General features: G+C 35.7%; 1 protein-coding gene across 1 annotated transcript; it reads right to left on the bottom strand.

Moving 5' to 3' along the window:
- Positions 1–18,168: 18,168 nt before the first annotated feature.
- LOC143603955 (uncharacterized) lies at positions 18,169–57,325 on the bottom strand. Its single transcript, XM_077080592.1, has 8 exons — positions 56,729–57,325; positions 55,561–55,947; positions 55,253–55,433; positions 20,317–20,348; positions 20,170–20,220; positions 19,539–19,835; positions 18,625–18,876; positions 18,169–18,543 (listed from the first exon to the last, which is right to left on the bottom strand). The coding sequence occupies exons 1-8, from the start codon at positions 57,323–57,325 to the stop codon at positions 18,169–18,171; spliced, it is 2,172 nt and encodes a 723-aa protein (XP_076936707.1).
- Positions 57,326–58,843: the final 1,518 nt, after the last annotated feature.

The raw sequence follows: 58,843 nt of genomic DNA, 5'->3' as shown, positions 1-58,843 counted from the left end.
TGATTTTATGGTTAAATGCAAACGTTGAATAATACAACTATGTTCATTTTAATACGTTTAATCCATGAATATTTTATTCTAAATTATCCGTAGTCGGCCAGACTCGTGGGAGCGATTCTGAATTAAGACTATTCTGACTTTGGACTCAAAGGGTTGACTTCCAAACTCACAGACCTCATTATTAATGATGTTGGATGTAACTCGCATCAAATCATCTTCATGGATCTTAGTCATAAGACGCATTTGATATTGGTATGCTCATTTAGTATCCTTAGACTTGAGATACAATTAGAACTTTCGTTTACTAAATATATTCTTTGATCAAAGTCAACCGTTATCGCGTAACTGCCAGTCATAAAGGCATTGGTTGGGAGTATTCTGAAGTTCAGTGGGAGTTGTATGTAATCAAGATGGGATTCCGTACTCTTACATGATATGTAACAGTTAGACATCTTGGCGCATTCGTTGATTCAAATTGGTAAAGTGTGAGGCCTCACCCAAACTTACTGTGAGTTTGATTGAACCATTTTAACTCAAGAACGAAAACGATAATGGTTGAAAGCCTTATGAGATTGATCTGATCCATATCTCATTGTTCAACTGATGTCTTATACAGAAAGGATAGATGACAACGATTACTATATTTTCATTATCTTGCAATAGTGTATTCCAAGATCTTTTGGTTAATGAATTTAAAATGTCATAACCTGTTGGGGGCAGCCATATGTAGCTAGAGCACCGCTGGTTGTCAGCGTTGAGAAACTTAACCGAATCCGTCCAAGTGGGAGACTGTTGGAAAAATGGACCGGTCCGCTTAAGTCAACGCGGCCGACCGGGTTAATGAACCGTAAGAGTTACACCTTGGGTAACGAGCATGAAATCAGCTTAAATTAGGTTAACCGGTATTGACGAATAATTAACGAGTATTATTGTTTATACTAAATATAAACAATAGTAATATTATAAAGTTTGTTTACTAGTTAAATAAACATATATCGGGCTTTTAAATGAGTTTCGGGCCTAACCATAATATGGGATGCGAGAGTTGTTTATGTAGGTTAACTTTATATGATTAATATATATATATATGCTTAATCATCCCTTTTGGGAACTGACAACTCCAGCCGCAAGCACAATCTTGGACGTCACTCCAAGATTTCAAAATCCCATTATTATATATTGTGGTATATATTATCTCACTAGGCCGTTCGGAACGACTACAAAATTTTAAAGCCCACCAGCCACCACCGCATAACGCCGCAAAATTCGCGCCGTTCTCTGCTGCTGCCGCGCCTCTCGTTATCGTCACCTAGCGCCGCTCGTTAACTCTCGGTGTCTCAACCGGTTATTTATTAACCGAGGTAAAAGTTAAATAATGTCATATATGTTATTATTTACTTTGGTTGTTATGACTCGTACTCGTATCGTATGTAACCGGATCCTGTACGGTTCCGTTTTTGGTGATTACTCGATTTAATATTCCGCTGCGTTTTCTTGTTATTATTAATTTGATTAACAATTATGAAAACCAATTAAAACCGGTTTAATTGTTAAACTGTTGACTGATCACCACTGGAACCCAACAGGGTATTCACTAGTAATTCATCTTTTCTTCATATATCTACCGGTTAAAAGGTTGTATATAGGGTTCCAGCCAATTACTAGTACATTATAGCGATACGGTTGCGGTTCTTGGTCGGATACATTTCGAAAAAAGTCCCCGGACTCAATTGTCAATAATCTGCGTCATTGGAGGGTTCCAAGCTTCTCTTTAATGAATCAATTAATGGTATAGTCGGTTTACCATCGTTGTCGAAACCTAATACTAGAATTCTCATAGGATTACTAAAAGAATGAGGCCATCCACTTTAGTTATTTAGGAATGTTCTCTTCGATAATTCATTACTTTGCCCACAACTTGGCAAGAACAGAAAGATTACCATGATTAAGCGTAAATAGAGCCATTGAAATTATTAGACATTAGTCCCTCATATCTAAAAACGATGGGCATTCTACGCATAAAATTTTAAAACTAGATTTGTAAGCGTTGATTTTTATCAATGAAGAAATATTAGAGTTTGTAATTCGATGTAGCTTTGGCAGCATTCATATGGAGGTGGTGCCATGCTCTGCATGACTACTTAGTCAAGACAAAAAGATAGGTCGAATTTAACTTAAACCATTCACAAAAGAAGAGCATTGGAACAATCAACTAGTTTCGCCAAGTTCTTTGGTAACGATTACATATCAAAGAATGTATTCAGTTCAACCAGCCAATCAAAGTGGTTACTCTTGAAATATTCTCGTAATAGACGTGCAGTCTTGTTGTCATAACAATGAACCAATTCATCGAGGGTCACTATCAACTTCAAACGCTCATCCTATGGATAGAAATTATTTATCAAGGAAACACACATTTTATCGTTTAGAACATCTAGAGGTGAAATTTTTATTTCACGTAATTTGATTCACCCATTTAGTCTAGACTTACAACAGTCTAAAGACTTAGGTAATAAGACTAAGATATCATTCGTGCACGTCAATCGTTTACTATACACTTGTGTAAAGTAATGACATTCTCCTCACGTTGAGCAATATCAAGATCTTGTATCTAAAGCATCATGCTCAGAGCAACACCTATATTGAGAAGGCTATAAGCTGATAAAGGCAAGGATGGATAGGAGATATCGCAGAACATCTAAGCAACGTTATCATTATACTATCGTTTAAACATGATTATTATATTTCTAAACACATAACAAGTAATCCTCGACAAATGCTAATAATTTCCTATTCCATGGCAACATTCTGCATGACAGTCCTTCCTAGAGTTCACATATAATTGTGGATTTACCATTACGTTACGCACCGTAACTGTAATTCAACCTTACATGATTACCCCAATCTTGTTCCATCATGAATCATGATGCAATGTACTTATTCAAACAAGTTGTCATCTAATAATCAAGTAATCGCGAGGTTCAATCAATGTTCACTCGCTGTCTAGCTAAAGTCGATAGTAACTTAGGGAGATTTAGGAGATAGATTCCCTAAAGTGTTCCAGTGGAGTTGGAAACACATGATGTAGATTAAACATGAAATCTGGAAGAGTAGTTCTCAACCATTCTTGAACTCACTCAGCTACTCGTCCTACGGTTCCTTGTCGGTGTGTACGTCTTTCCAAAGTTCACATCATTAGATCGGGAATGGAAATGCTTTCATCAATGGATGCCATTTATATTCGAAGAATAGCAAATATTGACACATCGTTTCTGATTAATGAAAGAACATGTCTCGAAAAACAAAGGGCGCTGAGGAAGCTGAATTAAGAGAGGAATTCTATATAGTAAGAAGCATCCTATAATCAGGCAATGTACCATAATGCTACTAGTCTCTCTAATCCAAAAAGTATTTGAGCCAGTCCTACGGTTATAGTTCAGGCATCACAAATAGAAACCTAATTTTCTATAACCAGTGGCTCTGATACCAAATTCTGTAACACCCTGCCTACGCGTAAATGCGGAATGTACAGTATATTGATTCATCAAGAACACATTGTTTACAAGAGAATGCAAACGTGCATTCTAAATTTACAATTCTTACAAAGTATAGTATTATTACAAGATGCTCAACCAAGAAACTAAGTACTAATTCTAAATCTTCCTCATATTATCCTAGCAAGCAGTCCTCTATTTGCGTATCCTGAAAAATATGCTTGAAAACGTCAACTAAAAATAGTTGGTGAGCTCGCAGGTTTAAGTAATCACAAAAATATCTTTATAAAAGCATTTACATTTTCTTATAAAGTAGCTTTTATACAACTAATTTCATTCTTTCATAAGATAATTTCATCAAGAAAAACGTGTACGTTAGCAATCATAATTCTTTTAAAAACGTATACGTTATCATACCAAGAATAACTTTAGTTTCATAATTCATGGTTTAAAAAGCCATTTCATAAATATAAGTGATATTGACATTTCCATGTCAAGGTTCACCATTTCTTTTCAAAGCATGACATTGACATTCTCATGTCTATATTCAAAAATTTCATTTCAAAACATATATACGTGAAATTGACATTCCCATGTCTATGTTCACAAATTCATTTCAAAAGATACTCGATATTGACATTCCCATGTCTATAATCATGATTTCAACTTAGATACCAATGACATAGCTATCAAATACTTAATCATTATTCCATTTTAAAACATTAATAATATAGATTCAAAATCCGATAAAGTATCATTTCACATTATGTATGGATCCTCTACTTATCATATGTCATGATAATCTGTAATAAATCACTTCTTTCGAAATCTAGCATAAGCGCGTAACCTAGCCGATTCGTCTTTGCCCCCGCTAATGCCTTTCCAGGACCCGCTATCTCTAACGTTTTATCGCGGAACGTTAGTAAACAAAGACAAAATGGCAATAAGCATTCACATATACGTAGTTGGCGCTACCAACCGTGAATGGGGTGGACGTCCCCGATAGTACTATCCCAATTGACACCGGCTCATATCAACAAGAGTTAAAGGTTACACAATAGTAAATAAGGGGACTTAAGAGATAATTCTAACTTATGCAATCATTCATTCATTATTCATTTCAAGCATAAACATCCGACATTGAGAATATCCTTCACATAATTTCAATTCTATCACTTAAGTAATTTTCTTTCCCATAAACATATACAATCCTTTTAATTCCAAACAAGGCTTTAAATATATGTATGAATATATATTACAGTAAAACCATTTCATCTCAATAAACAGGTATAGTAAGATAATTCAACTAGTAGTCACGTTTCGGTATAACAGTTTATAACTATATTAAGCATATTTCTCCCCCGAAAACAGTAAAATTAATAAGAGAAAAGGGGGCTACGAACTCACCTTTTGGTTCTTTCGATTCCGAATATTCCTCAAGGCTAACAAGGTGCACAATCTACTCGGGTCCTTGGGGTGTCCAAATGAAGTGTAAGGGGCCTATTTTCTGCAAACACATGCTAGTGTCATAATTTGGTTCCATGCTCTCTCTTCTCTATGGTGATGGTTCAAGGTTTCAGGAAAGGTAAGGTTGCAGTTATTTTTGGGTCTGGGAAGGTGTGTATTTCCATTTTATTGCTAGTATTCCTAGGGATTCTTGGTAGTCAACTCCTACCATGCATGCCAACCATAATATTCATGCATATAGTGTCCACTTGTATTGTACTCTAGTAAAACATTCTTGTTACTTGTTTAAAATGTTTTCACATGTCTTTTGTCATTATAATCGATTTAGGGAAACCGATGTTGTGATGGTTCCTGATAAGACATGCATAATTTATTAGTGAAGCATTAATGTTCCAAGTTTTTATCCTTAAGTATTAAATTACCAAACTTGTCGATTATTTCAAGGACGAGGCTTATATCCAAGCTTTCTCTTTATATGTTACCTCCCCTACTAATCTTGGTCTTGTGGCTGTAAATTACCAAGAACTTATCACGAACAAGCCTTAGTTATTCTACCTAACATATGTTGAGTTAACTAGACCACACTAACATAACATGTTGCTGGCCCAATCTCATTCGGTTCTCTTGACATCATTTTGATCTACCGTTCACAATTATAATAAGTCTTTCGATATTAATATGGTTTCTATATCATGAGACACTAGGATTTCATTAAGTAGTAGCTCGGTTTATCATTCTTGTTATCATAAACATCTTGGCACAAAAACATTTTCTAAGGCTTTTATCCAAGCCTTCACATATTCATGTGCTTTCCTGCACATAATCATATATTTGCTTCTTAATGATTCGAGATCATGGTCTATTCTTTAACCATAAATCCATGTCTTTCAACCCAATTCACACAATCTCAACTCATTAAAGCACATCATTATCTCTTAATTCATTATTTCATCCAATAGACATTTAACTAGTCGTTTCAGAGTTAATTACCAAGTCGTTTTCAATATTAGTTAGGCACCGATAGTGATCAGGAATGTCACAGAGATGGAGGTTGGTTATGTAGGTTTAGGGGTTGACAGGTTGGAGACGATCTAACAGTTTTTCGTATGATAAAACATGTAGACATGTGGCGGGATATTATCGGCCGTGTTTCATCGGAGGCTGATGTCGTATATGACGGTTCTTAATGTCTATTTTGGGTATTAAGTGTAAGGGATGGCTAAAGTTAGAAAAGGTGTTATCGATATGGTTATTTTGGGGGTTACTATTATTCCATTCACTAATAGCTGAACATCAAGAATGTTTCTATTTGATGAAAAAGCTTATTTAAAGTCTCATATCATCGACCCATCGGCTGATAATATGGAATATAGTTCATCTAAAATGGTCAAGAAATTTGTCTGTCTTTGATAATAATAAGAAGAAAATCAATTCTAATTACTCCATTGAATTTTGAACAAACTTGTATCGAAACTTCAATAAAAATAATAATCAAGTGGCAATAGTATATTAGGAGTTTTATAAAGATTTGCATTATTTTGTTAGAATAACGAGAAAGATATAGCTTTGATAAAATATTCGTTTGTGTTTCTATAACTTGTATATTTTAGACTATGTGTGTGGAGGGGCTTTACGTCACTACCACACATGCGGAAGGAGATTGATTAATTAACTAATCTATCAAATGGGTGTAAACATTAATCAAAAGAAAACGAGAGAAATAGAAAAAGAAAACATGTGATTGGTTGGATTACTAGTGGTCTCGCCTCCATTATGTTTATTAGCACACATCAATGTCATGACACTTTCTTTGGCTTATGTGTAATGGTGTTCATCAAGTTAAAGGATGATGTGGCATGATGGTGGTACTCCTTGGAGTCTCTACAACACATAGTTTTACCACACATAACTCATTTTTGTATGAAATAAAAGAAAACCAAAGTCAAGAAAGATAAAATGGTATGTTGTAACGACATACCCACAATTTTATAAAATATATCGTATGCAAGAGTCGTCAATTTCGGTTTTGTAAAAACAGAAATAAATAAATGTAAATATTATTATAAAAAACTTTCCATTTTTTTAAGTTCACCAACTAAAGAATATACTATTGATTTTTTTAATTATCACGAAATTTATTGTCAACACTTTAATATCATTACCTTATTTAAAAATAAATTTTATTAGATAATTCTTTTTTCAATTTTATACATTAATCTTGACATTTAGGGATGACAATGAAACCCGAACACGATGGGAATACCCAAAACCCAACATAAATGAAAACCCGTCCCATTAGGGTTTGAGTTTAGTTTTGAAATTTTCGTGGGTTTGGGACGAGTTTGGGATTTCTAAATTACCCGTTTACCCGATCCGATTACCCGATACATTAACCCATTTACCCGATTATGTACCCGACATAACTTATTATTATTATTATTATTATTATTATTATTATTACTATTCAGTGGATACCTTAGTAGCAAAATAGAAAATCAAACAACATATATAAATTTATATGAAACTTGTTTAGGTAGTTATTTGAGAGATATACAGTAAATATCATTGTTCATTTGTTATAATCAATTAGTTATAATTTGTCAAAACCCGATAGATACCGGATGGGTTTTTGGTCGACGGGTGCCAGAAACTTGACGGGTTTTCCAATACACGAGTAATTACCCGACAAAAACCCGACAGGTTTGGGACGGGTTTGCTAATCGGGTATGGGTTTGGGACCGCCTAAACCCGTTCCAAACCCGACCCATTGCCATCCCTAGACATTTATGCCTAATTAAAAATTGGTCAAATATAAAAGATGGAAAATTTTTATTTTCTATTTAGTTTATTAATTTATTTTTTAATTTAACCGGAATAAGTTAGACAAATCGGTAAATCTTGACATTTATGCCTAATTAAAAATTGTTCAAATATAAAAGATGGAATGTTTATTGAGATTGGAGACTATTAAAAACTAGAAAAGAGTGGTCAAAATTCGGTTCTTAAAAACAGATATAAATTTATGTATAAATGATTGTAATTTATCATTAAAATTAAAGATGATGAATATTTAGCATAAATAAGCAATTATAGTGAATATCTAAGATTTTTTAAATATAAATTTGAAATAAGTAATAAACAATATATTAAATTGGTCAAATAAATTAATGTGTATTTAATACAAAACTTATTAACTTTCAAGTATAATCAAAAGTATATAATTTAAATTTCCAACATCCATTAAATTTGTCGTTTATGCTAATAAAAGTTGGTCAAATATAAAAGATGAATTTCAGTTTTTAAAAACATAATTAAATTAATGTAAATATTATAATAAAAAACTTTCTATTTTTTTAGAAGTTTACTTACTAAACAATATACTATTATTTTTTTAATTATCATGAAATTATTGTCAAGACTTTAGCAACATTACCTTATTTAATGATAAATTTCATTAAATAATTATTTTTTTCAATTTTATACATCAATCTTGGCATTTATGCCTAATTAAAAATTGGCCCAATATAAAAGATGGAAAATTTTTATTTTCTATTTAGTTTATTAGTTTATTTTTTAACTAGGTTATTAACCCGTGTACGACACGAGTGGAAATATAGAAATCGTTAAGTACACATATAATTTCAAATGACAACATATATTTTAATATGTACCTTCGATAAAACGCATACCTAAATAAATTACTTGAAGTCTAATTTCGTTGCATGTAACATTATTCTAGTTAATATTCTAAATTAAAAACATGAATACTACACGGGTAGGGTAGACCCATGTAGTACACCGACGAAAATATAAAAATTGTCAATTAAACACGTATGTTATTTATTTGGTTGTATTGTACATGTTGTATTTGTAAGAACAAATAATTTTATTAAAATTTTTTTAGTAGTTATATTAAATTGGATTGATACAAAGTTATGGCAATAATAATGATACGATTCGGGTAAGATAATGAAATGAAAAGAACACGAGAGAACGATAAACTTCAAATAACAATTCGTCAATAATAATCAACCAACAAAAAAGATAAATCTGTGAGGTTTTTGAAGCCGATCCAAGAGACAAATCTCAACAAAAGATAAAGATAAATTCCACAATTCCACAATTAACGACAATTTTGAAACTTAAATATGAAATTGAAATAAACTAAAAAAAAGTTAATAATGCCTAGGTCTTCATGTGCTGCTCATCCAGAATCTGCCACCGGTACACAACCCGGATCCGGTTCCTCAGACGGGTCTCTAAGCGGGTCAGTTGCAATATTGTATATTAGTAACATATTGCCGACGCAAATATATAAACTGAAGCAATTGGCCAATCCTAAATATTCAAACCATAAATTAATAAAGCGAAGCATGTAGATCCAAACCATAAATTAAGAAAGCTAAGAAAAATTAATAAAGCGAAGCATGTAGATCCAAACCATAAATTAAGAAAGCTAAGAAAATTGGCACCAATTTAAGATTTACACTATCGTTTATAGTAATTTTCTAAACTTACTGTCAACCAGTTCCATTAGATATGAGTCAACAGAGCGATCTAATGTTGGCCTCAATAATTGCAATACTGAACTAAAGTCTTGCATCATGCCTACAGAAAATAGAAATTAAAAATTGTACAACCCAAACACATATCTTTTAGTCAATAGATAATAAACTTTTAGGAAGCTTTCAACCGACCTGCACACCTAAATAATAAACTTTTCAATATCAAGAATCAATAAACAAATAAGCTAAAGAATCAATCAACATAAATCAGATTTGGTAATGGAATAAAACCTTAATCAGACCTAGATAATAAACTTTTAACACGTAATCAAGAATCAATAAACCAATAACATAGAGCAGAAAAAACCAATAGCATACCTTCAAAACGCCACCTCTGAAGCATTCCATGGATTTACCAAAAGTACCTCTACCCTGACAAACTGTTAAATAAAACTTTTATATCTAAACCCAACGGACTCATATATACCTATTTTAAATAACCTTATACCTATAAATATAGCTTTTTAATCGGATATATTGAACAACATTGGTTAGCAGGATACATGTGTGACATGTGATTTTACTTTCGCTCATGTTTGAGTTCTTGCCTAACACCTGCCATTGAAGAGCGCTCGCTTTTGGTTGGAAGACTATATCATGTGCTGTTTGAGGCCTCTAAACCAACATTATGGTGGAATCACTGTGTGTTAATCATCATCATCATCCAACATTATCGAACCCATAGCCTCAAATTTTAAATTACTATTATTATAATTAGTTAATGGAAACAAATTACAAAAACACTTAGTACATACTTCATTATTATATCTACTGAGTTAGAATTAGAAAATATTCTAACATCCTACTTTTGATGATAATAATAAAAAAAATTCATTTATTTGATAATGCGTTATTATCTAGTTTAAATAAATAAACCGTTAGAAGGTGGGTCTGGGCATTTAAAAGATGGAATAAGGGATGGAGTGGGCCTTAGGTCCATGGAGCTTATGGGAGTATAAATACCCCTTAAACCCTAATCCTTTCCACTTTTATCCATCTCTACATCATAGCCTACACCTTCAAAAACACACACAAACACTCCTATATCCCGAACCAAGATCTGAAGGAAAAGACCAAGCTCGTTGGCGCTAGAACATCGTGACAAACAAAACCTACATCAAGACTAGATCGTGTTCGTAAACTGATTCGTTTAAAGGTACGTTTATAACGAAAACTTATTTGGCTTGTTTAGTATTCCTAGACCTATATGTAAATGGTAAAAACGAATCAAATGCAACAATTTCCGTTGAAATTCGTTCATGTTTAATGGGTTAATCAATGGTATAAAGAACCGGTTATATGTATTAATCAAACGCATCATTTAAACTCTATGTTAAGAGGCTAGGATGATTTGGGGTTTGTAGGCGATGTGATTACGAGCAGATTGATGCCTATTTAGTGTTGTTTCATCGCGAATTGAGGGTTAATCGAAGATCTGGTGTATGTTGACTATGTTATGTTCTTGACGATTTTGACTTTGACAATCAGAGTCAAAGATTGGATAAGAACAGATATTCATTCGTTATGAATAGCGAATGACTGATCATTCGCTAAGCAGTTATAACGAATAAGATCCATTTAAGCGCTCTCATGATGAATGAGCCTTTCATTCGTCTCCTAGAATTCACGAATGATCTTACTCTTTCGTTATCCATCTATTCGTCATGATGATACCATGAATCAACCCATTAGTTATAGATACATTCGTGTGCTCCTGTAAAGAATGAGCCTTTCATTCGTCTCAACGAAATCATGAATGGCCTAATACATTTGTTACTCATGCAGTCGTCCCAGATCAACCAATCTTTATAACGAATGGAACCATTCATCATAGAGAATGGGATAACGAATGAGGCTTAACCATAGACCATTTTTTATAACGAATGGGATAGCGAATAAAATAATAATTTAAGAATTCTATTGAGATTGGTGTTAAGGCAGTTAATGAAAATAAAATTTTTACAAGCTGACCTGCAGCTCGACCCCAGCCAGGGGCTCTGCCCCTTGGACCCTGCTAGGGGCTGCCGCCCCTATACCCCACTGCCTGGGGCGCTGACCCCGGACCCCGTAGTTAGGGGCTACAATAACTTAGAAGTATGATATAGTTAGAAATAGTTAATTGATACTTGTGATTATTATACAGTTAGCCGTGCACAACTAAAGAGTGGTATTACTATAAACTCAGAAAGAAGCAGGATCCATGTGAGTTTCTAGCCCCACTTCCGGTAAGTGTATGACATGTGAAAGTTGTGATGTTGTATGTATGATATATGAATGTTTATGCCTGAAATTTGCATGATATTGTAGGTAAAAGAAACAAAAGTAAACAAGTAAAGGTATATGGATTCATGTACGGTTATGGTATAGTTGCATGGGTAGGTAGTTGACGAACAAGGGAACCGGACAGGCAAGAGAGAATCGGACCCTAATAATATTCGAGGCAAAAGGTAAACAGACCCTAATAATATCCGAGGCAAGAGGGAACCGGGCCCTAATAATACTCGAGAAAGTAGGGCGAAATGCTCTTTAAAACGTATAAGTATGTATATAAAGAAAGATAAAATAGGAAAGAATGAAAGTATGAAAGTAAGGAAATAAGAATGAAGGTATACACTTATGAGTGTATGAAAGAAAATAAACCCGGTTAAGTATGTAGTATATGAACGAGTTGTATGATGCCCGATTAACTAGAACTCACTTAGCTGACTTTTAGAATGCACGCAGGTGAGTAGAATGAGACAGCTAACTTGAATGGGGACACATGGAAAAGGAATAAAGAAGCTGACATCTGAAGACTTATTTTATGATGTTTAAACTCAAAGACATGTTTATTATTTTTTTTAAATTTTATGATTTATGTAATGAATGGTTGGCATCTATATATTCCGCGAAAAGTTTTGATTAACTCTGATATTTAGAAATGTGTTTATGAGTAAATCCAACATCAAAGTAGGGCACCGGGACCAAGGTCTTACATATATGCTTCGCACAAAAAAAGTATCATGAGTTTTAAGTCTAGGTAGGAACCAAAAAATATTGAATCTTTATTTTACTTTATACCCGTGCCTGGACATTTTAGTGTCATAATGACAAGTATTTTCTTCTTTGCATTATAAACAAAATGATATATCTTTATAAATGTAAATAAAAACACAAATAAAATATGTATGTTCTAATAGACCCGAACAATTCAAATTTGGTGCCCTACTTGCCCACTTTGTCACCAATTTCCTGGTTAATTCACTAAAGAGTTACTCATTACTTAATCAAAATATGATTGTAGGATATGGATCAATCCTTATTAGACAGTAAACGATGTCATGATATGAAATAAGATATACAAGGAAACTTACCGAAACAACAAAATACCTTAGATGAGGAGCCTTTAGAGGGAACCTACTGATTATCAGATTCTTCATCATCAAGTGCATCGTCAAGAAAGTCACAAACTTACAATCAGAGCAATAGTTATCAACATGTTGAAACAATAAAGAGTTCAGAATCTTTAACACAAATAGTAACTAAAAATATCAAATTTTATCTTGATCTTCATCAATAGTTCAAAACCAGTCATCTAGGCCATATATAATTACCTATAATGATCATATTCAACTCCAACTCCTGGATTAACCCAAGAACACCCATGTTATCATAATTCAAAGCATGATTCATGTGATCAAGCTAATGAAATTGGAAAGAAGTTACTTTCAGTATTGGCATTAAATTCATGTGGTCAAACTACAATTCAAAACAAACATGAAATTCAAAATTCTACACCATTAGGGTTTTAATTTCCTATTCTAATGTCGAATTAGGGTTTATACAATGGATTAAATTAAACAAATCAAGCAGATAGCAGATAACAAAGAAAAATAAATAAAATACCCATAGACAAACAACCATGAAAACACCAACAAAAGCTATACATCCCTTTAGACTCAAGTCCTAATTTTAAATCATTTTGCTCTAAATCAGTAATAATGATGACAATTTCAAGCCCATATCAAAACCATTATTAAGAAAAGTGTTTCTTTCCAAATATGCTTTATAGTCATATAGTGACTTTATGCATAAAACAGTGGTAACAGGTTATAACATGTTGAACTCAAAACTTAAAATTGTTATTTATCGTTGGCGGGCACATAACTTGATGGTTGAAAATCTTTTATTTATAATTAATCATCTATGTAACCAAATGAAGCAACATAAAACTAAAAAAAGTACGTAACTATATTGAGTCAAAGAAAATTTTTGACACTTGTTATCCCTAAAGGCGTGTCACTGCCATCATTTCTAGGATAATCTTCACCGGAATATAACTGATCATCATGAGAGAGTAGACAACAAAAGACCTTAACACTTGATAATAGGAAAGTAGCATTGAAAAAGAGAATAAAAAATCACACATTTTAAGAAATTGAATCAAAACATAATACCATTCATATTTAAGAGTGGTGTTTTCATTGTTCATGTTGGTAAAATAAATACCATTTCTTGGAAAGGCAAGAACTGGGATGCAGAATTACACAAGGGTAAAAATGAAAGTTTACCAAATAAATTATTTACAGATGATTTGTGCTAACAAAAATGTGTTGAACATTTCATTTCATGGTCATCTAAATATTTCAGAAAAAAAACTCTAAATCCATAGTACGTTTTAAAAGTAACCTCTATAAGCCAGTCGATAAGAATACCACACATTTCCCATGTATTGTCACGCTACACAATAAGTGGATATAAGTGTTGAAAGTAATGGATAATATGTAATTTAAAAAAAATTGACTTGATTGATTTATCAACAGCTAAAAAAAGTACCTCAACCACATGTAAGTTATTAAATACTGCAGCTGCATATAAGCAGACATTATGTCAAGAAAAGCTTGATAATTTGCAGCCTCCACTTTGTTAGTAATATGTAATTTTTCTGCACAATGAAATGATTGTTAAAATATTTAACACCACATATTCTAATATTGGTTAACAAAAAATTGAAGACTAATACACTGTTTGGTATGGGGTAATGGAATGGACGACAGAATGGAATGGACATGGTAATGGAATGAACAAAGGAATGGAATGGGTTATTACCATTCCAATAAAATGTTTGGTTACCACATGGGAATGAAATGAATCATTAATTTGTATTGTTGGAAGGTAAGAAAAAAATAAAAAAATAAAATTAAAATGGTAGTGTGTGGTGGTGGTGGGAGCGGTGGAGGCAACGGTGGAGGTGGTGGTGGAGGAGGTAACAGTGGAGATGGTGGTGGGCAGCGTGTGTGATGGTGGGGCGATGATTGATGTATGCGGTGGGTGGCTGGAGGTGGTGGCTGGCTGGCACTGATGGCGATGGTTTGTGGAGGTGGGTGGTGGCGGCGATGGAAGCCGATGGTGGTGATTGGTGGCATTGGCGGCGGTGGTGGGCAGCGGTGACGGTGGGCGATATGTGTGATGGTGGGGCGTTTGTTGATATATGCGGCGGGCGGCTGATGGTGCTAGGTGGCTGGCACCGATAGTGATGTTAGGTGGAGGTGGGAGGCGGTGGTGGTGGCAGTGGCGGTGGTGGTGGTGGGTGTTGATGTTGGGTGGTGGTGATGTTGGGAGGGTGGTGGAGGTGATGTAGGGTGAAGGAGAGAATGGAATGAAAAAAAAACATAGGGTATAGAAGGAATGAAATTGGGGTATTTTAGAAGGAATGAAATGGACTTGGTAATGGGTTATTCCATTTCTTTGGTCAACCAAACACACTATTTTTCATTCCCTCACAATGAGTCATTCCATTCCGTCCTCCATTCCTGCATACCAAACGCAACCTAAGTGTTAAAATGAAACTGCTTATTAAGGAGGGGTATATAATATGATTTGAAATCATACAAATAAGTTTACAAATAATGACCAAATATAGATTACAAATAATTTAAGCAAGACTTTATATTTTTAATGATATAGGTTATCATATAATTCTTAACTGAATGTTTGACTTAACACTAATTTCAACAAAAAAATTAAAAAAGAATGTTTAATTATGGCATTTATTTTAAAGAAAATTTAATTTCCGGAAATAAAACAATTTTTATTCAATATCTGAATAAAACTCAAATAAAATTAACCAACATTAAAATAACTGATCTTCGAAATCAAAATTTCGAAAAGTGCCAAATTACATTTCTTATCATATACCTATAAATGAAAAAATAATAAAAATTAACTTGATGTCGAGATATTACCAATTAACCAAAAACATGAAATAAAACTGGAACGATGGACACCCAAATTATAATCGATCGTTAATGTTAATATTCAAGAAATAAGTACATAAATCATACCCCATACATTGTCAAGGACATCCAACGATGGCTAATTGATGTAACTGTTGCAGAAAATCATACTACATACCCTGTTCGTGAAAATTACGGTTATTAAACGAAAAATGATTCAATTAAATTGATATCGAGATACGTAGCAACGAAGCGAAAACATGAAACAAAATCGGAACTAATGGGCACCCAAATCATATTCGATCATTAATGCCCGGAAGGGAAATTAGGCGAAATTAATAACCGACCGATCGTTAATTTCCGGAAGATAAACAAAATAAAACCGGAACCGATTCACACAAAAAAAAGGGTTTATTAAACGGTCTGGTTGAATCTTGGAAGATGATGGAGAAGAGAGAATTAAGACGGTGCGATAGGACTAGTAAAGTGATTAGAATATGAATTACAATTAGGTTATATTATTAAATCGGGTTATGAACTAATGGGTATTAATAAACAAATACGGGTCCATCAGAAAGAAAATTTATTTTACTTTTGAATTATTTTAATATCAAGAAATTATAAGAAGTACTTAGTATTTTTGGAAATTAGGGTAATGGATCAATAAGAAGATGCCAAGTGTACACAAACTCAATTGTTTTAATAGTATTGGTAGACTTAGCTGGAATAATTTAGACGAATCGGTAATTCTTAACATTTATGCTTAATTAAAAATTGGTCAGATATAAAAGATGTAAACTTTATTGAGACTGGAGAATATTAAAAGCTAAAACAGAGTGGTCAAATTCGGTTCTAAAAAACCAGAAATAAAATAATGTATAAATAATTAGAATGTGTCATTAAAATTAAAGTCGATGAATATTTAAAATAAATAAGCAATTATAGTAAATATCTAAGATTTTTTAAATATAAATTTGAAATAGTAATACACCACATATTATATTGGTCAAATAAATTAATGCGTTTTTAATACAAAACTTATTAACTTTCAAGTATAATCGAAAGTAAATTATTTAAAATTTCCAGTATACATTAAATTTGTCATTTTTGCTAATTAAAATATGGTCAACTATAAATGATGAAAAGTAAATTAGCGTTTTTAATACAACTAATTAAATTTATCATAATAATTTCGATAAGGAAATAAATATTTTCGTATATATGAAAACCTTCAACATGTCCATTGAATCTTGGAGTTTGATGGAGAACCTACATTGATTATAGTAAAATTAGATTACAATTTAAAAGAATATAAAAATCAAAGTGGAAAGAAATTGAGATGTCAATGAGAATAGCGAATAATTATAATATTCGACTCCCTCTAAGTAGGAGCTCTCTCTAAACGAGAGAATATCTTTTATCTGTTTGAAGCTTTTTTCTGGTTTTCTTAACAAAATTATAAAATAAAATAATAATAAAATATAAAATATTTTTGACGAGTCAAGTGACTCAATTTTGTTTTTCTTAATTAAAATAAAAAAAATTTTGTGAGTTGAACTTAACTCATTTTCTCCCTCTAAAATTGTGACATATTTGAAAAATATTTACAATTTTTATATACAAAAGGATAAAAATAAAATATAATTAATTTTATATACAAAAAGATAAAAGTCGGGCACGATCAAAGGATTTTGTAAACAGGCCTGCAAAGTTGTAATCAGTGTGGACCCGTTCAATAGTGACAAGTTTCCGGTCACAACAATCAGGAATGAAATGCATTCGGATGTCAATGTGTTTTGTCTTTGAGTGTTGGACCGGGTTTTTAAAAATACGAACTGCTGCCTCATATCATACTTAATTGGGGTGTTAAAGAAATTAAAACCGTAATCTAGCAGTTGATGTTGGATCCATATCACTTGTGAACAGCAAATAGAGGCGACATTGTATTTTGCTTCAGCAGTGGAGGTGGACACGGTGACTTGCTTCTTGCATTGCCAAGAGATTAATCTATCACCCACCCGATGTTGACTTTCGATCAAGATTGCATTTCCTCATAGTCAATATCGGTGTAAACATGCAGTACTCTAGGAGAATCTTTGGGATACCAAATACCTAAGCAAGGTTTTCCCTTTAGATACCGAAAGATACGCTTTACATCAATCAGGTGCGATTTTTTGGATTACAGTGACATCTAGCACACTGATTGACAGGGTACATGATGTCCGACCTGCTGGCAGTGAGATACATTAGGGAGCCGATCATGGATCGATAGAGATGTTGATCAACTGGAATTCCTGATGGATCTGGAGCTAGCACAGGTCTGGTAGCAATCGGAGTGAGGAAAGGAGTGGACACCTTGAAACCAAATTTTTGGACAATGTCACGAACGTATTTTCTTGATGTATTAAATTTCCGTCAACCTTCTGTTCAACTTTGAAGACCCAGAAAGAATGTCATATCCCCCAATGAACTCATCTCAAACCGGTTTTGCATGACCTCGGCAAACTCTCTACACAGTTTATCAGATATAGATCCGAAGATAATGTCGTCAACATATACTTGGACCAGAATCTGATCATCCTTTACCTTCTTGATAAAGAGAGTTTGATAGATAATGCCTCTTTTATATCCATTCTTTAACAGATGTTCTGCTAGTGCAACATACCAAGCACGAGGTGCCTCGTGAAGGCCATTAAGAGCTTTATCAAGATGGTAAACAAGGTTTGGATGATTAGAATCTTCAAAACCTAGCGGTTTCTTGACATTGATCTCTTTTTTCACTTTTCCATACAAGAAAGCGATCTTTACATCCATTTGATAAACTTAGAAATTCATGTATGAAGCATAGGACAAAAAGAGACGGATTGCCTCAAGCCTAGCTACATGTGTATAAGTTTCATCGTAATCAAAACCTTCACTTTGAGAGAAGCCTTGTACAACCAATCTTGCTTTGCTTCCAATAGTCACCCCCTTATCATCTTTCTTGTTCATGAATACCCTTTTTGTCCTAATAGGTCTTTTATTCCTTGGCCTTTTTACTAGTCTCCAAACATGAAGTTTCTTGAACTGCAATAGCTCATCTTGCATAGCTTCAACCCATGAGTTTTGGGCCTCTCTGTAGTCCTTCGGTTCGACCTATGAAATAAAACAAGCAAAAAGGCATCTGTTAATGGTACCTGATTTGCTCCTTGTTTGGATGTCAGCAGATGGAGAACCGATGATGTTCTCTGTTGGATGACTTCGATGGATGGGTAATGAAGGAATATCGTCAACAATGGTGACAGGCTCTCCTCGGAGATTAACCGACAAGTTCTCTACGGGATGAAAAATGTGAGGAGCATTGACAAGAACATCAGCGGCTGATTGAATGAAGTCAGGTTGATCAACTTGGTGTTCTTGAGCAATTTGTTCATTCCAGAGATTTTCACCACGTGGAACAAGAATTGCATCGATGGGAGTTGATGCAGTATTGTCAGAATCACCAGTAGCATGTTCTTCATTGGCAACAACAACTTGAATTATTTCTTCTTGATAGGGAGGTGTGGCAACGGATTCTACCACGCTTGGGGCTACTTGAATATCTGTATAGGTTCAGTCTGATGCTAACCCACATTGTCGGCATATTGAAAGGAGTCTTAGGAATCAGTGTGAGATACATCTTCAACTTCAACCATATCAGTTGAATCAGCAGATTGAGGAACAAGATTGTTTACAACTTGATTATTTTATGGCAGAGGATCTGGTGGTTGTGCAACAGGTGGTACTATTCTGTTGGAAGGCTTAGTAAGTAGACTCACTTCAGGCAAACTGTTGATAGTGGATTGCATCAACAGAGATTCGGGCAAAGAAAATGGAACTTGAGTTTTTACAGGAGGTGGAGTGTACATGTCACGGAATTGTTTGAACAAGTAGTCATAGTCAAACAACCAGTCGCGTTCCGTGCGAGCATCAGTAGTGTTAAGCTCTTGCCAATCAACATTAAATGATTCTAGGATCAAATTGGTCTTCTTGTTGTAGACATAATAAACAGTTTTGTTAGCAACATAACCAACAAAATAACACTCATCTGCATTTTCAGCAAACTTTGGATCAGGCTAAGCACCAGTATGGAGCAGGGTGCATGGACATAATACCATTCATATTATGTGCTTGAATAAAAAATCACACATTTTAAGAAATTGAATCAAAACATAATACCATTCATATTTAAGAGTGGTGTTTTCATTGTTCATGTTGGTAAAATAAATACCATTTCTTGGAAAGGCAAGAACTGGGATGCAGAATTACACAAGGGTAAAAATGAAAGTTTACCAAATAAATTATTTACAGATGATTTGTGCTAACAAAAATGTATTGAACATTTCATTTCTTGGTCATCTAAATATTTCAGAAAAAAACTCTAAATCCATAGTACGTTCAAAAAGTAACCTCTATAAGCCAGTCGATAAGAATACCACACATTTCCCGTGTAATGTCACGCTACACAATTAGTGGATATAAGTGTTGAAAGTAATGGATAATATGTAATTTTAAAAAAAATTGACTTGATTGATTTATCAACAGCTAAAAAAATACCTCTGCCACACTTAAGTTATTAAATATTGCAGCTGCATATAAGCAGACATTATGTCAAGAATAGCTTGATAATTTGCAGCCTCCACTTTTTTAGTAATATGTATTTTTTCTGCACAATGAAATGATTGTTAAAATATTAAACACCACAAATTCTAATATTGGTTTACACAAAATTGAAGACTAAGTGTTAAAATGAAACTGCTTATTAAGGATGAGTATATAATATGATTTGAAATCATACAAATAAGTTTACAAATAATGACCAAATATAGATTACAAATAATTTTGGCATGACTTTATATTTTAATGATATCGGTTATCATATAATTCTTAACTGAATGTTTGACTTAACACTAATTTCACTACGTGAAAATTAACCTTCGGTCACACGAAAAAAGTGTGGCCGTAGGCCTTTAGCCACACACATTTTGTTCAGGTCATATGTGGCCAAAGGTCGCGACACCGTGGGTATGATATGGCCACACACAATTTTTTGTGGCCTTATGTGGTAATAAGTGTGGCTAAAGGGTACATGCATTAGTTACTGGCCAGCAAGAAGCCTCTTCAATAAGTGTGGCTAAACGCTAGAAAATGGCCACATGACTATTTCCTATGAGTGACCATTGCAAGTATATAGCCACATGAATTAATATTTCAGCCACATGAATTTTACAATAATGTGGCCAATATGGTTGTGTTAAGCTTGCATTGTGACCTATACCATGTGGATATAGCAAAGAAATGGCTACTTAAATTTAATAATAGAGTGGCTAACTATATGATATAGACACTGGATATTATATTAAAAGTGGCTAAATATGTTTACTTGCCACTCAAACACTCCTTTGTAGATTATAGTGTGGCTATTGTCTTACCGTTTGTTACACATAATGCTTTTCGTAATTGAAAGTGTGGCTATTGTCTAACTTTTCGTCACACATAGTGAGGTACTGAGTGGCTAATAATATCATATAGACACTGGAGGTTATTGTCAATGTGGCTAAACATGTGAACTTGCTAGTCAAAAACTCTTTTGTAGTTTATGGTGTGGCCATTGTCTTACCGTTTGTCACAAATAATGCTATTCGTAATTTAAAGAGTGGCTATTGTCAAACTTTTCATCACACATAGTGAGGTACTGTGTGGCTAATCGTATCATATAGACACTGGATGTTATTGTCAATGTGGCTAAAAATTTGAAGTTGCCACTCAAACACTCTTTTGTAGTTTGTGGTGTGTCCATTATCTTACCTTTTGTAACACATAATGCTATTCGTAATTTAAAGTGTGGCTATTCTCAAACTTTTCGTCACACATAGTGATGTATTGTGTGGCCAAACATATCATATAGACACCGGAGGTTATTGTCAATGTGGCTAAAAATGTGAAGTTGCCACTCAAACACTCTTTTGTAGTTTATGGTGTGGCCATTGTCTTACCGTTTGTCACGCATAATTCTATTCGTAATTTAAAGTGTGGCTATTCTCAAACTTTTCATCACACATAGTGATGTATTGTGTGGCCAAACATAACATATAGACACTGGGGGTTATTGTCAATGTAGCTAAAAATGTGAAGTTTCCACTCAAACACTCTTTTGTAGTTTGTGGTGTGGCCATCGTCTTGCCGTTTGTCACACACAATGCTATTCGTAATTAAAATGTGGCTATTCTCAAACTTTTCGTCAGACATAGTGATTTTTCTAGTGAAGTTTGATCTCGTTCCGCCACACAAACAAAAACCAACTGATGAAAGTGTGGCCAATGTTTTTGGTACCCTTTCGTCACACAAAAATGTTTTTGCTGTGACTGATGGTCATTTATAGACTCTAATTTTTGTAATTTCAGATGTGGCTATTGTCTTACTTTTGGCCACACCTATTTAATGTGTTCTATGTGGTCAAATTGTGTTTAATTAGGCAATATATAATTATTTTTATTTTTTATGCAGTAATATAAAACAGCTATAAGCAAGCATGACAAAACGAAATTAGAAACAAGTTATATTAACAATAATAATCACTTAAGCAAATGTATATGCAAAATATCTTACAAAATACAAAAATAAACGACTACCTATATACTAGCTAAGACGTCGGTTTTCTTGGCACTGCTCCTTGTCTTCTGTTTGGACACCCTGTCTATCGTTGTGTACTTTGCCTTTGCCTTCTTGCCAGCTCTGTATTGTTCTTTTGAGGATGGGAGTGGTGGTAGCTAGAACAACAAAATATGTCTTGTTCTTTAATGTCATATTTTGTAATTGAATATAACAAAATAGTAGGCCTGCAAACGAACCGAACGTTCGTTTAACTGTTCGTGAACCTTTCGGCGGGAAGTTCGTTTATGTTCGTTTATCTTTGTTCAATTACGTTAGTTTAGATTATAAACAAACGAACATAAACGAACACAAGTGTTTGTTTTTTAAACTAAATGAACATAGATATTTGTTCGGTTTGTTAAAAGGGAACAAACCTCCTGGTCACATAAGATTAGGAGTTCTGGCCAAGTAACAAAAGTACCACGTGCGTTGCCAACAGTCACAATTTCACCTGCCTCACAAGTAATAATTGCTTGTTCCTTTATGGCTTCATCAATACTAACTTTATAGCAACCCACCGGGATTGCTTTTCCATGCAACTGTTGTGGAACTGGTGACCAATGAACTGTACCACGTGCCACCTTGTTACTCTTGTCATGCACACACAAACAACACTCATACACCTATCAAGAAGCATGTGAAATCATGTTGAAGTCAATATTTATTATAAGGACATATCCATGGATATGCCATGTTGGTGGGAAATTAACAATGTTTCGCGCAGTACCTACATTTTTTCAGCAGGTGGGGAAGCTTCATCCGTAGATACATCAACTTTTCTTTAACGGCTTCTCCGTTTTACCTTAAAACCAATCAATGAATCAGCTTATGGATGGAAATCAATCAATAATTAAAGGGAAACTGAAATTGCCAAATACTTACTGATGGTTTTTTCGAGCCGTTACTATCCAGAGTGTGGTGTAGTTGTGTTGATGTTTCGTCAACATTGTTCTCTACAGGCTTCATTGGTAATATAAAAGAAACTGGAATTGTTAGGCTTATTAGGTTATAAAATATAAAAACTGAAATTGCCAAAATACTTACTGATGTCGCGCTATGGGGATCGAGTACCGTTTGGTCAACATTTTTTCCACGGACTTGGCCTGCAATTCGGTAATAGAAAATGAGCACACTCACATTGGAAACGAATTATAAAAAGTTCTGAAATTGTCAAATACTTACTGATGTCGCGATATAGGGAGCGAGTACCGTTTCGACAACTATTTTATCCACATACTTGGCCTACTATTAACTTATGCAAAATCAGCACACTCACATGGAAAGTTAATTATTAAAAAAAATCAATCAAACTGTCAAATGCTAACCTGAGGAGCGGACTTTTGTTGCACAGCCTCACCTGAGGTTAAGATGTATCCACACAGAACTGGCCTACAAAACAATTTATTAGGTTATGGAAAATGAAAAATCACATGGAAAGTTGTAATAAACAAAGAAACTGTCAGATACTTTCTTGTGCTGGCATTTTATTTTGCGCCATAGCACTAGTACTTTGGTTAGAACCAACCTGATTGGGAACAGAATTTACCTACGAATTGTGACAAAAACAATGCCAATTATGTATGTCGAATGCATTAATTAATATGTAGCGTACGTCACTAACTTGACTTGCCGACACTTGCGGCAACAATCCTTCGAGATGTCTGAACCTGGCCTCAAATGCTAACCGTTCCTTCTCACGGCTTGCTAGCATAGCATTCGTGGATTCAAGTAGAGTCGTCAACTTGTTCACCACTTCATCTCTCTGCACCGCCTCATACTCAAGTTGGGAAATCCGTTGCTTAAACGAGCCTTTTACCGACTCACACCCCAATATTCACCTGTTGTCAGTCCGTACCCAATCCCTTTTAAAAACCCACCTTTCTCTTTGCCAAGCACTAAGGTGACGGCATCTGAGCACGGTTCAAGTGTCAGGGCTCCGGAGGCGATCTGCTCCTCATGCTGAACCTGCAAGAAAACAAATGTCAAACTGCCGATTCATTACAAGCATAAAACGTTTGATTTCATGAACTACTGTAAGTAAATAAACACTTTGTAAACGATTAGGTTAAAATATGTTATATATTTGTTCAAACTAGTCTATTACGCTTGTAACATGCTTATGCACAAAAACATATATAAATATTATAATACGCTAGTAACACGCTTATTTCTCCACATCAAGTGTTGAGACAAGTTAGACAGACTCAAGTTTGTTTGACACCAATATAAGGCAATGGATTGACTTTAACATGATTTAAAAAGTTTAATACTATAACATACTAATTTGGTTGCCACGCATTCGACAACAACATTCTTGTATGCACCATCTTTGTCCTCCCTTGCTTTCATCCACATTAATGCACGGCCGGGGATCTCATCCGGTACAAGTTCCTTGATTTTGACCTTGTAAAATATTCAAGAGAAAGAAGCTGACGGTCATGCATTAGACACACAACCAACAAATCATTGAACTAGAGAGAAAGCAGCTGACGGTGATTACCTGTTTCTCTCGAAGGTAGGTATAACCCCCTCGTCCCATGTGATGATCAAAAACATTCTTTGCTCGAGCTCCCTTTGATGAAGCCGATTTTTTCTTCAACCACACATTATAATCATTTCATTATATTTAAAAAAAACATAAACCATATATACCCGATCAATCTACGTTTGCAGAGTAGAGGATTTATACCTGAAACTGCTCTAATTGTGTGTACTCAACGAAGCGATCTCAGGCTTCTTGCCTGATCATCGTCCTATGTCCCTTTGGTATCGCCTTCAGCTTCAGAGGTTTACCGATGTTCGACATAATGTATTTGGCATACATTTTTCTTTGGAAATCCCGAAGAAGGTGTCCGAGCCGATTCATCACAGAAGGCCTGTGACACGCCTAAATCTCAAAATATGTCTGCATAATATAATACAGTAAAGGTAAATTACTTCTCAAAATATAATATGCACAACTAAAAATTAAGAATAACCGTTATTTGTTCCCACAGTTTATCTCTAAGCTCCTTTGTGACCTCCCTCCAACTTAAATGTCTCAAGCCAAATATTTCGCTTACAACATCCCCTAAAAAACTTGCAAACTTTGATCTGGTTTGGCCAGTGAACCTACCCAGATTATCAAACTCCACTGCAAGTCTGACACCTCCAGAGTTTGAATAATCGATACGTAGCTTAGGTAACCTCGTCAACCCCCTTGTAGGTTTTTTCGTAGTAGTAAAACTGTTGATGGGTTCGATAGCTATCGTCTCTATATCATCGTTTGCTTGACCGTCGTCGTCGTTGGCTTCCTCATCGGAGTATAAAACATTTTCTTCTTCGATTGTTTCATCTATAAGCTTCATCTTCGATTGTTCTTCTTCAATTGTGTCGTCTGATTAATTTGTGGAGTGGAAAAGCTTTTTAATCTAATTTGGAGTTTTTGAATATTTGGAGCCAAAATATTGGAGCTTTTTGAGTTTTGCCTCCCTTTTAATTAAGAACCAATAGATTATTGGCAGAGAACCTGTGGCTGAAAATAGGTACTTTGATATAAGATGGTTTTTAATATAAAAATTAAAGGGGATAAGCGTGTTACTAGCGTATTAGGATATTTATATATGTTTTTGTACATTAGCGTGTTACAAGCGTAATAGACTCGTTTGAACAAATACATAACATATTTTAATAAGCGTATCACAAGCGTTTTTAACAATAGATTAAGAACCAATAGATTATTGACATAGTTTTTAATATAAAATAAAGGGGATAAGCGTGTTACTAGTGTATTAGGATATTTATATATGTTTTATGTACATTAGCGTGTTACAAGCGTAATAGTGTTTTTTAACAAAGTATTTTTTGTTTTATTTTAGATTCAACCAAGTGTTGTTTACGATTTAATAAGCGTATCAGTAGCGTTTTCAACAAAGTGTTTTTTGTTTTTACGATTTGTTTTAAGATACTCCATAATTACAATTCTTTAAAAGTTTTCATACAAAAGGCACCATTAAAACAATAAACTAAAATATGTAACCAACCAACATTTAAAACAATGTTACAAGAAACTATAAAAGTAAAGCATTTAAAAGTTAACCAACCAACATTCAAAACAATAAACTAAAATATGTATCAATACAACCATCTAAATATGAAAATAACAAATGTTACAAAATCACAAATGTCACCAAATCACAAATGTTTCTAAAGTCACCAAATCACAAATGTTCCAAAAATCACCAAACACAACGCGCATTCTTGCACTAATCAACTTTTGAAACTAACAAAGTACATTCATTGATGTCATATTCAAATCTGCACTTATCACCAATCTATAAATCATTTTCCGCCGTGAAAATTTTCCATTTTGGCAAAAAATATCATTTTCCGCCGTGAAAATTTTCCATTCTAACAATTCACCATGAAGTTTCATTTTGTTTTACGACCTTCGGGATTGACCAAAGTGATTAGCATTCCATCATAGGCATCAATCTTGGTAGCAATGTGACCCGGAAGACGCTGTGAAAAGCAAATTTCAAATATATTATAAAGTTAAAATTTAAATGAATATACTTGTAAATAAAAAAGAAATTTAAAAATTCATTTTACCAATTTGTTGGTGACGTTCATGTGAAAGACGATTTTAGAGTCATCATTTTGCTCATCAAGATGAATTGGGTTTTGGGAGGAACTACCTTGATTGCTTAATTAATAGGTGAGAAACAACTGATTTGGACCGGGAAGGATAAATTATATGCCATATTCAGGAAATACATTAATATGAAATGTAAAATCTGATATGACTTCAAACACAACAAACGAACCACCTTTCAAGTTGGTTGGTTTAAAAACCGCATTCCATCCATCCTCTATCCTAAAACCCATTCCATCCCAATGACATGAAACGTTTAACAACACTATATCTGGAGCAATAAGTTGGAAAAGCAAATTCATGCAATTTTCATCAAATTCTTGAATCACGTACCACTCATGGAAATCCTGTTAAACATGTTAATTAATAGACATTTGAATTTGGAAACAATCATTTAAAACAGAAATTAAAACTTACCAAGTAATGAACGTGTCGGTTTCTGACTGGAATGCATAACATTGTACCAGATTGATCATTTACGTTTCTTTTGAAAGTAAACATGTTCAACATAGATGTTGACTTAACCTCAAAAACAACATATGTTCCCGCTTCTCTATGTAGGTTCCCAGCCGGATCTACACGGAATATCTCGTTCTACGTAGGTGCGGAATCCCTACGTAAGACGATACGAGCGTAGAAGACGATACACGTTAACACGATCAAACACACGTTACAATAAACAAAGACACGTTGTATTGCAACTGGAAACACGTGATTCTCTGATCACCGATTACACAAACTGAATAACTCGTAAACTGAAAACTTGTACAATCTTCTCATAAACCTAGCCGTAACCTAATGTTTATATCAGACGACAAATTCGTCTAACATGTTTAGGCGAAGTTGTCCCTAACTTCGCTTGTTCTACAAGTTCGCCCATATCAGGCGAACTTGAGTACCAACTTCGCTTAATACAAAACACAAATCCAACTAACTCGATTACAGACACTAGACACTGAACTACTGACATCATGTACCAACAGACTCCTCCTTGGCAGTAGCTTCATATCTCTATCTTCAAGCACGTGTCTTGTAATCTTCAACAATCTTGTATCTTTCATCTTCAAGCATGAACCCCTTCTCGTACACAAACCGAAACAACACTTTGATATTTCTTCGCTTCTTCTTTCCAAGCAGGAATATAAAATATTTTCTTCTCGTTCAGCACCTGCAGATCAGCTTGAGACAAATTCACCAAGTGCATTGGATCATACACTCTCATCAGCTCTTGTTCATCTTCATTCTCCATTACTGCTTCAGCTGTTTCACAATCAACATACCACCACTTCAGATCCTTGAGCACATCCTTGGGCATTTGTTTCATCGGCACTTTTTTTAAACACCGGATCGGCTTATACTTCATGATCATCCAAGGCTTGCCATCTGCTCTCATCCCTCTATCTTTATCTTCAATAAGTTTTCCTTTCTGTGGTTTCAACAGCTCGAACTTTTTCTCCTTTATACTTTCCTTCCAAACAATCTTTCCAATGACCCTAGCCATGTTATCATCACTCCTGTTTATCAACCCCAATCTGGCTAAGTCCTTCACTTCACACTCAGGCAATGTATTCAACGATCTCAACAGTCTCTTGAAGTACTGAACCCCATCATACCTTTTAATCACAAAGAGCCTCAACTGCTCATCATATAACCAGCATATAATCCCCTTTCTCGATTCAGCATAACCCCTGATGTTGTAACTTTTCTTGAACATAGTAGGGACCGACGGTTTCTTAGTCTTTATAAACCACTGAGCGTAGCCTTCTTTCCATCTTGGCTGCTCCTCCCATTCTGTCTCATCGCTTCCCATATCTTGACCTATATCTGACTTATCAACTTCCGGAATCTCGTGCTCAACGTTTTCCTCTACAATCTCTCCATCTTCAATCTCACTATCAATAACAATCTCAGCACCAATCTTCTCTATCTCTTCAACCGGTAACACATCGTCATCACCTATAACCTCATCATCCATCATCTCAGCATCCACGACCACCACCTCATCACCCCCTGAATTGCCAGCTGCACTGGTTGACTCCCCCTGAGATGTGGAAGTTCCAAGAGCTTGTTTAGTTCTTGGCAACTCTCCACCTGCACCTTTCGTGCATTGGGATCATCGTCTCGATCATTACGCTTCTTAGTCCTCAGCTCATCACCCTTACAGCTCGTCTCCCCCTGAGATGCCAAGAACTGTTTCAAAGCATCAATTATTTTTCCATGTTCGATCAGCAGGGACGACTGTATCTGATTCTCTGCAACGAGGAGCTGAATAGCATGGGTCTGGATAAGATTTACCCTTGATTGTTCTGCCACGACCCTTTCAAGCGCTGCTATTCGTTCCGAGTCGGATAAGGTTGCATCGAAATCAAACCTCAGATGTGATATATCTTGAGTGTACTAAGGAGGGATTTCCAATGTAACCGGGACCTCAGAAGTAGGTGTAAACGTAACCGCAGGTGGTATCGTAACTGACAACCCTGCAGTAGCTACAACTATCGACTCAATAAATCTTGCGACGACCTCCGATGGAGTAAGAGTTGGAGGTGGCAAAGATACAATCTCCGGAGCCGAGAGTGGGAATGTAGTGGGTGGGAGGCCGAATGAGGATGAGGTAGCCACCACGGGAACGTCCGTGGCGCTTGGCCTTGTAACTGGTAATGATGTAGGAACTATAGTCATACCGGACAGTGCGGGTGGAGTGAAACGTACCACCCTTGAGCTCTCACCAGCTCCCGAACCTGCACCTGTCCGTTCCCTTCTCGATCTACGAACCAACTGATGTACTTCTTCCTCAAAATCTGAATCACTGTCATCATCGGCTCTCTTTCTTTTCCCATGAATCCTTTCTTGTGTTACTAAAATCCGTCTCGCTTCAGCCACATCATCATCTGAAGAATCTGAATCAGCCACCGTCGTAGCTGCCCTAGTAACATTCACACTCGAAACCAGTGCTACCGAGACCTGTACATTTTCTTCAGGATCAACACGCTCCATATCAAAAAATCCTTGACCGCCAAACGCTGCATCAAGGTCTACATTTTCCTCCGGTGACACAACAGGAGCAGCAGGTATAGCTTGTTGTACCTCAGGTGGTTGAGGTGCTCCAGCCTGTTGTGGTTGAGGATCCCGAAACTCGTCCCCACGAGCTGGAACATACTCTTGGTTGATCAAGTACCCGAATAAAGAAGTATGTCGAGGACGGAGCTCAGGTTTGCTCCTCGCACTGGATGATCTGCATTGAGCGAAGATCCTCTTGCTGACACTTTCCACATATCTAATTGGGCGGCGCTGAGGTAACGTGGGAGCGACGTGATTCAAGATCATTTGTAGAAATCTTGGATACATAAGAAATCTCTCACGCGCTACCGCTCGTCTTTGTCGATCTATCTCGTAGAATACCATCTGACTAAAGCTGTAACGCTTATTGTAAGTCAGAGCAGTCATCGCCGACTGCATGGTCACACCCATTCCATCTGTACCAGCCTTTCTCCCTGACATACACACTATCATCACATGCATGAGAAAGCGCCACTGGTCTAGCAAGAACCCCTTGCGTCTCTGAGTATCCCCCAAAGGACCAGAATATCCCATTCTCAGAAACGCACCATCTCTGAATGGAGCCACAAAGTCTGTAGGATCGTCTCTCGTTTCATCCCCAAACTGTAAAGCCACCCTGATCTGTTCAGACGAGAACTGTACTATCTGATTATTGACCGTTGCACGCATAACCGGGGGCTCGACTCGACAGTCATATTCCACTATCTGCCAGAAATCTTCTATGTTTGGCAAAGATATCGGTAGTGTTGTGGTAATCGCGTGGAATATACGCGAGCGGAGTAGAAACGTGATGATCTCGCGGAAATCATCAACACCGCTCGCATCCTGGTCCAATGTGATGTACATGTTATGCATCGGGAAAAACTGTCGGTTGTTGTCTCCACCTTCTCACCACCTGCACCACCTGCTCCAGCTACAGCTGCCATTTCTGCAACAAAACAGACTAAGTTAGAGAAACGTCGAGGCAAATCACAAGTTCGCCTGTTACCATGAGCGAAGTTATGATTTATTCAATATAGGCGAAGTTAGAGGTGGGGCGAAGTTGGGAACAACTTCGCCTCAATTTGAACTTCACCTGATAAATGTTAAGTAAAAAGAGCCAGGCGAAGTTAATGATAACTTCGCCTAACCACAACTTCGCCTCATATACTGTTACATAATTAATTGTCAGGCGAAGTTAAACCTCAGGCGAAGTTAAGGATAACTTCGCCTAAACTGTAAGTTCGCCTGAATATGAATCGGCAACAGTTAGACGTTCAATACGAAGTGATTTCGGTCAATTTGGAGATTGCGGATCTCGTAAAACATGTTTTTAAGACGATATAGACGATCAAGTTGATTACGACCACGTAATAACAGGTTTGAAAATCGGGTGTTGAGGTTTCGAAAGACCGAGGTCACGAAACGGGTCGAAACGACTTTTGATTTACATCAATGACAGTGATTATACGATTCAACAACCCTACGCACCTTTAATCGGATTAGAACTGAGAAAAATAACACAGATGATTCGATGCTATAAGTTCGCTTAGGGTTACAGGAAGATAAGTTCGCCGGATTTTGAAAATAATAACAAGTCTGACCTAAAATTTCCTTTATATAGGGTCAAAGTTATACAGGCGAAGTTATGGATAACTTCGCCTATTGCAGGCGAAGTTATGGATAACTTCGCCGATATTAAACTTTACAAAACAAACCCCTATAATTTGAACAATTTGCAATTAAGTTTTAAAACATCCTTTAAAGAGTTAAATGATACGATCAAGACCAAGTAACCAGGTATAAAATCATACAACCACATAAGTAGAATAAAATTTTAAAAATAAAGTACACGGGATCAAATTTCAGTCTCGACAAGGACTACCACGTTTTAGAAAAGATCCGAACAGGAATCATACTAATTAAGTGACTGTCACACAGATCCATGTTCAGCTGTATTATGACATAAAGAGACAGGTTGTAAGCAGGTATATAACTTAGAATGGTTTTCATTGCTTCTGTGATACGGGTTAGGTTCAATTAATCTAAAAACTTAAATGGGCAACACCTCAGAGATTGTGATGTCTCCTATCTATTCTCAAAGCGTATTTGGCTTTCCCCAAGTCACCCCGAGTTGGCCTCGACCCGTAGTGTCTGATTAAATAGTAAGTACTCTTCGATCTTTAGACTCTTCTTCCCGTTCTCTTTCTTACATCATGATTGAGAAGTATTAACATTATAAGCTCTAGAATGTCTCAGCAACACATAATTTTTTTTTTTATGAATATTTACACAGCTTCAAGTAAACTACTGCAAGTCCCGAATTTGGATCACTGCAGTTTCTTGACACACCATCTTCTCGGGAATCAGAACACTCACGGGCTCGTGTATGACTGGGTAATCGATTTTCTGCCTATCATTCGGAAAGATATATATGGAAACATGCACAACTCTTAAGGAGTTTCCACGCAAAATCGAGGAGATTTAGTTAGTATCACTTCTACTTTTACGCACCATAAAAAGCTACCATGACATACAATGACTGTTCTAAAGTCTTTTAGGCCTAATAATTTCACTAGTTAAGCACACAGAATCAGTATATCTATCACTTTCCTAGGTTGGATCAATTTTCTGTTAAACATAGTAAAGGAACTTCTTACGAAGTAGTAGACTTAAAAAATAATTTCATCTCCCATAAAAATTTTTAACTTCTATCGCCCCGATCAAGTCGAAGTTTTCTGGTAAACGGCTATCCTGAAGATCCAATGGATCAGCTGGACCGACCACATACAAGTATGTGTCCCTCTAACTAAGTATGAACGACTAATTTTCAGCGAAAGAATTAAAAACACATCATAAACCGCCCCGGTCACTTTCAGTCATCTGGTTAATGGCTATCCTTATATTCTACAAGTAGAAATGAGGACCAAACATATCCGAAGATATGTCCTTCAAACTGAGGCAACCGACATAATTTTAAGCGATAGTGACGTGTTTTTTTTTTTTTTTTTTTTTTTTTTTGAACAAAGACGAAAAACACGGTTACTCGGGATTGATCATCCCATTCAGCTCAACAAGGTTTTGAAAACGATTTTTGTCAAACGCTTTAGTAAACAAGTCAGTGAAATTATCTAACGTATCAACCTTTTCGAGCACAATCAATTTCTTCTCAGCACAATCCCGTATAAAATGATGACGGATGTCAACGTGTTTAGTTTTGCTATGCTTTACGGGATTGTTAGTTACTGAGATAGCAGCAGTGTTATCTATGCAAATAGGAGTATGAGTGAAATTCAGACCATAATCGCGCAATTGTTGTTGTATCCAAAGAACCTGGGAGCAGCAGTTCGATGCTGCCATGTATTCTGCTTCACCGGTTGAAATGGCGACTGAGGTCTGCTTCTTGCACTGCCATGACACTAATCTGCCTCCAAGAAACTGACATCCACCTGTTGTTGACTTCCGATTCTGATTGCATTTGACAGAAGACAAGATTCTTCTGTTGCCATCTCAGTCGACCTCATATCCATAACATACGTATTCTTTTCCCTTGGAGCCTTCATTACTATCCAATCCTCTGGTATCTTGAAACCAGGATACAGTACGATCGCTTCATTCTTGGTAAAGTGCACAGTGTAATCTTTGTCACAGATCTGCGATACACTCAGCAGATTATCCTTCAGTTCTTCAACGAAATTCACTTTCTCTAACGTCATTTTACCATTAGTCACCGTCCCAATTCCAGTAATCCTTCCACCACTCTCCCCAGCAAAACTTACTCTTCCTCCCTGAACAGGTTTCCATTCGTGTAACAAATTCTTGTTACCCGTCATGTGCCGGGAACAGCCGCTATCCACAACCCATAGATTGTTTGCAGCCCTGTTCAACTGTTCCTGCACGATTAAAGCAGAGGATTAAAATCTAGGGACCCAAGACCTATTGGTCTTGGGTCGATACATCCCGTACTTTGGCTGTCCAAAGTTAGTATTAGAATGATTTCTGTAAGTCCTAAAAGGATACCTTCTTGTAGATTGACTATGAGGCCATCCAAACCATCGTGAATTAAATGATTTATTACTAAAGATTTGGTTGTTAACAGGGAAAAACTGAGATCGATTTCTTTGAAAACCTGGATTAGTCGAATGTCTGAACTTTTATGAGTTTTCATTTTTACCATTATAGTACTTACTGTTACTTCTATTCTCAGTTTTCGAAGACCTCATACCTCTGAATCTCTGCTTCAGAGGGCAATCAGCAATCAGGTGTCCTAATTGATTGTATCTGAAACAACTCCTGTGTTCAACTTTCGTATCAACAGTTGTTTTAGATGTTGAGGCTGCATTACTGCCCGTTTGTCTAACATATGGTGGGACATACGGGTTTAGTGGAGAATTCTTTTCATTTGGTTTATGTTCCTCTCCACGTTTTGGTAACACTGCCTCTTGTTTTGTCTCACTCGACTCGGATGACTTGTCCGAATTTGATGAGACAAAACTAGGTACAGAAATCTTAACACTCGATACAGGTTTACTCGTTTCGCCTTTACTAACTTCTGGATCTTTAATCGTAACCTTAACAGGAACTGTCTGGCCAATTTCAACATCAACAGATTTCTGATTACTAGGATCATAAGTATAGTTATGATTATAAGATGGTGGAACTTCATTATATCCAATTCCTCCCCTTTTAACTGGGGAACGTTGATCACTTACAAGGTGATCAAGTATAGCAGATGAATTTCTAAATTGCTCAAGCTTTCTGTTTAGTTCCACCACTTTCACCTGGTGATCAGCTATCTGTTTATCCCTTTCAGCTATTAGTTTGGTTTTCTCTTCTAACACTTCATAGCTAAGATCAATTACTTGTATTTTTTTAGCTAGACTGGCTTTAAGACTTCTGATATCTTTTTCACTAGCTTTTATTTTTACCTTGTAACTGTTTTCTCTAGTTTTAGTGTAATGATGATATTCTTTTAATTTTTTAAATTGAGCATCCAAACTAACAAACTGATCAATTATTGTTGTCAATTGTTCAGACAGATTTTCACATTTCGTGCAAGGGAGTCTAGTACTTACCTCGGAGAGCTGATCTGTCACTTCTGCCATGTAAGCTTGATTTTCTCCAGTCACTTTCTCACTTCCTGCAGTTTCGATGTTCGCCAAATTGGCCTGTTCGAACACTTCCTCAACATGCAGATTCCAATTGTATTCCCCGTTCTGTCTGGATATCATCGCCCTATTCTCACTACTTCCACCACTCTGTTGTGTAGACCTGTTCTGACTGCGTTCTACACGTTCATTTGTGCACTCTTTAGCAAAGTGTCCATTCTGTTGACAGTTATAACACCGCACCTTTGACTTATCAAAGCCTGGTCTTTCACCAACAAACTTTCTACCAGTCTTCTTCATAAACCTTTTAACCCTTCTTACAATCATCGCCATCTGCCACTGCAGATCCATCTCTTCCAGATCATCAGCATCGATCTGATCATCGTCTTCGTCTAAAGTTGCAGGATCAACAATCTTGCCTTTAATGTAATTTTCATACGAAGCAATGAAAGATGCATAGAGAGCAAACTGCTGTTCAGCAGATTTAACACTCATGGGCATCTGAGAGTAGTTGTTGTTCGGAACACTTGAAGAGAAACTACCCTTGGTTGCTTGAGGTTTAGAAGCATTTGTTCCACCAGCTACAAAACACACATCACCATCCATGTTGAGAGTTACATGACCTTCATGTGTTGAGTTAGCACCCGAGTCTCCCTTAGAGTAGTAAGCAGATGATTCAGACTTCGAACTTGAACTTGATTTAACTTTCGCACCATACATTCCCGGATCCTGAACCTGATCAGTTGGTGTCTCTTTTCGAACCATGTTAAGTTCAAAAGTTCGTAGTTTGTTGACTGCTGTTTCCAAGTCATAGTCGGCAAACTCTTTATCTTCTCTCATCAAGACAGTGTACATCTCCCATTTCGGTGGGAGAGCGTCAAGGAGTTTTTCCACGATCTCCTCTTCTTTGTAAGCAATGGAATAATTGCTGAGTTCGGTCATCAGGTGATAATATCTCGTGATGATATCATCAAGTGATTCATTCTTCAAATACTTGAACACCGAGAATTGGGTTTTGAGTAGTTTAATCTTGGATGCACAAATCCCCACATTGCCTTCAAATCGGTTTTCAAGTGCTTCCCATAGCTCTCTAGCAGTTTTATATTTCCTGAAGGTGTGAAGAATCTCTTGTGGAAGAGCCATTGTTATCGCAGCATGAGCTTTGCTTTCAGCCTCATACATCTTCTTTTCTTCCTCTTTCATCTTATTGTATTTCTTAATCTGTTCACGACCCTCATACAAAGCAGTTGGTGGAATGTATCCATCTTGAATGCACACCCACATCTTAGCGTCTTGATATTTAATATACTGCTCAAACCGATCTTTCCACGCCACAAAATCGGTTCCCTTAAGCATCTTCGGTGCCTTAGTAGCTGAACCCGCTTCCACTTCCATCTTTACCAGTTCCGTAATATTTATAGAAGTCATCTTTCACGAAACGAAAACACAATAGAACCCCGAAAAATAAAAATTTTATTCTTAAAAGTACTGTAGGCGAAGTTAAAGTTAACTTCGCTTAAGTCTTATCTTCGCTTGAATTCGTAACTTCGCTCTCTTTTTAGATTCGCCTGAATCGGCGAAGTTGTAGATAACTTCGCTTAAGTTAAGCGAACTTGTGAGGTAGGCGAAGTTGTGGATAACTTCGCTTAACCTTATATCTTCGCCTAAACCCTACAAACAGTAGCGACAACTTCGCCTGATGAACACGATGATTTTGCAGGTTTGATTTTGACGTTTTGCAAGGTATGCGAAGGTGTAATGGGTTGTTTTTGATGGTGAGAGGTGAGTAGGACACAAAAACTCGGTAAACTCGTCCCGCGAATAGTCGAACGGAACGATTTCTACACCCGCGTGATAATCCCGAACCACACAATCACGAGCAAAAGCTCTGATACCAATTGTAGGTTCCCAGCCGGATCTACACGGAATATCTCGTTCTACGTAGGTGCGGAATCCCTACGTAAGACGATACGAGTGTAGAAGACGATACACGTTAAAACGATCAAACACACGTTACAATAAACAAAGACACGTTGTATTGCAACTGGAAACACGTGATTCTCTGATCACCGATTACACAAACTGAATAACTCGTAAACTGAAAACTTGTACAATCTTCTCATAAACCTAGCCGTAAACTAATGTTTATATCAGACGACAACTTCGCCTAACATGTTTAGGCGAAGTTGTCCCTAACGTCGCTTGTTCTACAAGTTCGCCCATATCAGGCGAACTTGAGTACCAACTTCGCTTAATACAAAACACAAATCCAACTAACTCGATTACAGACACTAGACACTGAACTACTGACATCATGTACCAACACTATACAACATTCTCTGATTAATTCAGTCCAACCGGTTCCAAAATAAAAGTCATCAAGTACTTTGATTATAACTACAGAAAACGTTCTACCACTTTGATCATAAATCAAACAACAGCCGGTATTCGATTTCATGTCAGCAAACATTGGTTGAACAGCTTTAGGAATGAGCTATAAGTAACACAAAAAATGTTCTTAGAATCGCTGTAAACTGTTTCATAAAAATAAGTTACCCAGATAACATTAACATACCATCCTACTCATGGAATCGCTGTCGATATCTACCAGGAACTTAACTCCTTTATTGAGACGTGGCATTTTTATGTCAGACGATTCTGTATGTCCTTACCTGGATAAGCGAAGTTAGAAGTTGATTTAGGGTTTTGAAGTAAAGGGGTTTTATCATTGAGAATGGTTTGAATTTTTATTTTATTTTTTTATTTTTTTTCTACATATTTAATTATATATATATATATATATATTGGTTTTTGTTTTATAACTTATTATATTTAACTTTTTAAAAAAATAGTATAAAAACGTAGTCTTACTTTTAGTTTTTTTTTACTAACATTCCGGTATAAATTTCGTTAAAAGTTGAGTTCGTTTAATAAATCGTATTTTTTAAATAAATTTAAAATTTTGTCCATTATTGAACCATTGGTAAGATTTTCTGGATAAGATTTACAACTTCGTAATAGAGAAGCTTATAACATTCTAGTGTTTTCATTATCTTAATGAATAAGTATGTAGTTTTGTATCATTATCATCTTCTAGGTTATCATCATTATCATGTATTATAGTAGTTATCATCATCATAATCATCGATCACCGTAACCATGAAACGGCATCATCATCCGACGTGCGGGTAATCAACGTGGTCATTGTATAGGCCATCGTAGTCGGTGTTGATCATACGGGTAACATATATCTCGTTATCAGTGTCATCATCATCGTCAACAACATCATCATCATCATCATCATCAGCAGCATCATCATCAACCTATAGCCATGTACGGGATGTAGTCAACATCGTATGGGTTATCGTAAACAAAATGCTCAATATTAGCCATCATTGTCCGCACCATCTTATGATTTGTTGTCGTCATCAAACGACATCATCAGTCGTACGTTATCATGGTCGTCGTCGATCATACGGGTTACATGTCATTAAACACCGGTGTCACCATCATCATCAACATATATATATATATATGTGTGTGTGTGTGTGTGTGTGTGTGCGTCTGTGTGGCGTATTGTCATATAGGTACATATAATTAATCATCATCATATATATTTGTGATCATCATCATAGACATCATGCTCATTGTACTAGCTACACTCGCCAACGTATGGGTTGGCGTAAGCAAACCGTACCATATAGGTTAGCAGCATCATTATGATAACCACCACCAACCCAGGTTGTTATATCCATGTATTCATGTGGGTACCATTATAGTAGCATCGTCGTCGTCATAATTGGGCCAATCATCATAGTCATCATACGGGATAGCACCGTCGTCGTCTCATGGATTACATATCCGCAATCATACTACACACCGCCTACTGCCACCATCCATCGGCCACATTCGCCACAACGACCTACAGCACCAACCACTAACCACACACCACAACCACCCACCACACCTTCGCCGCCACCACCTTAGCATATCTATGAAGATAAGGTTGTAACTTGCAACTAGTTATGCAAGTTGTTTTAAGATTATGCAGATTTTATGTTGTAATGTTTTATTATAAATAGATGGCTAAAATGTCTTGTATAAGTGTGGTGGTTTAATCCCTTTAATACAAAAGCAGTTTTGTGACTTTGATTGCCAACAATTATAAATAAAAAACAAAAGGGGTTGAAGGTATTTAATTATAGTTACAATTATTTTCAGTCAAATTTAAAATGAGTTGTTTTATGTTTAACAGTTGACACCGGATTGTCAACACCGGATTGTCAACAAGTGATAACCTCATTACATTGAAATCTTCATATCTTCTGAGATAGGTTGACGTATCCGCTAGTGTCACAGAATATGATGAAATAATTTCAGAGTATGTATTTTTTTGTCTTGAAGACATTTGGGAGGAGGTCTACAAGTCCACTCACACAGACTCGTTCAAGGTGATCTTTGAAAGCTACTGTCCTGGCATTTATATAACCACCAATGCAATATATGCATTCACTAAACCAATGAACTATGAAGAAAAGAACAAATCTGCAGCATCACAGTTCAGATTCTTTACTTCAAGCACTCTGCTGGTACAAATTAATCTATTTTGTTTGTACTATTAGAAAACGCTCAAGAAACTCTTTAATCATCTGCATTTTAATTATTATACAGACAAGTGACCATAATGTTGAGTCAAGGGGTTACACATACAAAGAAAGACCAGATGTGTTTTCAGACAACATCGAAAAACAAATGGCAATTTTTGGAATCAAATCACTCAAGGAGGTTGCTATAGTTCTCGTGCCAATTCTACAACACGAACATTTCTTTGTGGTTACCTTCAATCTTCAAACAGGAGTGATAGAATTACTTGACAACAGTGCAAATCAAGAAATACCAGCTGATGCAAAGCTTAAAAGCAATTAGAGAGAATTTTGAAGAAAGATACGGAAAGACTCCTGATATACTGGTAAACATATATACCTTTAACCCAAAAAACATACATACCTGTTATAAAAATTGTCAAAAATACTTAAATTGATTTCTATTTTGTTTAGAAAAACGTCTTTTGCATGAATCTTAAAACAATCAAACACCCCATTGCTCAGAAAATCCAAGTAGCAAAATCAGTAGATTGAAGATGACATGGAGAACAAGAAATAATGGAATAGATTGTGGTATTTTTGCTATGAGACACATTGAGACATTTGATGGGAAGAGACCATGGGGGTGTAATTTCAAAAAGGAAGGCCTAAACAACAGAAACAGCTAAAAAGGTTGAGGTCAAAGTATTTGTGCAAAATCCTCCTCTCGTATGTAAACCAACACAGAAATACTCTTATCAAGAAAGCACTACTATTCCATGAAAATAACGACCCTCCTTTAACTAGAGAAGATTTAATTACTGAACTTAAGAAAAGGCAAAAACAAATTTGAATGATTTCAAAACTGACTGCTTTGTACTTTAAGATACTTGTTATGTTATGCTATGTACATTACCACTTTTTAATGTACTTTAAGATAATAGTTACATGTTGAATCAATGTTTTAACACAAACATAAAATTTTATTATTACCAAAACACACATATAAATACACCATCACAAACATACAAATTTTATTACTACTAATCTCTGAGTGACACACATATAAACACACCACCACTACATCAAATATACTCATGAAACACCATCATATACTAATCTCTGAGTGATATGAGAAACTTCAACTTCAATTCCATTGAGCAATTCAGTTCAAGAATTGCCTTGCCCAAAAGTTTTAACTAGTCAAACTCTCTCTGTCCTACATCAACCACAAACAAAACAATAAGATCTCGGATAGTACTAGCGGGCATTCGAGTAAGAACTTTTACAATGACATCCCTGGCATCCAAGTTGTTGCTAGTCTTTAAAAATTCTTCAGTAAGAGTTTCCCCGACAAGCTTTATCTGCCTCGATTTGATCCTCAATTTGCCTCCTGATGGCAGCCTTGTTGGATGTGGATAATGATGATGATGACGAGCAATCCATTATTAACTAAAACAATAATATAAAATTATGTAGGTATATGAGTTTCACAAATGTGGTGTTGATATATATCCCCAAAAGGCTCACAGACAAAACAATAGGGTGTCCGATGCCTGGGAAATGCTCACGGACGAATGGTAATTGTAATTAAAAAACAAAAGGGTGTCCCACGCTTGGGAAACACACAAACTTGTCTCATGTGTTTTTGTTTAATCTAGTGATTACTTGCATTTATATCAACTGTCAGAATTAATTTGGGAAATTGATCACAGTTATACTCAGCTGTAAAAAATCTTGGAAAAATATTATGGTAATGATAGCCTACATTAAAGTTAAGCTATATCTTACTAGATCTTACTATATCTTACTACAAATCAAACTTAATTTAATTTTAGGTCTATATATATGTTTGTTATTCAATCACACTAATAGTTTCAAAAAGATAATAAAAATGTATTCTTCTGACAAATCAAAGACCTTCGACTCATGTAAACTCATGTTGTTTGAACCAGACAATGAGTTTAAGGCAATGGCTGTTGATGATCAGAAACAACAGTCTGAATGCTACGACTCAATGTGTGGGACTCTGGTTGACACCATAACTACGGTGTCAACCAACATGAGTTTTAAGGAGATGGGGGCGGAGACTGTGTACAAGGCGGAGTGATGGTAATGTTAGCTTTGCTGGTCTTGGTTTTTTTGTGATGTATTGTAATTAATGGTACTTTTTATGATGCATCTTTTGATGAATGGTAAATACGGATTATCTTAAAATGCTTTCTTAACATGTTTTATGGATCATCTAACTGCTATCTCTTTCTTTGTTAAAAACGCTTGTGATACGCTTAGTAAATTGTAAATAACACCTTGTTAAATCTAAAAATAAAACAAAAAACACTTTGTTATCGATTAGGTTAAAATATGTTATGTATTTGTTCAAACGAGTCTATTACGCTTGCAACACGCTAATGTACAAAGACATATATAAATATCCTAATACGCTAGTAACAAGCTTGTGTACAACAACTCCTTTCTAAACCCTCCTATATATATATACTTATATATCTAGTTATGTTTTCAATAAAAACTCCTTTTTCACCATGGAAGAAATCTCATCGCGGACCACAACATCCTGTAATAATCGATCTCAGGTTTATTGTTTTTGTGGTCAAGAAGCTATTCTAAGAACATCAAGGACCACCAAAAATCCAGGTCGGAGGTTCTACAATTGTGCATCTCAGGTTAGTGAAATTGCTAATAAAGTTGGAATTCATCTACAATTGTTGACCCTAAACTCTATATTTTTTAACTTAGGGCAAAATATGTGATTTCTTTACACGGTCTGATTGTGTTTCGTCCACAAGCTCTGATGTGTGCACAAGATGTACAGACATAATTCCTATCTTGATAAGGGAAAATTTGTCTTTAGAGGATCAACTTTCAAGGAGTGTAGCTTCACTGATTGAATCAGAAAAAAAAATGAAGATATTGTATTTTATTTGCTTCTTGTTTTTTTAAGGCTTTTAATTAATTTTGTAATTAAAAGCTAAGAAACTTTGTTATGATTTTAGACCAGCTATTATGATGTATTTTTATGTTTATGAACGGATTTAAAGGCCGTTTAATGAGTAGCTTAGTTTGAGTGTTTTCAAAATCACAGTGTATTTATTTCATTAAAAAGAAGTTATTATAAAAAATTAATAAAAGAAGTTATTATAAAAAATTAATAAAAATATGTTCCCTACTGTGTTTCGAACCCGCGATATTTGCAATCTATGTTTAATCACAAGCGCCTCAACCGTTTGAGCTACACCCTGAGAACATAATAGAACCTCTTCTAATATTTATATAACGAAATGTCGATATTTTAAATTTTCATTTTTACCCGCCAATTAATCGACTTATCTTCTGGAAGACTCCCAAGTCAATTAGTATTTACCAAATAAAATCTCACAATCTCACCAAACCCTAATAAATGATCTGCTAGTGTATTTATTGAACTCTCATTAATTAATTCCTACCAAACAGCTTCATTAATATTAGGTGAGTACCAAATATTTTTGCTTTTAGTGTCATACATAACAAAATGTCAGTTACATTTATTGACGTTAATTAGTATATATATATATATATTGTTGATGAAACAGTTAATAAAAAAATTCTTGGAAGATGGATAAGTCTTGGATGTCAGTAGGCGACAGGTGCAGTAAAGCATATAAAGATGGTGTTAAGGCATTTCTAGATTTTGCAGTTCATAATTGCAAGGAGACATCACCACCAATTTCTATTTCATGTTCATGTGTTCGGTGTGTGAACCACGTATCTCTTAGTGTAGACGATGTAGAACATCACTTATACAGGTTTGGAATATTGGGTTTGCCTGCACCTGCATTCCAACTAATTATGATAATAATACTGGGCTTGTTGACACCAACATTCCGACAGATGCCTGTGAAAATGTAGAAATGGTAAATGCTAAAAAAGACAATTTCAAAGGCGACAAGAAGTATCAACAGTTTCTAGAACTACTTAATGACGCCGAGAAGCCCCTTTATAAATGTCCTGACTTCACCAAGTTGTCTTCATTAGTACAACTACTCAACTTGAAGAACAAGCACGGGGTATCTCATAAGTTCGTTGATGAACTTCTGAAATTGTTGAAAAAGATGCTACCTACAGATAACGAAATGATAAATAATATGTATGAGAGCAAAAGGATAATGAAGACAATGGGATCAGGATACGAAAAGGTACATGTGTGTATCAACGACTGCATTATTTACTATAATGATTACAAGGATTTGGAAGCATGTCCGGTTTGTAACAAGTCAAGGTGGAAGATGGATGAGAAGACTAACAAAACTTACATAAACACGCCCGCTAAGGTACTGTGTTACTTTCCCATTATTCCACGATTCAAGCGCCTCTTTCAATCAAAGACCACAGTAGAGAATTTAACATGGCACGCCACGAGTACCAATAAACCCACCCGGTGTTTTACGCTACCCATCAGATTCACCAGCATGGAAAGCCATAGATGCAGGTACTCCGATACCATCGGAAGCGATCCAAGAAATCTTCGTCTAGGGATTTGCACTGATGGGGTCGACGTACATAGAGGCAACAGAAATCATAGTGTCTGGCCTATTTTAGCAGTCATTTACAACCTTCCACCTTGGATGTGTATGAAAAGAAAGTTCATCATGCTTTCCTTATTAATATACGGAGTGCCAGGAAACAATATTGATGTGTTTTTACAGCCTTTAATTGACGATCTAGCATCTTTATTTGAGGTCGGGGAGCCAACATATGATGCATATAAACAAGAAATGTTTACACTACGTGCAGTTGTGTTATGAACGATTAATGATTACCCTGCTCTTGGTACACTATGTGGTTGCCCTTACAGTGGATTCAAAGGTTGTGTAGTGTGTCGGGGCGACACTCAGTATGTTCGACTTTCTCACACAAAGAAGCAGAGTTATGATGGCCACAGAAGGTATTTATCACATGACCACCCTTTCAGAAAACAAACAAAGACGTTCAACGGAAAAGAGGAGATGAGAACCGCTAAAGAGCCTATGACAGGGGAAGAGATATACGACGAGGTCAAAAACATTAACAATGAATGGGGAAAGGGATCTGAATCCCTAAGTGGGAGTAAGAGAAAAAGGGATAACACAACGCCGCAACCATATTGGAAGAAGTTCAACATATGGTACCAAAAGCTCAGCTATTGGAAGTATTTACCTGTCCAACATTGTATTGATTTGATGCATGTTGAAAAGAATGTAGCAGAAAGTATTGTCAGGACGTTGCTGAACATTCCGGGTAGGAAAAAAGACGGATTGGCAGCTAGAAAGGATTTGGAGTTTTTAGGGATTAAAAAAGAGTTGCAACTGAAAGCAAAAGGCAACAATACAGAACTGCCTACAGCATGCATCACATTATCAGCACAAGAAAAAGACATGTTTCTTGAAACATTGTATAAACTAAAGGCTCCACTAGGGTATTGTTCTAACTTCTCTAGTTTGGTGAATCTTAAAGAAAGGAAGCTACAAGGCCTTAAATCACATGATTATCACATGCTTATGCAACAGTTTCTACCCCTTGCAATACGGTCCATCATGCCATAACCAATGAGAAATGCTATAATCAGGCTTTGTTTTTTTTTCAAGTCAATTTGTAGCAAAGAAATCATCGTAGAAGAGCTTGATAAGATGCAGGAAGAGCAAATAGTTACACTGTGCCTGCTGGAGAAGTACTTTCCTCCATCGTTTTTTGATGTCATGGTTCACTTAACCGGGCACCTTGTCAGAGAGATGAAATTATGTGGGCCATCATGCTTTCGTTGGATGTATCCCTTTGAAAGGTGTATGAAGGTTATCAAAGGGCATGTGCGAAATAAAACTTATCCAGAATTGTGCATTGCTGTGGAGAACGTTGCGGAAGAAACAATCGAGTTTCTGAGCGAATACTAAAAAAACATCAAGAGTACTGTTGGTATTCCACATGATAAGCATGATGATAAAGGGGAGACAATTCCTGTCACAGGCGCTAAATCAGTTGAAGTTTCTCCAGATCTCTTCAAGAGAGCACATTTCTATGTGCTGCAGAATACGCCTGAAATAGCGTCGTATATCGAGTAAGTATTACTAACATATATACTCTAAATTATATATATATATATATATATATAGGGTTCAGTTACTGTACGCTAATGCCTTAACGTACGGTAGATACGCGAGACGCTCAAAGGCAAAAAACAAAGGAAAAAAAACCTAAAATGCTCAGAAAACTTAAAAGGCTTAGTAACTGCACCCATATATATATATATATATATATATATATGTTAATTCACAATATATTATACTCCTACTTGCAGACAACACAAGACCTATTTGAAAAATCAAATGCCTGGTAAACGACAAACATTGCTGGAGAAGGAGCATACTTTAAATTTTGGTGACTGGTTACGCGACAAGGTAGATCAATTTATTAAGTCTTCTATAATTATTAAAAATCTTTTATAGATAAAGCTAATCCTTGTAATGAAATTCAGGTTGAAAGAGAGCTAGCGGGCTCCCCAGGTTCTATAACAGAAACCGTAAAGTGGATTGCACACGGAGAACACCGTAACGTTTACAAATACGACTCATACGACATCAACGGTTTTGAATTTCGTACAAAATCTCATGATGGTAGAGTTACCATAACAGCGGGGTTGGTGTAGAGGCGGATGACATGCACATTAAAAAAGACGTGGTGACCTATGCATAAAACTTTTATTTTGGGGTTTTGCAAGAGATATGGGTCCTAGATTACCATACTAAAAGAATTCCGGTCTTCATGTGCCAATGGGTTGACCGTAAACATGTCAAACATGATATTCTTGGTTACACGTCGGTCGACCTAAACCAATTTGGCCACAAGGATGATCCGCTCATATTGGCCTCGCAAGCACGTCAGGTGTTTTATGTTCAAGATCAGCTGGATAGAAAAAAGCATGTTGTCCTCATGACTCTACCCAAGAATTATAGGCATTCGCATGACGAGGTACATGAGAAATTTAGTACGGTAACTTTCCCTCATGAGGGTAATACATTGCCACTTGTACAACCAAATCAACTGCTTCGTAATGAGTCCCCAGATGATTACTGGAGGCCCGGGAAAAAGCCTACAACTATTCGTAATGGAGATTGACACCGATGTCGGGGTTGTCGACCCAGCAGTTGTGTTCGTTTGGCTAGTTAGATGTAAATATATGTTTAAATTTAGTTGTGATACATGATATCACCATTCTTTACTTTGTACTTACTAATTCAAACTAAAGAAATATTGGTTGTTTTTAATACTATTACTACTTATATGTAACATCCTAAAATATTCTAATATTAAATAAAGAAAGTCGCGTTTACTTATCGTGTGTTAATAATTAAATTGTGTTAAATAAAGAAGAATCATGGACTTGGATTAATTAAGATGGATTAAAAGGGTAATGGGCCTTAGGTCCATGGGCTTTAAGGGATATAAATACCCCTTAAACCACCCTAAAACCCTAAACCCTCATTTCTTTCCATCTTATCCTCTACACACTCAATAACACACACACCTCCATACTTACATACGGTCGAGAGAGAGGAAGAGGGTGAAACGACCAATAAACATCGAATAGTAATAGATCTCTAATATACAAGCTAGATACAAGATAACAAAGCAAAACGTGACCAACCAAACGCATAAAGGTATGTCCTTTACCTTTAAAGTGTATGTTTTTAGGATCGGTTAGCCTTGAAAGTTAAACATAAGGTAAATCGGGTCTAAACGAAAAGTAAAGTAGCAAACTTGACTTTGGAAACGAACTTAACAAATCTATGGCTATTTACGGCGACTTATATTGAACGTTTTAAGTCTAAAGGTCTGAACTTTATGCTTTTCCGGGTCAAGTCTTATCCGAAATAGCCAGGGGAACGATTTACGGGAGATATTAACATCATATCTAAGGTTTTCACGTTAAAACAGAGATGATTTTGTGGTTAAAACCAACCCGTGGCTGTCACTGTACAACTTCGCTTGCAAGCAAGTTCGCCAGTCTGACATGTTCGCTTAAACGTATAAGTTCGCCCACTTTTAAATTCGCTGAATGATAACTTCGTTTGTTGATAAGTTCGTCTGAAATAAGTTCGCCATCTGATAAGTTCGCTACTGTTTAAGTTCGCCACTGATAAGTTCGCTACTGGTTAAGATCACTTACACGTATGTTCGCTTACATTTATGACCGCTTGCGAGTACAGGAGAGTTAAAATAATAATTTAGAATCCCAATGAAAAATACGTTAAGACAGTTAACGAAAATAAAATTTTTCCAAGCTGACCTGGTAGCTTAACCCCAGCCACGGGCTCTGCCCCTTAGACTCTGCTAGGGGCTGCCGCCCCTAGAACCCCGCTGCCAGGGGCGCTGCCCCGGACCCCCGTCCGTGGAGAGTAATAATTAAACCAGAAAGACGATATGGGTAGTGATAGTTAATTGATACGTGTAATTGTTATACAGTTAGTCGTGTACAGCTCAAGAAAGGGATTACCATAAATGGTGAACGTAACCGCATTCAGGTGAGTTTCTAGCCCCATTTCCTTGTTATGTTTTCGGGGCTGTGTGCATACTCGATATGAATGTTAATACACTTATTTTAAATGGTAAGTGTATGTCTTAATGACGAATGTGATAGTTATGAATGTATGCTTGACAGTACGGGAACGACCTTCGGGTATTGCACGTATTGTTAAGGTAAGTATAATGTAGCATGTATGATATGTGTATGTGAATAAGGAAGTATGTATGACTATGATATGTATGATATTAAATGTATGGATGTGATAATGGTGATGATAATGGAAGGTAAGGTAAGGTAAAAGGGTTGCATACCCTACTAATATATGCGAAGGTTAAAGGGTTGCATACCCTAATAATATATGCGAAGGTTAAATGGTTGCATACCCTAATAATATATGCGAAGGTTAAAGGGTTGCATACCCTAATATATGCGAAGTTTAAAGGGTTGCATACCCTAATAATATATGCGAAGGTTAAAGGGTTGCATACCCTAAAAATATATGCGAAGGTTAAAGGGTTGCATACCCTAATAATATATGCGAAGGTTATAGGGCGAAATGCTCTTTATAACGTAAGGTATGAATATGAAAGAAAAAGAGTAAGTAAGCAAGTATGTATAAACGAAAGTATGAAAGTATGGGTACGTATGAAAGTATGTAATTATGAATATGTTGTATGTTGTATGATTAACTAGAACTCACTCAGCGAAGCTGACTTTTAGTATGCACGCAGGTGAGTAGAATGAGACAGCTGGCTTGAAGGGGGACACATGGCAGATGAACAAAGAAGCTGGCATCTGAAGATTTAATTGTTAATGTTTGAACTAAAAGACATGTTTTAAGCTATGTTTTAAAGACAAGTTATGAATGTTTGTAATGACTGTTGATGTTTTATGTTATTTCCGCGAAAGTTTTAATTAACTCTGATATTTAGAACTGCGTTTATGAGTAAATCCAACGTCCAAAGTAGGGCACCGGTAACGGGGCCTTATATTATACATGCCGGTTTGTTGAATTCATTTCATCTTCTGGCTATTTTGGTCGATTGGTGTCAAGTTCAAACATACATCATGTTACACCGATAAAAGTCACAATTGACTTGTAGTGTATCATAGTAAGATCAATAAAGTCATTACACTCATAACTGACTCGTGCTATATCAAAGTTACATTAATACAAAGAAAGCCCAAAAATGCAACATGTTGTCTAGGGTGTTCATGGTTCGGTTGGAAACCGCGAAACCGCCCAAACCGGCCATTGGTGACAGTCATCATTTCTCGTCTGATGGTTTTGTTTCTTGCACAACCTCTATTTGGTTATGTTTCAACATACTTTTTAACAGCTGGTTTCCTGCAAAACATTCTCAACTCATTTTATAAAAAAAGACCATTATTCCCTTCTTTTCACTAACCTACATACCAAAATTGTACTCTCCATATACTCATATCTTTGACCAAAGCATCTGTGGGTCTTAGACTTTGAAGAAGCCTTTGAACAAATAAAATTCAGTTTTGAAAAACCCCTTCCAAACTCAATGCCATCACCAGTAACCTAATTTAAGATTTGGTGATGGCATTGAGTTTTGGAAGGGATTTTATCAAAATTTAAGATCTTTGGGAAGTTTAAGATCTGTGGAAACCTTAGATTTTTCTGCTTGGCCAAGTTTGGAATTCACATAACATATATATATATATATATATATATATATATATATATATATATATATATTAAAGCCTAATAAATTTCAGCCACCAGTTTTATTGTAGTCATTAAAGTCTCTGTTGTTTTATAGTTGGTTGTTGAGTGCATAACTGCATACTACGTGTCAAAATGGTTTCCACACGCTTTGGAAACACTCACAAGCTACTATATCTTGGAAATATATAGCACGCTAGTAGTACGCTTTAAATAAACTATATCTTACTAGATAGGCTACAAATCAACTTAACTACATTAAATTATTGTCTCAACTACCAAAAATTAAATTTTAGGTCTATTTTGTTATTCAATCACACTAACATCTATTTTAAAGTTAATTAAAAAAAACTACATCCAATACGCTTTACTTACGCTTAAACCAAAATATAATAATAACATGCAGTTATTCTACGCTAATGCTTAACGTACATTAAAAACAAAGGCAAAAAACCTTAAATGCTCAGAAACCTTAAACGCAACATATGCCATTTGAAAGCACAACATAGCAGGCTGATTAAATATACACTAAAGTCTTAAGATATTATGAGTTCATTTCAATATTAATAAATAAATAAAGGTATATTTTATTATAAATTACTTTGTAATTAAACTTTGGTTTTATTTCGATTCAAATACCTTTTAGTTAAATGTATTATGTTAAATCGAAGTAATAAAGTTTATTCTACTAATTTCATTAATTAGGTATAATTAAAATTATATAGATATAATTAAAATTAAACCGGTTAATTTTAATTTTATTACATAGAAGTCATTCCCTAATTAAAATTTTATTAAAGGCAAACGCTCAGCCAAACGCTCAAAAAATGGTCTTCGTGAAAAAAGTGAAAAATTGATCGATTAGCCATCCAAAACTGTTTTTTTCGGAGAACAAATGATTGATTGGATATGTATATATTGACGATTCCGAGATGTTTGGATGTGATTTCATGGATCGATTCGTGAAAAAATGGATTCGTGTACGTTAATGTACGTTAAGGATTAGTGTATTGGATCTTTTCACTACAGTTAATAACAACATTTACAATAATAACATTCACATAACATATTAATACCAAAATATAATAACATTTACAATAATAACATTTACATTAATATAGAAAACCAAATTACATAAAACTAACTCCTAGCATTCGATTCCATATCGGAATCAACATCGATATAGAAAACCAAATTACATAAAACTGAAGTCCTGCCATCAGATTCCGTATCCGAATCTACATCCGGATTCTCTTCTGGAGTACGAGAGGGCATGATCCTCTCGTACATGCCATCCGAGGTGTAGGTGGAGTCCTTAAGCCTTTGGAGGCGAAGGTTCACCTGACTACCGAATGCCCCATAAAGGGACACAGCCTTGAAGTCCTCCAAGTCATTCAACTTAATGTACACCACCTCGATTCCCGGGACTACCATATCAATGCTGAAATAATCAGCAGTCGTGTACCCAAGCCACCTAACCCTTCGGTTAAGTTGTTGGTACGTGAATGTGTGAGGGTGTACATAGTCCACAAACCTCACCCTTTGATTCTCCCGGACGGCACATGAAAACGAATGGTGAAAAATGTGGGGTCGCAGTAGAGGGGGACATGAGTACCGGGTTTACGTACGATCCATGAAGAAGCCATTATCGAAAATAAATCGAAAGTAGATTGTGATTGTGATTGTGGATTGTGATTGTGATTGTGATTGTGATGGTGGATTGTGACTGGTATTTAAACACCATCGAAACTCGGCGGTACATATCCCTGACAATTTGAAATTGGCGGCACAAGAAACTGTAAAGGCAATGATGACGTCGCCACTCGTCAAATCAACGTGTGGCCATTAATTACGTTTGGACACGCTTAAAAATATTTTAGTGTGACCATTTATCACTTATAGCCACACATAATAAGTGTATATGTGACAATAAAAAACTTAGTAAAAATAAAACTAAGATACTCTTTGGTCACACAGCCTCGTATAAGTGGCCATTAATTACATTTGTACACACTTAAAAATATTTAAGTGTGACCATTTATCACTTATAGCCACACATAATAAGTGTATCTGTGACAATAAAAAACTTATAAAAAATAAAACTAAGATACTCTTTGTTCACACAACCTCGTATAAGTGGCCATTAATTACATTTGGACACACTTAAAAATATTTAAGTGTGACCATTTCTCACTTATAGCTACACATAATAAGTGTATCCGTGACAATAAAATCTTATAAAAAGCAAAACTAAGATTCTCTTTGGTCACACAACCTCGTATAACTAGCCATTAATTACATTTGGACACACTTAAAAATATTTAAGTGTGACCATTTATCACTTACAGCCACACAGAATAAACGTATCCGTGAAAATAAAAAACTTAGGAAAAATAAAAGTAAACTACTCTTTGGTCACACAACCTCGTATAAGTGGCCACATATTTTAAATGTTTTAGCCACATTACTAATAAATACAATGGTTGTTTGTCATATTTCGCCACTTTATTAAAAATGTGGCTAGAAAATGTGACATTAGGTCACACAACGTAATATAAGTGGCTATATCTATTACCTTTTAGACACGTCTCTTATCAATACAGTAGCCGTTGGTCACATTTGGCCACACCATTAAAACATGTGGCTAGTTAAATGTCACTGTTTGTGGCTAATGCGTGTGTTTTTGGTTACATGTATCAAAGATCAAACAAACTATGACTGTAGGTTACATTTCGCCACACGTTTTTATAATGTGGCTAGTTTTTGTCACAGTTTTTTTCAAAGTGTAGCGAAAAGTACCTGAGTAGGTATAGAATTATCACATGAAGAAATTCTAGAAGGTTTTCAAACATGGTCAAAGACCTTTTAGCCACACATTTAAGCCGAAGTGTGGCAAATCGCCCAGACCACATGTGTGGCTAAAAGTCGATATTCACGTAGTGTTTCGATAAAAAAATTAAAAAAGAATGTTTAATTATGGCATTCCTTTTAAAGAAAATTTAATTTCCGAAAATAAAACAATTTTCATTCAATATTTGAATAAAACTCAAATAAAATTAACCAACATTTAAATAATTGATCTTCGAAATCAAAAATTCGAAAAGTGCCAAATTACATTTCTTATCATATACCTATAAATGAAAAAATAATAAAAATTAACTTGATGTCGAGATATTACCAATTAACCAAAAACATGAAATAAAACCGGAACGGTGGACACCCAAATCATAATCGATCGTTAATGTTAATATTCAAGCAATAAGTACATAAATCATACCCCATACCTTGTCAAGGACATCCAACGATGTCTAATTGATGTAACTGTTGCAGAAAATCATACTACATACCCTGTTCGTCAAAATTACGGTTATTAAACGAAAAATGATTCAATTAAATTGATATCGAGATACGTAGCAATGAAGCGAAAACATGAAACAAAAGCGGAACTAATGGGCACCCAAATCATATTCGATCGTTAATGCCCGGGAAAGAAATTAGGCGAAATTAATAACCGAACGGTCGTTAATGTCCGGAAGATAAAGAAAATAAAACCGGAACCGATTCACACAAAAAACAGGGTTTATTAAACGGTCTGGTTGAATCTTGGAAGATGATGGAGAAGAGAGAATTAAGACGGTACGATAGGACTAGTAAAGTGATTAGAATATGAATTACAATTAGGTTATATTATTGAATCGGGTTATGAACTAATGGGTATTAATAAACAAATACGGGTCCATCAGAAAGAAAATTTATTTTACTTTTGAATTATTTTAATATCAAGAAATTATAAGAAGTCCTTAGTATTTTAGGAAATTAGGGTAATGGATCAATAAGAAGATGCCAAGTGTACACAAACTCAATTGTTTTAATAGTATTGGTAGACTTGGCTGGATAATTTAGACGAATCGATAATTTTTACATTTATGCTTATTTAAAAATTGGTCATATATAAAAGATGTAAACTTTATTGAGACTAGAGAATATTAAAAGCTAAAACAGAGTGGTTAAATTCGGTTCTTAAAAACCAGAAATAAAATAATGTATAAATGATTGGAACATATCATTAAAATTAAATTCGATGAATATTTAAAATAAATAAGCAATTATAGTAAATATCTAAGATTTTTTAAATATAAATTTGAAATAAGTGATACACCACATATTAGATTGGTCAAATAAATTAATGCGTTTTTAATTCAAAACTTATTAACTTTCGAGTATAATAGAATGTAAATTATTTAAAATTTCCATTATACATTAAATTTGTCATTTATGCTAATTAAAATATGGTCAACTATAAAAGATGAAAAGTAAATTAATGCGTTTTTAATACAACTAATTAAATTTATCATAATAATTTCGATAAGGAAATGAATATTTTCGTATATATGAAAACCTTCAATATGTCCATTGAATCTTGGAGTTTGATGTAGAACCTATATAGATTATAGTAAAATTAGATTACAATTTAAAAGAATATAAAAATCAAAGTGGAAAGAAATTGAAATGTCAATGAGAATAGTGAATAATTATAATATTCGACTACCTCTAAGTATGAGCTCTCTCTAAACGAGAGAATATCTTTTTATCTTTTTGAAGCTTTTTTCTGGTTTTCTTTACAAAATTATAAAATAAAATATAAAATATAAAATATTTTTGACGAGTCTAGTGACTCAATTTTGTTTTTCTTAATTAAAATAAAAATCTTTTTGGTGAGTTGAACTTAACTCATTTTCTCCCTCTAAAATTGTGACATATTTGAAAAATATTTACAATTTTTATATACAAAAAGATAAAAATAAATTATAATTAATTTTGAACAAACGAGATCATTCCCAATGACTCACCAAGATATAAAAATCGGGCACGATCAAAGGATTTTGTAAACAGGTCTGCAAAGTTGTAATCAGTGTGGACCCGTTCAATGACAAGTTTCCGGTCACAACAATCACGAATGAAATGCATTCGGATGTCAATGTGTTTTGTCTTTGATTGTTGGACGGGTTTGCTTCTTGCATTGCCAAGAGATTAATCTATCACCCAGGAACTGACATCCACCCGATGTTGACTTTCGATCAAGATTGCATTTCCTCATAGTCACTATTGGTGTAAACATGCAGTACTCGAGGGGTATCTTTGGGATACCAAATACCTAAGCAAGGTTTTCCCTTTAGATACCGAAATTTACGCTTTACAGCAATCAGGTGCAATTTTTTGGATTACACTGACATCTAGAACACTGATAGACAGGGTACATGATGTCCGGCCTGCTGGCAGTGAGATACATCAGGGAGCCGATCATGGATCGATAGAGATGTTGATTAACTGGAATTCCTGATGGATCTGGAGCTAGCACAGGTCTGGTAGCAATCGGAGTGAGGTAAGGAGTGGACACCTTAAAACCAAATTTCTGGACAATGTCACAAACGTATTTTTTTTATGTATTAAATTCCCGTCAGCATTCTGTTCAACTTTGAAGACCCAGAAAGAATGTCATATCCCCCCAATGAACTCATCTCAAACCGGTTTTGCATGACCTCGGCAAACTCTCTACACAGTTTATCAGATATAGATCCGAAGATAATGTCGTCAACATATACTTGGACCAGAATCTGATCATCCTTTACCTTCTTGATAAAGAGAGTTTGATAGATAACGCCTCTTCTATATCCATTCTTTAACAGATGTTCTGCTAGTGCAACATACCAAGCACGAGGTGCCTGGTGAAGGCCATTAAGAGCTTTATCAAGATGGTAAACATAGTTTGGATTATTAGGATCTTCAAAACCTGGCGGTTGCTTGACATTGATCTCGTTTTTCACTTTTCCATACAAGAAAGCGATCTTTACATCCATTTGATAAACTTTGAAATTCATGAATGAAGCATAGGACAAAAAGAGACGGATTGCCTCAAGCCTAGCTACCTGTACATAAGTTTAATCGTAATCAAGACCTTCACTTTGAGAGAAGCCTTGTACAACCAATCTTTCTTTGTTTCCAATAGTCACCCCCTTATCATCTTTCTTGTTCATGAATACCCACTTTGTCCTAATAGGTCTCTTATTCTCTGGCCTTTTGACTAGTCTCCAAACATGAAGTTTCTTGAACTGCAATAGCTCATCTTGTATAGCTTCAACCCATGAGTTTTTCTTCTGGGCCACTTTGTAGTTCTTCGGTTCGACTTATGAAATAAAACATGCAAAAAGGCATCTGTTAATGGTACCTGATTTGCTCCTTGTTTGGATGTCAGCAGATGGAGAACCGATGATGCTCTATGTTGGATGACTTTGATGGATGGGCAATGAAGGAATATCGTCAACAATGGTGACAAGCTCTGCTCAGAGATTAACCGACAAGTTCTCTACGGGATGAAAAATGCGAGGAGCATTGACAAGAACATCAGTGGCTGATTGAATGAAGTCAGGTTGATCAACTTGATGTTCTTGAGAAATTTGTTCATCCCAGAGATTTTCACCATGTGGAACAGGAATTGCATCGATGGGAGTTGATGCAGTATTGTCAGAATCACCAGTAGCATGTTCTTCAATGGCGAGCAACAACTTTAATTATTTCTTCTTGATAGGGAGGTGTGGCAACGGATTCTACCACGCTTGGGGCTACTTGAATATCTGCCATAGGTTCAGTCTGATGCTAACCCACATTGTCGGCATACTGAAAGGAGTCTTATGAATCTGTGTCAGATACATTTTCAACTTCAACCATATCAGTTGAATCAGCAAATTGAGAAGCAAGACTGTTTACAACTTGATTATTTTGTGGCAGAGGATCTGGTGGTGGTGCAACAGGTGGTACTATTCTGTTGGAAGGCTTAGCAAGTAGACTCACTTCAGACAAACTGTTGATAATGGATTGCATCAACAGAAGTTCGGGCAAAGAAAATGGAACTTGAGTGTTTGGAGGAGGTGGGGTGTACATGCCACGAAACTGTTTGAACAAGTAGTCATAGTCAAACAACCAGTCGCGTTCCGTGCGAGCATCAGTAGTGTTAAGTTCTTGCCAATCAACATTAAATGATTCTAGGATCAACTTGGTCTTCTTGTTGTAGACACGATAAACAGTTTTGTTAGCAACATAACCAACAAAATAACACTCATCTGCATTTTCAGCAAACTTTGGATCAGGCTGAGCACCAATATGGAGCAGGGTGCATGGACATCCAAAAGTCTTGAAGTAGTTGACTTGCGGCTTTGTCTTATTGATGATCACACGGTTTTGAATGAAACAAGAAGCATTGATTGCTTCACCCCAAAAGAACAAAGGAAGTTTGGAGTCTGACAACATTGTTCTAGCAACTTCAATCAATGTTCGATTACGACGTTCAGCTACTCCATTTTGTTGCGGAGTATATGGTGCACTGAAATGGTTATTCCATTTGAACTACAAAAGTCTTCTACAGTTATGTTGCAAAACTCTATCCCGTTGTTGCTTCTTATACGTTTCACTTTCATGTTTGTCTCCCTCTCGACTAGTGTGATGAACTTGATAAAAAACTGAGCGTTTTCATCCTTGTGCCCTGAAAGGAAAGTCCAACTGAAACGAGAATAGTCATCACTAATCACAAGACAGTGGGCTTTTCGACCGTTTTCCATGGATGGATAGGACCAAATAAATCCATATGTAACAGCTAAAAAATGGAAGCTATGGAGTCAATCGTCTTGGGCTTGTGAGGGAGCTTGTGTTGCTTTCATTTAGAGCATGAAATACATTTTTCAATGAAAGAGAAAGACTTAACAGGCAATCCCCTCACATGCTCACCTTTTACCAATTTTTCAGATTTTTAAAATCTACATGGCCAAGACGTCCGTGCCATAGAGATGAGTCGTTCTCCGAGGCCTTAGCTATTAAGCATGAAGCGGTCCTACTTGAATAAGAGCTATTCATATCTAATATATAAGCATAATTGTGCCTCAGAGTACGCATTAAAATCCATTCTTTTAGGACTTTGAAACCTGGTTTGAGAATCAAGCATTCATTCTCAAGTGAATAGTATGGAGTACTGTCGATCATAGATTTGTAAGACACTTAGCATATTGTGATTCAATTGCTCCTCCAAATTGTCGTCATCAAACGTCAGGATCCTATTTGACACTCTTCCTCTTTTTTTGATGTTACCCACCCACATCTCCAGCAAAAGAAACGTTGTCCACCATTAAACGGGTTTAACGTCAAACAACAAGGACTCGTCTCTTGTCATGTGTCGGGTGCAGCCACTGTCTAAGTACCAAATACTATTGACAGACATTCTTGACTGACCCTACACACATTAACAATTAATTAGACATGGGTTCCCGATACTTAGTTGTCTCGGGAAGGTTGACCACAAAGTTACCATTTTTTATTGTAGTGTCATCAATTATGAAGTTTTGGGATGTGTTAGAATCAGAAGAACAGTCCTTAGGAATCCATGCACGTGCGGGTTTCCCGGTTTTGGAAGATTTTCTAGACTGTCTTCTTCTTGTTTTAAAACAAAATCCTTAGATTTTTCAATCTTTGGATTCATTTTCTTGTTTCTTTTTGGTAAATTCTTTGACTTTTCAGTCTTAGAATTCCATTTTGCTCCAAAAAGGTATTTTACTTTTCTTCTTATTCCTAGATCTCACATCCATTTCACTGGCAGAAACTATCAGATTGATCATTTCTTGTTCTTGAGCTTGGTGTCGCTCTGGAACAAAATTGATTAAACTGACAGTTCATTTATCTTTGCCTTCTATGCTTGTTCTTGCAATGTCTTGCAAGGTTAGATGGGTTACCACAAACATAACAAAGCCTTTTTCTGTTATCCCTATAGAAACTCGTCAG

Source organism: Bidens hawaiensis, unplaced genomic scaffold, assembly GCF_021521415.1.
Source record: "Bidens hawaiensis isolate Kalapana, Puna unplaced genomic scaffold, B.hawaiensis_p1.1 tig00063451_1, whole genome shotgun sequence".
Taxonomy (NCBI): Eukaryota; Viridiplantae; Streptophyta; class Magnoliopsida; order Asterales; family Asteraceae; genus Bidens; species Bidens hawaiensis.
This window is presented reverse-complemented; position numbering and strand designations above follow the sequence as displayed.

Coding starts and splice junctions, on each gene's coding strand:
- LOC143603955 (XM_077080592.1), bottom strand. CDS start 57,325: ATGTTGTCAGACTCCAAACTTCCTTTGTTCTTTTGGGGTGAAGCAATC. Junction 20,349..55,252: donor TGTCTATCAGTGTTCTAGAT/GTCAGTGTAATC, acceptor GCTTATATGCAG/CTGCAATATTTAATAACTTA. Junction 18,544..18,624: donor ACGATGAAACTTATACACAT/GTAGCTAGGCTT, acceptor ATGGATGTAAAG/ATCGCTTTCTTGTATGGAAA.